The sequence below is a fragment of the Ranitomeya variabilis genome, chromosome 1 (assembly GCF_051348905.1).
Source record: "Ranitomeya variabilis isolate aRanVar5 chromosome 1, aRanVar5.hap1, whole genome shotgun sequence".
Taxonomy (NCBI): Eukaryota; Metazoa; Chordata; class Amphibia; order Anura; family Dendrobatidae; genus Ranitomeya; species Ranitomeya variabilis.
This window is the reverse complement of record NC_135232.1, coordinates 808576536-808637483: the sequence shown is the minus strand read 5'-3', so window position 1 is coordinate 808637483 and position 60948 is coordinate 808576536. Positions and strand designations below refer to the sequence as shown.

At 42.5% G+C, this 60948-nt stretch overlaps 1 protein-coding gene across 2 annotated transcripts; it reads right to left on the bottom strand.

Moving 5' to 3' along the window:
- Positions 1-1821: 1821 nt before the first annotated feature.
- On the bottom strand, positions 1822-51199 carry INTS10 (integrator complex subunit 10). Of its 2 annotated transcripts, XM_077274221.1 has the most exons (18): positions 51009-51199; positions 50626-50693; positions 49408-49511; positions 47956-48095; positions 46248-46329; positions 45508-45648; positions 45202-45373; positions 42656-42825; positions 41271-41404; positions 29179-29332; positions 27521-27603; positions 24427-24582; positions 23748-23853; positions 17120-17199; positions 9558-9720; positions 5150-5243; positions 4072-4149; positions 1822-2123 (listed from the first exon to the last, which is right to left on the bottom strand). In XM_077274221.1, exons 1-18 carry the CDS (start codon positions 51135-51137, stop codon positions 1967-1969), a joined length of 2211 nt encoding a protein of 736 aa, XP_077130336.1. In that variant the 5' UTR covers positions 51138-51199; the 3' UTR covers positions 1822-1966. The 2 variants fall into 2 exon arrangements, with proteins under 2 accessions (XP_077130336.1, XP_077130337.1); XM_077274222.1 differs by lacking the exon at positions 4072-4149.
- Positions 51200-60948: the final 9749 nt, after the last annotated feature.

Here is a 60948-nt window from a genome sequence, read left to right as displayed (position 1 = left end):
GACACGCTACTGCGATCCGGATCCCCGCTGAGAATCGTACGTCGTGGCAGATCGTTTGAAACTTTCTTTCGTCGTCTAGTGTCCCGCTGTGGCGGCATGATTGCATCGTGTGACACAGGTTGTATACGATGTGCGCACGGTAACCAACGGCTTCTACATCGCAAATACGTCATGAAATTATCGCTCCAGCGCTGTGTATTGCAACGTGTGACCGCAGTCTACGACGCTGGAGCGATAATCATACGACGCTGCAACGTCACGAATCGTGCCGTCGTAGCGCTCAAAATTGCACTGTGTAAAGGTACCCTAAGGCAAAAATTTGTTATTACTGGACAAGTTGCAGAATCTCCTCTGGGAGTAGATAATTAAATTATCCAGTAGTCACCCAGTGTCCAGGGAGACCAAAGGTTTTGTGATTCCTGGCAAAAAGGTATTAATATATGCAGAGGAAAATAAATGACCCTAGGTAGACTGGATGTCTCCAGTCCGTACCAAGGACATCACATAAAACAATGAAAAAACAATAATTCCCTGCCATATCTATTAATCTGATGTCAACACGATCCATGGATATATCTGAGATTTAGTGACATAATCGCTTCTGTGGTTCCAAGCCCTGAGATTTTCAGCCTTGGGAGACCACAGAAAGGTAGTAATAATCGAAATTATGGGTATATCAGTATCATGTTTGTTGCATCTAGGATGGTGAAAGTATGCTTGGAAATATGGCATATTATTCCACTAGGAGGTTCCTGTGGTAAAATATGAAAAAATAGAATTATGTGCAGCACCCATTTTTCTTTGCGTATAATTAGCGATTTTCCCCTTGCCTGACATGAGGAGGGGATGAGAGATGTGGATGGGACCCATTAAAATTTCTCAACCAGAAAAACTCATGGTCTGACCTAGGAAACGTGAATTTTAGATCTGTCCACACTTCTGCAGTGACTCCTTTGTTAGAAGGTCTCACAGATCCAATCTGTAAATGTTTCTGTATGTTATCCCTATTATTTCCTTTATGTCTTACATGACTTTTTGTTAACGCTATACCTTTTTTCGTGTGCTAAATCTTAAATGTAAAAAGTTTTGTTCCTTGCTTCTCTAAAAGAACCCATATCTTTAAAAAGGGAAAGCATAACTTGGTGGAGTCACCCGATGTATGCCAGAGTGTAAGGCCTCTTTCACACTTCAGTTGTTTGACGTCAGTCTAAAACCGTCATTTTCCTCAAAAAACGGATCCTTTTTTTTTTTGACGGATCCGTTTTTTTCCCCATAGACTTGCATTAGCGACGGATTGTGACGGATGGTCGTCCGTTCCAACCGTCATGCGACGGATCCGTCAAAATTTAGCGGACGTCATCTAGACATTGACGTTCATCTAGACGTTTTTTGTCTCCGTTGAAATGGCGGATCGCGACGGATCCGTCGCGTCCGTCATTTCATAGAATGGCCACCTATGGGCGACGGATCCGTCGTGATCCGTTTTTTGGCGGATCCGTCGCCCCAATCCGTTTTTTCAAGTTTTTTCAATTGCGCATGCTCCAAAAAGTATATACAACCCCCGAGTAACGGATCCGTCAAAAAAACGGATCCGTTACATCCGTTTTTTCAACAATTGTGACGGATCCGTCGATCCGTCACTTTGTCGGAAGTGACTGACGCCAAACGACTGAAGTGTGAAAGAGGCCTAAGCCGTGTACCTGTTGGGGGTGTGGAGGTAATGTGTGAACTGGCCGTCAGACTATTGCAATATGTGAATGGACAAGTGAGCGGCAGAAGCAGTATTCACAAGTGATACATTTTGCATCAAACTAATGCACAGAATGTTTAAAGAAAGTACTTTATTTACAATGGACACACCAAAGAGACACAATACATATACAAAATGAGACGCTGTATGGACACTATCCCTATGTTATTCACATTACCAGGCCACAACTGGTCCCAGATAAATTCAGTATAAAGGTTAAGCCAAGCACTGCAATAGCAGAATCTTCTCGTTGATACAAAACTGATGCAAGACGACCATAAGATTTTCTGTGCAGCGAGAGACCTGCCGTTCCATAGCCAGCCGGAAGTCTTCTTTCACTCCCTTTGTAATACCACGAGTCACTGTATGATGTCTGTCACAAAACAAATTTATGTTAAAAATGCGAACGGGTGTATTTTGATTAAAGCGAATTTCCAATCATTGAAGGCATTTCTGATCGTGACGGGTCTAATTGTTAGGAAACGTTCAAAAGCCTCGAACAAATGGAAGGGCAAATGTTTTGGCAAGAGCAGAAGGGAGGCAATGCTCTTTAAGAAAGCATAACAGGTCGTTCATTTTCACAATCGTAGGGGATGGACCCCCACAGCTATTGATGTTTACAAATAGAAGTCATAAAAGATTATTGCACATATAACCCTTTAAAAGAGGATGAGTCAATGCTTCTAGTACTTTACCCACATTAAAAATGGCAACTTTGGATATCCAATCTGTCCTCCCTTGCACTCAGCAGGTTAAAAATGTGTTTTCCCCCTTTAAATAATGTAATAGATTAAAAAAGTACAAACTACTTGCAGTCACATTGAAATAATGGACAACCTATCCGTTTCAGCATTGCAATACTGCGCTTTACATAGAAATGTTTCTGATACACGACGTCATTAAAAACTTACCTTGTATTCCATACACTTAAGGGGCACTGTGCTACCGACAAACCCTAGTTAAATACATTATAAGTCGGGTTTAACTTATGTAATGGATAGCCACACTTAGACCCCAGCGCCACATCCATAGCAGTTGTATGGCACTAGAAATAGATGCCCTTTTATTTTTCTATATATTATCAAATTTCAGCCCAATAGCTTATTACAGCAGCTTACAGTGTTCGGCTATGTTCACATTGCGTTTTAGGCTAAGGGGTCTTTGGCTCCATCAGGACTTGCGTCTTAAGCCTTGGAAAATGGCATTCAGACGTTTGCACTGACTGTAATAATGAAGATGGGGTTCCATTGTGCTCCGTCAGGCATCATTTTCGCAGTATCTGCCTATTTGAGCACTGTGGACCACGTTTATGTGGCCACTTCAAATAGGTGGATACTGCTGAAATGTCTCGGTCGGCATTACTGAAGTTAATATCACGTCAGCGCAAAAGTCCAAATCCAATTTTCCAGGGCTGCAAAAATAAGCACAGATGGAGTTACTGATAGTAGCCTAAAACGCAATTTGAACAAAACCTTACACTATATTCCTCAGATTTTGGAAAGGAGGCCAATAAGATACAATATGTCCCAGAGAAACCTAAACCATTCTCTTTTGCATTCATGAGGAAGACCTACACATGACAGGCCCGATTCGTTATTGCATTTGTGCCACTTTTATGTTGAATTTTTAGACTTTTGTGCCTTTTGATTGCGCCACATTCATCTTCCCATTTGCAACTTTTTTTAAAAATCTATTTTATATGTATTCTCCTCTTTTGATTCCCCCCCCCTTATATTCACCACTTCATGGGCGAAGATTAGTGTTTCCAAATGTTTTCACCTGATTCATCATTTGCAACTTCTCCAAAAGTCAGAAAACTAGTCGCAAATATACACCCAACCTACAGCGGTGTGATTTCATGTATGCCAAATATTTCGACACAATAACTGCACTGTTTTGCAAAATGTGCAACTTTTTGAGCTAAAAAGTGACATAAAAAAGTCGAAAATAAAGATCAATTTTAACTTTGCACAAAGCTCATGAACCATGGGCGACGTTATCTTTTGTGCCAAAATTTTCAATAGCATAAGACAAAAAAGTGACCTTAAAAACCCACAAATGGTGAATTGGGACCATAGTCATTCCGTCCCACAGAGTACAATGTATTATTTATTATCTTGTGTGATGGCCAGCTGACAACATACACCAGTCACTCATGGGGAAAATGCTGAATGTCACACCTTTACAGTCAAATGAAGAATAAAAACTGAAATAAAAATATGGGCAAATTACTGCACATCAAACATCGAGAACTATGGGGCTGTGATATAAAAATGTTGACGGACACAGCACATCATGAGCAGGCTTTGTGGACTTAGTACCTGTCACTGGTTGCTATGCTGGCCTGTAGGACAGGCATGAATTCTTGCTGCAGCAACCCCAGGGTAGTGCTAGAGCTCCTTCAAAAACAGCAAACAGTAATAACTCATCCTCAGCTGCAAAACACTACAGTGAAAAACATACAAGACTGTATATAGCACAGCTAGAAGGCCGGGATATTACTACTGCTCTCCAATACATTTTCTTTCATGCTCCTGCCTAAAAAGGACAATAGATCTAGACTTTAATGAGGCATTCAAGTAGTGGCCGTTCCATAGGGACCACAGAAGAGCACCAGGACCTTCTGCCAAGAGCTTCAGACTAGATATGTAGTCCCGAATCTCCCACCTCTAAAACTACTTCGGGGTATCTTGATAGCCTTGTGCATTAAAGGTTCTCAGAAAGGTAGTACATTATTGGATATACGTTTATTTCTTTCTTAGCTTACACATCCAGCTCCTTCATGTTTGAAAAAGGTTGTCCAATGAACAAAGTTCATTTTAATCAATAGATATTGGAATAATAATAATGTCCACAATTGGATGTGTTTAAAAAAAATGTCCCCGTGCTGAGATAATCTTATAAATGGGCCCCTGCTGTGTAATGACTGTGTCCGACCGTACAGGACCATGGCCTGATCATATCACAGCTCCTGGGCAGGGAGGAAGCAAAAGAGTGTACAGACATTAGAGCAGGGGATCACAGCTGATACCTTCTGTGAGGTAAAATATGTTTAAAAAAGTCACCAAAAGCTTTACCTCACTGAAAAAAAAAATCAGCTGCGATCCAGTGCTGTAATATCTCTATACTTGTTTCCTCCCTGCCCAGGAGCGGTGATGTGATCAGTCCATGTCCCTGCACGGTCAGACATGGCCATTACCCAGTACAAAGCAGGGGAACATTTATAAGGATTATCTCAGCACAGGGACATTTTATTTAACAAATCCAATTGTGGACATTATTATTATTCCAAGAGCTATTTTACTTTGTTCGTTGAAAAACCCCTTCAATGATTAGGCTAAGCTATGCGCGCAACAAAATATTTAATGCAACAGAGAGGTAAACAGACACTCCACTCACTTGAGCAGCACTCCTTGATTGGGGATCAGTTCCAAGTGAATCTTACCCCCTTCCTGGGTCCGTAAGTAAGCAAACTCCTCAAGCATGTCGATGTCTGTAGACACAATTGGTACATGAGGCATGAAAGATACCAATACACATAGTAATGTCCAAAAGTGGACGCCTTACTGACATTATGAGATTACGTGTGTGTGTGTATATATATATATATATATATATATATATATATATATATATATATATATATATATACACACTGCTCAAAGTAAGTAATAAAGGGAGCACATAAACAACAGAATATAACTCCAAGTATATCAAACTTCTGTGAAATCAAACTGTCCACTTAGGAAGCAACACTGTTTGACAATCAATTTCACATGCTGTTGTGCAAATGGCATAGACAACAGATGGAAATTGTTGGGAATTATCAAGATGCCACCCCACACCATTACTGACCCACCGCCAAAACCGGTCATGCTGAAGGATGTTGCAGGCAGCAGATCGCTCTCCACGGCATCTCCAGACTCTGTCATGTCTGTCACATGTGCTCAGTGTGAACCTGCTTTCATCTGTGAAGAGCACAGGGCACCAGTGGTGAATTTGCCAATCCTGGTGTTCTGTGGCAAATGCCAAGCGTCCTGCACAATGTTGGGCTGTGAGCAAAACCCCATCTGTGGACCTCGGGCACTCAGACCATCCTCATGGAGTCGGTTTCTAACTGTTTGTGCAGACACATGCACATTTGTGGCCTGCTGGAGGTCATTTTGCAGGGCTCTGGCAGTGCTCCTCCTGTTCCTCCTTGCACAAAGGCTGAGGTAGCCACACACACACACACACACACACACACACACACACACACACACACACACACACACACACTCACACACACTGAGAGAGAGAGAGGACAGAGACTATATATATATATATATTTTTAGCCATGGGCAAACGTGTAAATGTGTTGGCACGCTTGAAATTGTTCCAGAAAATTAATTATTTCTCCTAGAGAATGATTTTAATTATACGTGTTTTGCTGTAAATGTTTATTTCCTTTGTGTGTATTGGAACCACACAAAAAAAGCTGAGGAAAAAAGGTTAATTGTACTTAATCTCGCACAAAACCTCAAAAATGGCCCGGACAAAATTGTTAGTACCCTCAACTTAATATTTGGTTTCACACCCTTTGAAATAAATAACTGCAATCAATCGCTTCCTATAATCATCAACAAGCTTCTTCCACCTCTCAGCTGGAATTTTGAACCACTGTTTTGCAAACTTTCATAATCTACATACCGTATGGTGGCGGCTGGATTTGGGCCATGGCTGTGGGCCCCAGGCTGGTACGACAAGGTGTTTGGCGGGGTCCTCCAACACTTTGCAAAAGCCTGGAGCTCCGCACCTTCCATACTTTCTAATGTGGTGGTCTCCGGGAAAATGGCCGCCAGAGGCGGCATATGCGCAATTGAGATCTGCGTGCAGAGATCTCAATTTGCGCATGAGCCGCCTCTGGAGGCCATTTTCCCAGACTCCACTGCACAGAAAAGTATGGAAAGTGTGGGGCTCTGGGCTTTCACAAAATGTCGGAGGAACCCCAGCACTGCCAAATACCTTGCCATACCAGCCTGAGGCCCGCAGCCATCGCCGACTCCTACTTCCGAGGCTGCCAGAAGCATCAGGCAGCAGTGACCCCGGGACCCAGCTCAACCAGAGTCGGTAAGCTCCACCGCAGCTACAAATTGGATTATAAGACGTTTTATAATCCAAAAAATATGGTATATCTATATACAGTAATGGCGGAAAGTGTTGGCACACTTGAAATCGTTCCAAAAAATGAAGCATGTCTCCCAGAAAATTATACACTTGGTTATTTCCTTTGTGTGTATTGTAACAACACAAAAAACAGAGGGTTAAAAAGGCAAAATAGACTGTATATATAGAAATCTATATACAGTTAGATAGTGTCGAAAAGTGTTGGCACCCTCGATATAGATAAAGCTAAAGATTATATTATATATATATATATATATATATATATATATATATATATATATATATATATATATATATATATATATATATATATATCTGTATTCGCTCTCTCCCTCCCCAAAATTTGGGGTGCTTCTTATGGTCTGGTGCGTCTTAAAATACGGATATGCAAACTTTTTTTTCTTACATGTATATCAGAAAATATCTTATATAAAAACATTTTTTAAATTATTTTGAAGTAGAGACTAGAGATGGACGAACCCGAACAATAAAGTTCGGTGTCCGTACTGAACACCTACTGTTTGGGTACGGACAATGAACAAGGGCTTCACCAGGAAGTCCGTGTTACTGTTCGAGATCGGTCCCCTGAACCACCGGTTGTTTGTCTTGCTGTCATGCACATGAAACACAGCTTCTGATTAGCAGTAAAGTCATCACCCCCAGCCAGACACCCGCGAGCGCACAGCTGTGATCGGAGGTATGAAGTTTACCTCCAGTCACTGGTGTCAGCTGATGGGACTACTGCTCCCATCAGCCGACGCCTGCTGCCGCTAATAGCAGTGAGAACAGGAGCGGCTGATAAGAGGATTCATCAGTCGGCTCCTGCGCTGTAAATAAATAATTTAAAGAAAAAATGGAGTGGGTTCCCCTGCATTTTTGATAACCAGCCAGGCAAAAACTCACAGCTGGGGGATGCAACCCTCATCTGTCCGCTTCAGCAAGGCTGGTTATCAAGGATAAAGGGGTTCCCACAATGTATTTTCAACTTATTTAAATAAATAATTTTTTAAAAAAAGGCATGGGGTCCCCACCATTTTCACAACCAGCCAGGCTAAAGCAGACAGCTGGGGGCTGGTATTTTCACACAGACAGGTAAGGGGCCATGGATATTGCCCCCTCCAGCCTAAAAATAGCAGCCCGCAGCTGCCAAGAAAATGCACATCTATACGATGCGCCAATTCTGGCGCTTTGCCTGGCTTTTCCCACTTGCTTTCTAGCGGTTGCAAGTGGGGTTCATATTTGTGGGGTTGATGTCACTTTTGCATTATCAGGTGACATCAAACCCACGGCTTCGTAATAGAGAGGCGTCTATAAGTTACCTATCCATTAGTAATCCTATAGTTATATGGTAAATAAAGACACAGCAAGAATAAAGTCTTTTATTTGAAATAAAACAAAACACTTTTACTATTTTATTTAAAAATAACAAACACAGTTGTACTCACCTAACGCCTAATTCAACTGAATCCCTCGTCTCCTGTAATAAAACAAAAATAAAAAAACAATATCCCTCATCTATCTGTCGTTATGTCCCATGCCGAAATCCATGTCTGGGGGATAAACAGTTTTCAGGTGAATATTGCAAGTGTTGGGGGCCTGCTCAGGACAAGAGGGGAGTATGTCATTTTTTTTTTATCGCAGCAGCAGCATATGGGGCACATGTTTCTATGGAGCATCTTATGGGGCCGTGCTATCATTTTCTACAGAACAGAAGCATTGGCATGGCTTCTATACATTAGACAGCAATCGTTGAGAGCTTGTAGCCGGCAAAATGTAAGATAGAAGCAGACCTAAACCGCTTCTGTCTTCTCCCCGGCATTGCCAGACTTCCGACTTGCTCCTGTTGAATTCCACTGTAAATCTACAATAGAGCAGTGTTAAATCCCAGGACAAAGCAGGGAAAATGTATGGTACTTGCTCTTTATGATGTTAACATAGTACTACTGTTTACTGGAGCAGTGGCATGTAAATGAAAGAAAACTGATATTAAAATACAATTAGGCTAGGTTCACATTGCGTTAGGGCAATCCGTTTAGCGCTAGCGGATTGCGCTAACGCAATGTTTTTTCGGGGCCGCGTTTAGGGGTCGCGTTAACGTCCCCGCTCTAGCAGATCCCCGATCTGCGAGAGCGGGGAACGGACCTCGGGCGCGCCGCGGACGCTGCAAGCAGCGTCCGCGGCGCGTCACAAAAGAACGGCACATCGCTAGCGCGAGCCGAAAAAAAGGCACGCGCTAGCGATGCGCTACAGGCGAAATTTACATTGCTGTCAATGGGTGCGCTAACGGACCCGTTGCACGGCGTTAATTGCGACATTTTCGCCGTGCAACGCTGTCCGTTAGCGTGCACACATTAACGCAATGTGAACCTAGCCTTACTTTTAGGGAGACTACTTTCGGTATGTTAGGTGTTAACACTCATTTTGTCTGCCATTCACCGGTGGACGTACTACACTCCATTACATAAAGTAGGGACACAGGTCTCATACACTTTCTATTGAGTCTGTACACATAGATAGGTTTGATATCAAGGATTTTACACTTATAAGATAATTTGTCAAATAACAAAGCCAAAAATTCCTTTACATGTATGAGTATGAATGGTAGATACAAATCTAAAAAGTGAGAATGATACAAACATACTTGTGATATAGTTGAAAAAATTTTCATATTGGAAGTTTCCTTGCTGGCAAATCCTTCCTATAGCTTTTAAGAAGAGGGTCTCTCCTTTGGGCCAGTCCTGCTGCAGTAACACAATCAGGTGACCAAGAGCCATATCATCTCGATTATCAGAGAAGGCTCTGAGCTAAAGAAGAAAAGGCAAACATTAGCCATCATATCCTTTATGTGCAGGTGGTACAGAATTACGGTATGTTCTCTAGCAACTTAGCTAATGGTTCCAACAAAGAAAAAAGGAAACTTTTGATTATTAAAGCCACATGAGAAAAGATGACATGTTTCATTGATTACAGCATTCTTCCATTATAAAGTCACAAGACAGCTAACATCTGTAAGGAAACCTAAATCATTAAACTTTGGCCAATACCTGTTTAGCATATAAGGCAATTTAGATATTTAGCAATATTTGTGGTTATTGGACACATATAAACATGAAGTTCAGTTATTCTATAAAGTAGGTTTCATTATACTGCAAAGTTTGACCCCAGGTGAATCAAGTATTGAACAGGTCACCAATTTTCTAAGTAAAAATATTTCTAAAGGTGCTATTAACATGAATATTAACATGAAATTCTCACCAGAAGTCAGAAACAACCCATCCAATCCACACAGGCAAAGAAATCAATCCATAAATTAAGTTACCGTATGTGTAATAATGAGAAATGACAAAGGGAAAAAGTATTGCACACATGAAGAGAGGTGCAAAAAGCCATGGAACGTCATGACACCGGCTGAAATATATTAGTAATTAAAAATTAATCCTATTACTTCGTGAAATATAATATCAGCTGGTTCAAATCTGGTCCTATATAAAGGTGTCTCATTACTGGGGTGTCACAAAAGAAACACCCGATTTTAAAACCAGTGAGTTGTTGTCATGTCGGACGCTGTTCAGACTAGGTCGTCCGACAGACAGCGGTAATTCCGCTGTTGACCACTATTTGCTCATTGGCGTCTGCTAGATTTTGTCTAGCTGTTCCGGGGTTAATTTACCTGATCCTCGGATTGGAAGCTGAGCCATTCCCATGGCCTTTAAATAGTTCTCCTGATCATTGGGCGTCGCCGATTATAGCTTCTGTCTTGTGCGTTGTTATCTCGGTCTGGAGTGGAGAGCTGGTTGTTGGAGATTCGTTGCTGGTGGTGTATTTTCCTTAGTCTTATTTACTCCTTCCTATATTTGTATTTATTTTGCCCTGCACATTTATAGTGTATTCCTGAGTGACTGCGGCGTGGTGTATATTTTCCTTTATCCTTGTCTGTGCTAACTGTGGGTATTGGAATATTACCTCTTCACTGGGTAGAGGGCGGAGGTATCAGCCTAGGGCTATTACAGGAGTAAGGGTCCCTTTCCACTTGCGAGGAAAACGGACGAGTGCAATCCGATAAAAAATCGGATTGCACTCGGACCAATGTTATTTAATAGGTGTCTTTTCATTTGCGATTTTTTTCTCAGCCGAAATCGGACTGAGAAAAATGTGGATCGGCTGAGAAAAAAATCGCAGCATGCTGCGTATTGCTGCGATTCTCGGACGAGACTCGCCAATGCAAGTCAATGGGTGCGAGAAAAAAATCGCACAGCACTCGCACCAAGCGAGTTCTGTCCGATTTTTACGCATCGGTGTCCTTTTAAAAGCCGGTAATTCAGCACGGTGTACAGTAAAATCACACTGACAGGTTAGAATAGAGTAGATATATACACATAGAATAGGTATATATACATATATATATGTCAGTGAGACGCCTATATATATTGCGCGGGAGCCCACGCCATTTTTTTCCGCAATTTAACCCTTTATTTTACAAGCTACAGCGCCTAAATTTTGCACATACACACTACTAACATTAGTAGTGTGGAATATGCAAAAAAATAAGGGATATGAGATGGTTTACTGTATGTAAACCATGTCTCATATCATGTCGGGTTTGGGAAGGAGAGAGCAAAAGCCGGCAATTGAATTAGCGGCTTTTATGCTATCTAGCGCTGCATTAAATATAAATATACATATATAGGTGTCTCACTGACATATATATATACACATTCTATGTGTATATATCTATTTTATTCTAACCTGTCAGTGTGATTTTACTGTGCACAGCACTGATTTGCCGGCTTTTCAAAGGACACCGGTGCGTAAAAATCGGACAGCAATACGGATGTCATATGGATGTGATACGAATGTTGCGAGAAAAAATTGCATGACACTCGCATGATTTTCCTCCGTTTTTTCGGTCCGTTAATCGGAACGATTTAACGCTCGCAAGTGGAAAGGGACCCTTAGGGTGAGGTTCGAGGCCTGGACATGCACACCATCAGTGTAAACTCCAGGTAGAGGATCAGTCAGGATTTCCCTAGTCTGAGGGAAACTGCAGGGGCCCGGGTTTTTAGCTCTCGCTTACCTAGTTCCCCCGTGACATTATAATCGGCCACGCCCAATGAACAGGAGAAGTATTTAAAGGCCATGGGAATGGCCCAGCTTCCAATCCGAGGATCAGGTAAATTAACCCCGGAACAGCTAGACAAAATCTAGCAAGATGCCAATGAGCAAATAGTGGTCAACAGCGGAATTACCGCTGTCTGTCGGACGACCTAGTCTGAACAGCGTCTGACATGACAGTTGTCTCATGACCTTTGCAACCTTATTGTTGCCAAACATACTGCTGGCATCGGTTACAGAAGAATTTCTAAAATACTGAAGGTTCCAGTAAGAACTGTTGGAGCCATAATCCAGAAGTGGAAAAAACAATTTCAACAAACAGGTCACAACCAGGTGCCCCCCTTCCCCTGCAAGATTTAAGACAGACAGAGGAGTGAAAAGAACTATCAGAAGAGTTCTCCAAGAGACAAGGACTACCTATGGAGCGCTACAGACAAAATCTCTAATCAGCAGGTACAATTGTTTCAAAGAAAACTAAAAGGCTACGTTCCCACAATGAGCATTTCATGTTTCAGAATTTTTGCATCTATTAATTAAATTACGTCACTTGTGGTTTTTCATTGTTTTTGTGTGTTATTTTAAACATGCGTTTTTGACGCTGCGTTTTTAGTTTCTTTCTGGTGTGTGTCACGCTTTAAATAAAGCTGCTTTGTTTTTGATACTTCCTGGAATTTGGATTTGACAAAACGTTATTGATACCTTTAAGTGCGGATTACATGCGTTTTTCATGCGTTTCCGCCGTGAAAAAGCATTGAAAACTCGTGTTTTTTACCTGTGGATTTTTCTATTTAATGCAAGTCTGAGATGAAAATCCACACAGAAAACTCAGCGTACCCGCAAGAGAAATTGACATGCTGCGTATTTGAAACACGCACCTCAAGTCAGTTTACAGAGATTTCTATAAGTCCCATCCACTCTGCTGGAACTGTAAGACACTGCGTTTTTGACACAGCAAAAATATGCAGCAAAAGCTCATCCTGGGAATGTAGCCTAAATGATGCATTCAATCTCCATAACCTATGTGCACATTAAAATTCATCATGCAAGACTCCATTGCTGAACAAAAAACATGTTCAAGCCCATTTAAAGTTTGCTCAAAATATTTAGAGAAGTCTGTCAAATACTGAGAGAATATAATCTGATCAGATAGGCCAAAATGTAACTCTTTGGATGCCATAATACACACATCATGGTGTGAGGCTAATTTTCAGCATAAAGCACTGGCAAACTTCATATAATTGAAAAAAGAATGAATGGACAAATGTACCAAGACATTATTGATACAAATCTGATGTCATCTATCAGGATGATGAAAATGAAACGAGGGTGGACATTTCAGCAAGACAATAATCCTAAACACACAGTCAAGGAAACTCTCATTTGGTTTCATAGAAAGAAAATTAAACTCCTGGAATGGCCCAGCCAATCATCTGACCAGAGTACGATAGAAAAATTATGGAAACTAAATCTCAGAGGTCATAGAAGGAGGCCACAGAACCTTCAGAATTTTAAGAGGGTTTGTGTGGAACAATGGGCCAAAATCACGCCTGAGCAATGCATGTGACTAGTTTCTCCATATAGAAGGCATCTTGAAGCTGTCATCACCAACAAAGGATTTTGTACGAAGTATTAAATACATTTCAGTAAGCGTCTTCAATATTTTTTCCCAGTGTCATTTCTCAGTATTACACACAATTTATGGACATTTATTGTTTGATTTATTTGCCTCTGATGGGAATTTAATGTCAAATGTGTCTTTAGAAATATATTTACCGTTTTTTCGGACTATAAGATGCACCGGACCATAAGACGCACCCCAAATTTGGGGTGAAAATTGCAGAAAAAAAGATTTTTTATAAGATGGGGGTTCATCTTATTGTCCAAATTTAAGGTATCTTACCTGAGGGCAGGCAGTGGCAGAGCAGGGTCACGGGAGGCATGGTGGTGGCAGAGGTGAGGTGACGCTGAGGCGCGTGAGTAGATGGAGATCGTGGCGGCCTTATTCCTGAAGCCGAGATCTCAATCTGCGAACTCGGCTTCAGAAGAATGGCCGCCGCGATTTCAGTCTGCGCACGCGCGACCTCCCGCGGCCATTTTCCTGAAGCCCTGGGAAGCAGAGAACTCAATCTGCGCAGGCGAGGCCTCAGGAAGATGGCCGCCGCCACCGAGAAAGCCGTGATTCACCTGGCTCTGCTACTCGCCTTGGATACCGGGCCGCGGCGTCACCTCACCTGTGGAAGGGACTCTGCTCTCGCCATACCGCGCCTCATCATCCCCGCACCTCTGCCGCCGCCACACCACTGCCACAACCAACCAGGTAAGCCTGCATTCGAACTATAAGACGCACCCCCCCCCCCCCATTTTACTCACAATTTTTTTGGGGAAAAAGTGCGTCTTATAGTCCGAAAAATACGGTACTTAGAAAATTGGTGACGTGTTCAATACTTATTTCACCAGCTGTATTTGTCCAATACACGTTGTCCTACAGTAGTATCAATCAAAGGTAATCTGCGAATAAACTAAACTCAGCAAAAAGTTTTTACATTTTTTAGCAGAGCCCGTGCAGGGAGAGTCAAAGACTGCACAGTTCTTATTAGATCAATAGGCTACATGTACAACTCTCAGGCATATCCATTCTTCAAAGTGAGAAACACTGTTTGTAGACATTTTGCTATGGCTAATATAGGGCAGGACTGAACAGAGAACCCCTACTTCTGTCAACTCAGAACTTCTTAAAGGGAATCTGTCAGCAAATTTTTGGTATGTATCGTATTTTACGGACTAAAAGACGCACTGGACCATAAGACGCACCTAGGTTTTAGAGGAGGAAATTGGGGGAAAAAAAAATTGAAGCAAAAAATGTGGTCAATTCTGTACTTAATATCCCCTATCCTCGTATATATGGTTCCCTCTTCCCCATCCTGATACACAAGGCCCCTTCTTCCCTACCCTGGAACCCTCATCCCTATCTTGGTATGCATAGATCCATCATCCCTATCCTGGTATGCATGGCCCCCTCATCCCTATTCTGGTAAGAACGATCCCCTTCATCCCTATCCTGGCAGGAATGAACACCCTCATCCCTATCCTGGCAGGAATGAATGCCCTCATCACTATTCTAGTACGCATGGCCCCATCCCTATCCTGGCATGCAGGGACCCCATTTCGTCCTAGTATGCAGGGCCCCATCCCTATCCTGGTATGCAGGACCCCCATCTCGTCCTAGTACGTATGGCCCCCATCCCTATTCTGGTATGCAGGACCCCCATCTCGTCCTAGTATGCATGGACCCATCACTATCCTGGTATGCATGGATCCCAGTTTGTCCTAGTATGCATGGCCCCCATCCTTATCCTGGTATGCAGGGCCCCCATCTCCTCCTAGTATATATAGCCCCATCCCTGTTCTGGTATGATTGGCCCCATCAGAAAACATTTAAAAAAAATATATACTTACCCTCCCGGCGAGCCCTCGCAGTATCTTGTTCTGGTGCCAGCAGCTGCTTTATGCTTGTAAGCAGCGCGAGGGAGCTCCTGGAAGGTAAGTGTAATGTTTTTTTTTTTAATGTTTTCTGATGGGGCCATGCATACCAGATTGGGGGTGGGTGGGGACCAATCATAAGGATGGGGCCATGCACATCAGGAACGGGGTTGGGGGTGAATCATACCAAGACACTATTAAAAGAGAAATGAATAACAATTGCCCTCCAAGCCCATGGGCGTGGAATGCAGTGAATATTCATTTCTCTTTAACAGCGGGCACAGGAGTTAGCTGCAGCTGCCAGCTCCAGCCTCCTGTGACCCGCTGCCCCACCTCCCCACCATAGCCAGAGCAGGTATATCTGGACTATAAGATGCACCCCCCATTTTTGGAACAAAAAAAGTGCGTCTTACTGTCCAAAAATACGGTAATCTGAGGACAGCATGAGGTAGGGGGTTGAATTCAGCAATGTGTCACTTATCAGGCTGTGTGATGCTGATTACTTACAATGAAGGCTTTATCACTAGTACATTATCATTGCTATGACTAGCTGGCAAGCGCTTGCTAGTCTAACTCCGCCCCTCCTTTGGTAAGCTGCCAATTGTCAATAGACTACATATACAGAGCCTGGTGTGGGCGGGGTTAGCTTTCTCAGGTCTGCTGCATTCTACATCTAAGAACTCTGTGTAACAACGGCTGCACCCAGTAACCAAGAGATATGTTAGACTAAGGGTACCGTCTCACATAACGATTTACCAACGATCACGACCAGCGATACGACCTGGCCGTGATCGTTGGTAAGTGGTTGTGTGGTCGCTGGGGAGCTGTCACACAGTCAGCTCTCCAGCGACCAACGATGCCGAAGTCCCCGGGTAATCAGGGTAAACATCGGGTTACTAAGCGCAGGGCCGCGCTTAGTAACCCGATGTTTACCGTGGTTACCAGCGTAAAAGTAAAAAAAAAAAAAACAGTACATACTCACATTCCGGTGTCTGTCCCCCGGCGTTCTGCTTCTCTGCACTGTGTAAGCACCATAGCCGGAAAGCAGAGCGGTGACGTCACCGCTGTGCTCGCTTTCCGACTGGCCGGCGCTCACAGTGCAGAGAAGCAGAACGCCGGGGGACAGACACCGGAATGTGAGTATGTACTGTTTGGTTTTTTTTACTTTTACGCTGGTAACCACGGTAAACATCGGGTTACTAAGCGCGGCCCTGCGCTTAGTAACCCAATGTTTACCCTGGTTACAAGCGAACGCATCGTTGGATCGGTGTCACACACACCGATCCAGCGATGACAGCGAGAGATCCAGCGACGAAAGAAAGTTCCAAACGATCTGCTACGACGTACGATTCTCAGCAGGGTCCCTGATCGCTGCTGCGTGTCAGACACAGCGATATCGTATGGATATCGCTGGAACGTCACAGATCGTACCGTCGTAGTGACAAAAGTGCCACTGTGAGACAGTACCCTTAGGGTCTCTTTGCCTTCATCATGCTGCTCTTAGATGAGATAGCACATTCCTGCTGACAGATTACCTTTAATATAGAATAATGTTACCATGGATTTTCCAAACTGCACAAGCCCTTTAAGTCACAATAGTAAGCTTCTTACCTTTATGCTTGCTAATAATAGCTGGAAACAATAAGGCATTACACATTTACTAGTGCAAGGCAACAGCTTGAGGTCAGAGCCTAGAATACAAACACAAATACTAGTTTAGTAATATTTTATAATAATCTATAACACTTATCAACAAATTTTCACAAATTCCTTGCAAATGCATTCAAATGAGGATATTTACATTTCTATGACCATAAGGGAACAGAATATTATCATATCGCCAAATCATTAGCTCTAGTTTTTAAAAAAGGAGACATGGGGCAATGAAATTAATGAAATACACAATTCATGGTTACAAGGTTAAATTAGCAAAAACCTTCCACACATTTATTGGGCATTTTTATGACAAACCATCATTAAATGAGCCAAAGTACATAATAAACAACTAAGTAACTACAATTATCAATATAAAAATGTTCAAAAAACACAATCAATGTAGGGCGAGGATCAATAATGCATATTCTCCCCTAAGGTAAATAAAGTAAGTAGTTGAGTACTCCCAAAATATAATTGCACGAGGTCTTTATTTTTACGATCTCACAGTTTTTTTGATTCTGTATTTTTACTATTTGGCTACAATAAAAAAGTGATTTTATTATTCCTATGTCAGTGGTTCTCGTTTACGCCAATTTATTTTTCGTGTAAATAACTAAATTTATTGTAATTTCAAGTATGGCTCTTCCTCTTGGCCTGCAGTTTGCAGTGTAGCTCTGGAGCATCCATTGATTGTCCAGCAGTTGCCTCCTAACGTTGCCGGGCTCCATTTCCCTACATAACTTTTCTTAATGGCAGCAATGTCCTGAAGGAATCTCTCACCGTTTTCATCACCGACGGCTCCACAATTCTCTGGGAAGAAGTCGAGGCGGGAATGGAAAAAATGCATCTTCAGAGACATGTGTACTCCCAAGCTTAACCCCTTCAAGACACAGCCATTTTTCGTTTTTGCGTTTTCGTTTTTTCGCTCCCCTCCTTCCCAGAGCCATAACTTTTTTATTTTTCCATCAATATGGCCATGTGAGGGCTTGTTTTTTGGGGGACGAGTTGTATTTTTGAACAACACCATTGGTTTTACCATGTCTTGTACTAGAAAACGGGAAAAAAATTCCAAGTGCGGTGAAATTGCAAAAAAAGTGCAATCCTACACTTGTTTTTTGTTTAGCTTTTTTGCTAGGTTCATTAAATTCTAAAACTGAGCTGCCATTGTGATTCTCCACGTCATTACGAGTTCATAGACACCTAACATGTCTAGGTTATTTTTTATCTAAGTGGTGAAAAAAAATTCAAAACTTTGCTTAAAAAAAAAAAAAAATTGTGCCATTTTCCAATACCCGTAGCGTCTCCACTTTTTGTGATATGGGGTCGGGTGAAGGCTTATTTTTTGCGTGGCGATCTGACGTTTTTAATGATACCACTTTTGTGCAGATATGTTCTTTTGATCGCCCATTATTGCATTTTAATGCAATGTCGCGGCAACCAAAAAAACATAATTCTGGCGTTTCAAAATTTTTTATCGCTACGCTATTTAGCGATCAGGTTAACCCCTTCATGACCTTGGGATTTTCCATTTTTCCGTGTTCGTTTTTCACTCCCCTCCTTCCCAGAGCCATAACTTTTTTTATTTTTCCGTCAATTTGGCCATGTGAGGGCTTATTTTTTGCGGGACAAATTGTACTTTTGAAAGACATCATTGATTTTACCATGTTGTGTACTAGAAAACGGGAAAAAAATTCCAAGTGCGGTGAAATTGCAAAAAAAAGTGCAGTCCCACACTTGTTTTTTGTTTGGCTTTTTTGCTAGGTTCACTAAATGCTAAAACTGACCTGCCATTATGATTCTCCAGGTCAGTACGAGTTCATAGACACCTAACATGACTAGGTTATTTTTTATCTAAGTGGTGAAAAAAAATTCCAAACTTTGCTGAAAAAAAAAAATAAAAAAATTGCGCCATTTTCCGATACCCGTAGCGTCTCCATTTTTCATGATCTGGGGTTGGTTGAGGGCTTATTTTTTGCGTGCCGAGCTGGCGTTTTTAATGATACCATTTTGGTGCAGATACATTCTTTTGATCGCCCTTTATTGCATTTTAATGCAATGTCGCGGTGACCAAAAAAAAAGTAATTCTGGCGTTTCTAATTTTTTTCTCACTATGCCATTTAGCGATCAGGTTAATGCTTGTTTTTTGATGATAGATCGGGCGATTCTGAACGCAGCGATACCAAATATGTGTAGGTTTGATTTTTTTTTATTGATTTATTTTGATTGGGGCGAAAGGAGGGTGATTTAAACTTTTATATTTTTTTATTTTTTTCACATTTTTTTTTTTACTTTTGCCATGCTTCAATAGGCTCCATGGGAGGCTAGAAGCAGGCACAACGCGATCAGCTCTGCTACATAGCAGCGATCTGATGTTCGCTGCTATGTAGCAGAAATGCAGGTGTGCTGTGAGCGCCGACCACAGGGTGGCGCTCACAGCTACCGTGGATCAGTAACCATAGAGGTCTCAAGGACCTCTATGGTTACAATGTAGAAGCATCGCTGACCTCCGATCATGTGACGGGGGGGGTCGTCGGCGATGCGCTCATTTCCGGCCGCGCGGCCGGAAGCGCCGGTTAAATGCCGCTGTCTGCGTTTGACAGCGGCATTTAACTAGTTAATAGGTGCGGGCAGATCTGCGGGCACATGTCAGCTGTTCAAAACAGCTGACATGTCCCGGCTTTGATGCGGGCTCACCGCTGGAGCCCGCATCAAAGCGGGGCTTCTGACCTCGGACGTACTATCCCGTCTGAGGTCAGAAAGGGGTTAATGTGTTTTCTTTATTGATAGATCGGGCGATTCTGAACGAGGCGATACCAAATATGTGTATGTTTGATTTTTTTATTGTTTTATTTTGGATGGGGCGAATGGGGGGGATTTAAACTTTTATATTTTTTTTATTATATATTTTTTTCATATTTTTTAAAACATTTTTTTTTACTTTTGCCATGCTTCAATAGCCTCAATGGGAGTCTAGAAGCTGGCATAGCCTGATCGGCTCTGCTACATAGCAGCGATCATCAGATCGCTCCTATGTAGCTGAATTGAGCTCAAGGAGACCTCTGGTTACTATGCTGACGCATCGCTGACCCCCTATCATGTGAAGGGGTCGGTGATGTGAGCATTTCCGGCCGTGCGACCGGAAGCGGTAGTTAAATGCCACTGTCAGCGTTTGACAGCGGCATTTAACTAGTTAATAGCGGCGGGTGGATCGCGATTCCACCTGCCGCTATTGTGCGCACATGTCAGCTGTACAAAACAGCTGACATGTCGCGACTTCGATGTGGGCTCACCGCCGGAGCCCACATCAAATGGGGAGACACGACATGCGCAGTACTAGTACGGGGCATGTCGTGAAGGGGTTAAGGTAGCACATGAGCATCTCATCCACCAGCTTTTTGTAATTGGATGCACGCTTGTTTCCCAAAAATCCTGAACACACACTCATATTTTGGATGTATAGATAAGTCATAGGTCGCCTCCCCGTCTTTGATGTGGGCTGACACTGAGCCAGCATCTTTCCATGCACATGGCAGCTGATCTGATCAGCTGTCATGTGACCAACAGCTATGGATGGATCCGATATCCACCCGCAGCAGTTAAACGCCGCTGTCAATCACTTATAATGGCATTTAACACAACCGGCTGGAAGAATGTCACAAATCCCAACCATCAGCACCCAAGTCACATGATCGCTGGGCCCCGATGGGTTGTCATGAGAGCCGGGGTTCGGGTTGTGGCCGGCGTTCATAGATCAGGATTTCTGCTACACATAGCATAGGGACTACTGAAGCCAGTAAAAAGTAAAAAAAAAAAAACACGTATAAAAAGTATATATAAAAAAGTTCAAGTCCCCCCCCCCCTTTTCCCCATTCAAAAAAATAAAATGTGGGATATTTCAAAATATAAAGTAAATTAATCCAATTGATAAACTGCATAATGAGAAAAAAAAAATTGAAATGCCAGAATTACCTTTTTTGGTGGCTGCAACATTGCAATAAAATGTATTAATAGGCGAGCAAAACATTGTATTTACTCTATAAGAGTATCAATAAAAACATGAGCTTGAAGAGCAAAAAATAAGCCCTCAACCAGCCCCAGATTCCGAAAAATGGAGACACTAGGAATCTCGGAAAATGGCGACATAAGCAAAAAAAACAAATTTCTCAAACATTTTTTCGTTTTCACGACTTAAATAAGAGGGATTTTTGGTACTCACCGTAAAATCTCTTTCTTGGAGCCTTCATTGGGAGACACAGGTAACCATGGGGAACATGGATTTTGCTACCCAGATAAAGGCAAAAATGGGGCAGAGGGAGGCGCCAGATGCTTCAAAAGCTGACTATCCGTAGAGTCCTTGAGAGATGCACCATCTGGCAGAGACAAAACAGTCTTGAAAGACAGACTGGTGGATCAAAGGTAGGGGACTCCGTCCATCTACTAACGAGGCCTGAACTAAAAGGATAAAGAACAAAGAATATCCAGCTGCTTCCTTCCTGGGACGCGCTTCTCAGTGTGCTCCCAGGGCTCAGACGTTATTGCTTCAAACCCCGTGGTTGGAAAACGTCCGGAAAGGACATTTTACCCGTTTGAAAGAAACAGAGTGCTCCTGGACAAGGGTCTCATCCTTCAAGAGTTTGGCTAATTGCCAAGATAAGGCTATCAACTATATCTTGCAATTTTGAGTTCTGGTCCGTATCAGACTCAGAAACTGACTGGGAATCCACATCCAATCCAAAAGCTGTCTCAGAAGAGGGGGCATGGGATAAGGAGGGCATCCTGGAGGATGTAGAGGGGCCTGGGGAGCTGAATGAGGAACTGGAAAGAGCTCACTTCCTTGATTTTGTACCCGATCTATCCTTATAAGGGTCGCGATCAGGTGCATGCGAATCACCGTGTGAGGCGTTCGGAGCACAGGTTTGGTAGGCGCTCTAGGACCGAGACCAGGGACTAACACCTTTGTCAGGTCGGAGACCGATTGAGACATAGCAATAGCCACTTTGGAGGAAGGGGTGTGCTCTCATCCCAGGCGGTGGGGGGCTCCTGTGGTGCAGACATGGTAGAAGGGTTGCAGGACTGACAAAAATGAGAAGGCTGACCTGAGGACCACTTCTTTTTGCAGAAGGCACAGGCATAGTGAATAATGAATAGTAGGTTTAGTAAGGCAGAAAGAGGCCTTCCCAGGGTTGGGCACAAGTTGAGCCTTAGTGATACTGCTGTGGAGGGCTATGGAAGGAAAAAAGCAGAGCTTACCAGATGTCAGCGACGACCAGGCAGGAGACTATGTGGTTGGCTGTGTCCCCCTGTATGGCTGTAGATGCAGCTGATGTTGGAGAGAAGCGGTGCGTGCAGGAGAAAGCAGGCTGTGCACCGTGCTGTAATGAACAAAGGACGGTGTGCTGTAGTGGGCTTAGCGGGCTGATCTACAGCAAGGTATCAGGATGAAGTGATCCCTCCGATTGGCTATCCCGCCGGGGACGTGTACCAGTCAAGGAGAGGAGGCACTGTGATAGGAGGAAAAAGTGAGTGGAGAAGACGCGCGCTGATGATAATGCGGTGTGGGGGCATGGCACAATCCAGCCAGAACGGAAGGAGAGGGAACCAGCCCTCTCATTGGGCCAGAGAAGCACGCCCTCGGAAGTAGCACGGTGAGAGGCAAAAAAGGCCGGGAAGGGGGCGCGGCTACAGGAGAAGGGAGTTAACGAAAGTCCTAGACCGGGCCTAAAGAAATGGCCGTGTTCCTTCAGCGCTGCCATGTCCTGTGCGGTGGCAATGGCGGCGATGGTTGGTAGAGGCAGGTAGTGCTTCATCTACAAGTAAAGGCGAGTCCCGAATCCCTCTTAACTGATGAGGACATCGTCAGGAGCCCTCGGGTGGATGAGGGTTACAGGAAGAAAGGAGTCCTCCTTCCCGCATTGTCTCCGGATGGTACAGAAAACTGTGTCAACCCCTTACAAGAAGGGGGAAGGTCACCGTGACCACCGTTTTTCTCCGAGCCTGCTCCGAGGAGAGGGATGGGGTGGCGAAAAGGCTAGAACTGGCCACCGGGGATTAGACATGAGCGAATTTGATTGGGTCAGGGCTTATTTGACAAGCTATAGCTCTTACCGAATAAGCTGCAAAGGGAACCCTCTGCATTTTTTGTACCAGGCTGAAGTATTTCTCCTCCCCGGATATTGCCAACCTAATATGAAAAAATGCATTCGCCTCCATACATTTACTGCATTACAATTCTCCACGTACATCGAAAAGGAGCGGTGGACATACATGCGGCATACGACGACTGGAGAAAGTCAAGAGCCGTCTCCGGTAGTCAAATGGATGCATTCACATCATTCCATTAGAGCATTTCAGATCCCATTTCACCGGACTGTTGGGGTCCCAGAGATCGGACAGTTATTGCCTATCCTTTTAATACTGGGAATAGCCCTATAATGAAATGCTACGTCATTATCAAAAGGGGTTAAAGTACAAAGTCAGTTTTCTTTGACAACATCACTAATCAGATTAATAGTTTCATTTAAAAAGTGTAACAGATCCTATAAGACTAGTATAGGATCCTTTATGGTTAACCATGTATAAATACCTTTCCTAAATTTAGGCTTAACTTTGGGCTCATCCTTTGTCTTTGAAACTTCTTGTGGTGGGGGCACAATAAAACTCATTAGATCAAGGACCTTCTCACATGTTAGCTGAAAGACGAGAAAACAAAATATTACTTATCTGTATTATTCACTTATACTGGAAAATAAATACAAGAATGACAATTTTTGTGAAAATTACTGAAAAGCAGGTTTTGAAAAAACCTGACTACTACTCCTGAAAATGTGTGTGACAACCTAAATAAGGTTTTGTTCACACTAGTGTACGATCCTTTTGTTTGTTGTGCAGATAAGTCTCTGCCAAAAAAAACATTCGGCAGGAGCCAAGTGTTCCTGTGTATGGGAGAGCAGGAGAAATAGAATCAAACAATTGTTTGGCAGACAACAGAGCACGCACCATTATACAAAAACTAGCTTATGCATGGGGGCTCAGTGGTTAGAACTGTTGCTTTGGGGTCCTGGGATCAAATCCCACCAAGGACAACATCTGCAAGGAGTTTGTATGTTCTGCCCGTGTTTGCGTGGGTTTCCTCCGGGTTCTCCGGTTTCCTCCCACATTCCAAATACATACTGATAGGGGTAGCCAGCCACACTAGTGACAGTGATAATAATGTATGTAAAGTCTTGATGAAGAGAAATAATTGAATTTTTCTCATTTCCAACCTTATATTCCCCTAGGGCAAAGTGGCAGGCTGCAAGTTGGATGAGAGACCTCTGCTGTTCTAAGTTTCCTTGATTCATCATTTGTTGTGTTGGTGAAGGAGGCCCTTGCAGGGCTGCCATGAGATGAAGACTGTTGATTGCTTTCTTGTGTTGTCCCTTTAGAATGAAAAGTATATTAAAGAAACATCCCAAACGCTTTCAATTGCCAAATATGTATTAACAAATGGACTAGATTTGGGGGGAACCCACAAAAATGTGCTATGTTGAACTAGAAATTGTACCTTTTCAAAAGTTTTGCAAAGATCAGTCCCTCAAACAATACAAGAATATATCTTATAAAAGAAAAAGGAAGTTGTAAAACGCTTGTATATATGGTGTAACTAAATGGATGACAAGTAAACCCAAATCATGACTCCAGGTTAAGCTGATACAGACAGAGGTACTAAAACAGTCTAAATTTTAGACAGTGTAAACAGGCCATGGCGGTACCAAACTTCTAAAGTTTACATATATATAGCTATATATTCTGCTTACACTGTTTAAAGATTAGACCGTTTTAGTATATCTGGCAAAATTCAGAGCTTTGTAAAAAAAAAAAAAATAAATAAAAACGCAAAACCATTTTGGCTTGTGTTGACATTCTCTGAAGTCTGTAACATCTTTATTTTTCCATCGATGGATCAGTAGTGGGGCGCTTCTTTTGTTGCAGGTAGAGCGGACATTTTTACCGACAACATTGTGGGATACGTGCAATGTTTTGATTCCTTTTTACTGTATTTTTGTGGGGGAAAAGCGGTTAGACCTATTCTGCCTTGTAATGTTATGCCTATCTCCTCTTGCATACTATTCCACCATCACTATGTCTCACCACTGGCCTTGTCCCGACTATCCCTTTAAAGGTAAGCCTGCTTGCTGACCACATGCCATTTTCACTATTCTGCCTACGCTATGTTCTGCCTGTCCTTACACTCACACCTACGTATCAGCATTCTTCCTCTTTACTGCTCCCATTACCCACACATATCCCCTCCCCCTCTAATACACCCCATATCTGTACCTATGCACTTGACAGGTTCCCACTAATCTTGCAATTTTTGTGAACACATTTTTACCAACCTTTTTATGACTTCCACCTCATCTTCATTTCTAGGCATCTAGTACCACCACTCCAACCTCTTGACCCTAGCTTGAACAGTTGTTAATAGCTCTGGCCACATAACCTTATCTTATCCTGTACTCCCCTCTCAGCAGTTTCTTACAAACATCCATACCTGTTACCACTATGCTCTCCCACTCCGTTCAGATTGATCCTATCCCTACACCACTATCCCATTCCTTTATTTTCTCCTCAACGTATGGTATCACCAACCATGTTCCTGCATGGTCAGACACAGGGGCGAATTTATAAGATTCTCGGGACAGGAACCTTTTTTTTTTTTTACCATATCCAATTGTGAAACTTATCTTGATTCTAAAATCTATTAACTGAAATGTACTTTGTTCATGGGACAACCCTTTTAAGTTTGTTTCCATATGAAAAGGTTCATCATTATAGTTGATGATAAGGAAAAATTTACTCAGTTGTAGACTTTTTTTTTTACAGTAAATATCAACGTTGGCCCACGACTTTGTCCAAGCTTTAATTTTGGCCCATTGTGTATTTGAGTCTGACATCCCTGCCTTACAGTATATTTAATTAGTCTCCTTAAGTTACTCGAACTTGTGATCCTTTGTTTGCCTATACAATACACTGCAATACTATTGTACTGCAGTGTACTGCAAAATTGATGATCACCTAGAAAGCCCAGCCACAGACTGTGTTTCTTTGCAGATCTCAAATAGCAGGTACAGAGGCCTTCAGAAGGCCCCCCGGCTGTCATGGGAACTGATCGGCACCCTGCGATCACAGCCGCATTTAAAGGGAACCTGTCACCCCCAAAATGGAAGTTGAGCTAAGCCCACCGGCATCAGTGGCTTATCTGCAGCATTCTGTAATGCTGTAGATAAGCCCCCGATGTAACCTGAAAGATGAGAAAAAGAGGTTAGATTATACTCACCCAGGGGCAGTCCCACTGCGGTGGCCGTCGCGGTCCGGTCCGGAGCCTCCCATCTTCTTACAATCAAGTCCTCTTCTTGTCTTCACGATGCGGCTCTGGCGCAGGCGTACTTTGTCTGACCTGTTGAGGGCAGAGCAAAGTACTGCAGTGCGCAGGCGCCGGGAAAGGTCAGAGAGGCCCAGGGCCTGCGCACTGCAGTACTTTGCTCTGCCCTCAACAGGGCAGACAAAGTACGCCTACGCCAGAGCCGCAGCGTGAAGACCAGAAGAGGACGTGAGACCAGAAGAGGACGTGATGGAATGAAGATAGGAGACCCCGGATCGGCCCGCGACGCCCATCGGACTGGACCGCAGCTGGACCGCCCCTGGGTGAGTAATCTAACCTCTTTTTCTCATCTTTCAGGATACATTGGGGGCTTATCTACAGCATTCCAGAATGCTGTAGATAAGCCCCTGATGCCGGTGGGCTTAGCTCACCTTCCATTTTGGGGGTGACAGGTTCCCTTTAAGATAACCTGATTCATCAGTTACTGTAGGATGCAGGCTATGTAACATCCCCGCGCTGCACAGAGCAGACTCCGCTACTGAGCCCACTCCATACAGTAAAAGTGTACAGCGACAGTTGTTAAGGAGTTAGAATGTGCCACATTTATTACAGCTGCTAACTCTGGATGATAAATAAGGCACATCTGTAGACACGTCCGACTACATCTAATATTTGGCTTACTTTGTGGCAGAAATTTGCACCCAAAAAACATTGCAAATTTGGGCTTGGTGTAGCAGCTTACCCTACACTTTCTTTTTTTTTAAATGAAACCATGGGCATTTCCAGCTAAACCAATGCCTGTGTCGAGCTTGCCACAAAGTTTCTACGACACATACTAAATCGCCATCAAAGCCTGTCCTCCTAGGAGAGTCACTTTCCATTTACCAGAGGCACTTCATACATTAAGGCACACAAATCTTAAACCTCAAATAATGAATGTTCTTCACTGCGTACAGATAAAATCGAATATCACAAGAGAAGAAGGCACTTACCTGATAAATGACCATATCTGTGAGGAATATCCTTAGCCACAACCAAGTGTCAGTCTTCCATGGTAAGCAAATTCGGGAGAACTCTACGTATACATAAAATGGAGAGCAGGTGGGATTTGCAATGAATTTTAAAAACAAAAAAATGTAAAATCTTCTCTCAAGCAACGGAGTTTTAAAATGTGATGCACATCCTCCCAAGCTATGTCCGCCTAGTCCTGTGCTGCTGCTCTACATATCATGCATATAATAAATAATAGTTTTGAAATGTGCATTAAATTTGCAATTAGGCTGTCGGTCCTGTTTTAATAATTTACTAATGCAGCGTTCCTCAACCAGGGGTTCAGAAACCACACGTGCCTCCCCATCTCCTGGCAGCCTTAGAGACTTCTACTGATGGCACCAGGGTTGTCATTGCAATTATTCTAACCATGCTGGCAGAACAGATGAGAAGTAACTTGCAAGAGACACTTTGTCTGCTTGTGGAACGGAGTCTATCAGACCAAAATGACCGCTCAAACAAAGCACAGGAGTTCGATGCACCCTTAGGTGTGGCCAAACAGTTTAGTGGGCCTACCCAACTTTTTGGTTTTCCACCTACCTCTGCCCCTCTTCCCTCATTGACAACTTTACAGAGAAGAATGGAGACGAATGGGGAAAAAAGTAGGTGGGAGGGTGCACTGAACTGCTTGGCCATACCAACTCAGGACCACTGTGACTGGTAAATACAGCACTAGTGAGGAGTGGGAACTATCCCTTAGGCCACGTTCACATGTTCAGTATCTGGTCAGTATTTTACATCAGTATTTATGAGCCAAAACAAGGAGTGGGTGATAAATACAGAAGTGGGGAGTACACATAGCAAGGCCGGAGACACACTAGCGTTTAAAAATTTGGTCCGATTTTGATCCGGAAAAGTCGGACGAGTGTGAGAGAGATTGAGAGTGAGACAGCGATTACATAAATACAGAAAGAGAGATATAAATATGCGAGTGAGATATATAATGACCAGTAAAGGCTAAGTAAACAGCTGTGATTATCGCAGGAGCCCACGCCATTTTTTTCTGAAAAAAATTTAGTTAGTACACACACACTGTACTAATTATAGGTCACTGACATATATATATATATATATATATATATATATATATATATATATATATATATATATATATCTATTCTAACATATCACCCTGTGATTTTACTGTATGTGGCTGCTGAATTGCCGGCTTTTCTTCTATCTATGTAATATTTACACATATGTATATGTGTGTGTCACTGACATCTATATATTCACCTATCCTATGTGTATATATCTATTCTAACCTGTCACTCTGTGATTTTACTGTAAGCGGCAGATGAATTGCCGACTTTTCCAAGGACATCGGTGTGTAAACGGTTTTTTTTTATCACACCCACTGACTTCAATTGGCGATTGCGATCGGAAATTCACATTCACTCGCAGCATGCTGCAATTTTTTTTTTATCAGTCCGATTGCAATCCGAACCGAACTGATTAAAAAAAAAATCACAGATGAGCACTGAAGCATTGAACAACAATGGTCCTAATGCAATCCAATTTTTAATCGGAATGCATTTGTCCAATTTCATTGCAAGTGGGAGAGAACCCAAACACTCAAATGGTCAGTTTTTGACTGTACCTTTATCGAGAGCTTCTGAAGAATGCAAAAGATCCCAGCACTCTCTTGCCGTTTTAAAGCTTTCTAGGACTTCATTAGGGTTAGCAAGGTCATTTTTATTTACAATCACATGACGACTTCGACCTTTTCCGGAGAGGTCTTCATCATCTGAGCTCTAAAGAACATAGCAATATATTAATCATCAACATAGCCCCATATATACTTCACATATTCTGTAATGCACCTTAAAAAGGACCTGTCACCAGGTCAAACATGTTGTTGTTAACCCCTTCATGACGCAGTTAATTTCCGTTTTTTCATTTTCATTTTTTCCTCCTCTACTTCCAAGAACCTTTTACTTTTCTGTCCATATAGCTAACTGAGGGCTTGTCTTTTGCTGGACGAATTGTACTTTTGAATAACCCCATTCATTTCATGAACTCCGGTGAACTCTCACTGCAGCTCAGTAATACAATGTGGGAGGGATTAACTCCTGTCAGTGTATCACCGCCTGTCTTTGAGAGCAGTCACATCACTGATGTGACTGCTCTCAAAGTGATCAGGAACATCGTGGGACATTATGGATTATCTTCTCGGCGGACAGGTGAGGAATATTTGTGGTTTATTATTTTATTTTTGTTGCAGGAGACGAGGGCGTTCAGTAAGTATGGTTTAATTAAGATTATTAAAGGAGTCTGTGTGATTATTTCAAACTAGATGGTGGCCCGATTCTAACGCATCGGGTATTCTAGAATATGTATGTAGTTTATTTATGAAGTTTTCAGAATAATGCAATTTATACACAGGATTCGGCCGGCCGCGACCAATTAGCGAAGCGTGGTTCAATTTCCGCGCCAATTCGCAGGCAGACTGCGCCTGTCGCTGATTGTTCGCGGCCGGGCGTGACCAATCAGTGAAGCCAGGGCCGGCTCCAGGTGTTTGAGGGCCCCGGGCAAAAGAGTCTCAGTGGGGCCCCCCTCTTTAAACACATACCACGATTCATGATGCACAGATACAGCAGAGAAATATAACACAGCCCACGTAGTATACAACACAGCCCACGTAGTATATAGCACAGCCACATAGTATATAACACAGCCCACATAGTATATAACACAGCCACGTAATATATAGCACAGCCACGTATATTGCCCAGCCACGTAGTATATTGCCCAGCCACGTAGTATATAGCACAGCCCACATAGTAAATAGCAGCCACGTAGTATATTGCCCAGCCACGTAGTATATTGCCCAGCCACGTAGTATATTGCCCAGCCACGTAGTATATTGCCCAGCCACGTAGTATATAGCACAGCCACGTAGTAAATAGCACAGACACGTAGTATATAGCACAGACACGTAGTATATAGCACAGACACGTAGTATATTGCCCAACCACGTAGTATATTGCACAGACACGTAGTATATAGCACAGACACGTAGTATATAGCACAGACACGTAGTATATTGCCCAGCCACGTAGTAAATAGCAGACATGTAGTATATTGCCCAGCCACGTAATATATTGCCCAGCCACGTAGTATATTGCCCAGCCACGTAGTATATAGCACAAACACGTAGAATATAGCACATACACGTATAATATAGCACAGACACGTATATTGCAGACACGTAATATATTGCACAGACACGTAGTATATTGCCCAGCCACATAGTATACTGCCCAGCCACGTAGTATACTGCCCAGCCACGTAGTATATAGTATAGCACAGCCACATAGTATATAGCAGACACGTAGTATATTGCACAGCCACGTAGTATATTGCACAGCCACGTAGTATATTGCACAGCCACGTAGTATATTGCACAGCCACGTAGTATATAGCACAGCCACGTAGTATACAGCACAGCCACGTAGTATATAGAACAGCCACGTAGTATATAGCAGAGACATAGTATATTGCCCAGCCACATAAAATATACCACAGCCACGTAGTATATAGCACAGCCCCCATAGTATACACTGTGTTCCAAATTATTATGCACATACAGTTTAGGAGTGATAAGGTTAGAATTTTTTTGTTTGTCATTTAAACTCATTGATGGTGATGTGTGTCAGGGCTCTTTATATCACTGAAAGCAATTGCAGATACCTGTGCAAATTCGTTTGGCAGGTGTGTCCAAATAAAGGCAAGACTACTTAAGAAGGCTGTTCCACATTATTAAGCAGCCTACATTTTTTGCCAAAATGGGAAAGAAAAAGGATGTGTCGGCTGCTGAGAAGCAACAAATTGTGGAGTATTTAGGTCAAGGCATGGCTACAATCAACATTGCCAAGACACTTCATCGTGATCATCGCACAATCAAGAAGTATGTAGCTGATTCCCAGCACACACGTGTGCGTGCTGATAAGGAAAAATTGAGGACTCTTTCCAACAGGCAATTGCATAAGGTTAAAAGAGCAGCTGCAAAAATGCCTTGTCATAGCAGCAGACAAGTTTTTGAAGCTGTTGGTGCCTCCAACGTCCCCAGAACGAGATGCAGGATCCTTCAGAGGTTTGCAGCTGTGCGTAAGCCTTCCTGTCAACCACCTCTATCCACTCCACTGCACACAAGCAGAAACGGCTCCAGTGGACCAAATGATACATGAAGACTGACTTCAAAACTGTTTTGTTCACCGATGAGTGCCGTGCAACGCTCGATGGTCCAGATGGATGGAGTGGAGGATGGCTGGTTGATGGACACCCCATGAAAACACGGCTAAGGCACCAACAAGGAGTATGTGAAGTAATGTTTTGGGCTGGAATCATGGGGAGAGAGATTGTCGGCCCCTTTATGATCCCTGAAGGGAGTTTCTAAAACAACACTTCCTGCCATGGTTCAAGAGGCAGAACCGTGCTTTCCGCAGCAAGATAATTTTCATGCATGATAATGCACCGTCTCATGCTGCAAAAAACACATCTGCATCTCTGGCTGCTATGGGCATAAAAGAGGACAAACTTATGGTGTGGCCACCATCTTCCCCTGACCTCAACCCCATTGAGAACCTCTGGAGCATCATCAAAAGGAGTGTCTATGCTGGCGGGAGGCAGTTCACATCTAAGCAACAGCTCTGGGAGGGTATTCTGTCCACATGCAAAACAATTGAAGCAGAAACCATCCAAAAACTGACAAATTCAATGGACGAGAGAGATCAGAAGCTTCTTTCGAACAAGGGGTCCTATGTGCAAATGTAACATCACCTAGAATAAAGTTTTCACTTGAAAACTGTTTGATTTCATTTTGTAATAAGCTGATAATGCTTATAACTTCACAATTGACAATTTTTTTGTTCAAAATAAAAAAAAAAAGGTTGAAAACTCTGCTGTGCATAATAATTTGGAACATGCATTTTGAGTGTTTATTGTTTTAAAAAAGATACTGTTTTCATAGGCAGTTTTTTCCAAAACATTGCAATTATACTAGAATAGTAGATGACCGGAAAATAACAGTGACTGCAATTCAGATAGGTAATTTAGAGAAAATATGAGGAAATATTATTTGCATAATAATTTGGAACACAGTGTATAGCAATGTGGGCACCATATCCCTATTAAAAAAAGAATTAAAATAAAATAGTTATATACTCACCCTCCGTCAGTCCCCGGATCCAGACGAGGCGTTTACCGATGCTCCAGTCCCAAGAGTGCATTGCGGTCTCGCGAGATGATGACGTGCGGTCTCGCGAGACCGCTACGTCATCATCTCGCGAGACCGCAATTCATGGACCTGAGCGTCGAGAGGAAAGGGAAAGGCCTGGGCTGGATCCGGGGGCCGACAGAAGGTGAGTATATAATGATTTTTTATTTTTTTAATAATTTTTAACATTAGCTCTTTTTACTATTGATGCTGCATAGGCAGCATCAATAGTAAAAAGTTGGTCACAGAGGGTTAATAGCGTTAAAGGAGTGCGTTACACCGCGGCATAACGAGGTCCGTTAACGCTGCCATTAACCCTGTGTGAGTGCTGACTGGAGGGGAGTATGGAGGGGGCACTGACGGCAGGGGAGTAGGGAGCAGCCATTTCGTGGCTGCACTGTGCCCGTTGCTGATTGGTCGTGGCCGTTTTGCCACAACCAATCAGCGACTTGGGATTTCCGTGACAGACAGACAGAAAGACGGAAGTGACCCTTAGACAATTATATAGTAGATAAAGGACTTTATTCTGGGTGTGTCTTTATTTACCATGTAACTATAGGCTTAGTAATGGAGAGGTGTCTTATAGACACCTCTCTATTACTAAGCTGTGAGCTTGGTGTCGCCTGATATTACAAAGGTGACATCAACCCCACAAACATGAACCCTACTTGTTACCACTACAGGGCAAGTGGGAAGAGCGAGGCTAAGCACCAGATTTTCTTTTCTGGGGCGACTGACAGCTGATGTTTTTAGCCAAGGCGGGGCAATATCCATGGACCCTTCCTAGGCTATTAATATCAGCCTGCAGCTGTCTGCATAGCCTTTGCTGGTTATTAATTATAGGGGGACTTCACGTCCTTTTTGGGGGGGATCCCCCATTTTAATAGCCAGTGAAAGGCTAAGCATACAGTTGTGAGCTGATATTAATAGCCTGGGAAGCTCCATGGGTATTACCCCCTTACCACGCTATAAACATCTGCCCCCAGCCGTCGGCTTTTCCTCTGCTGGTTATTAAAATTACGCGGGAGCCCAAGCAATTCTTTTTTATCATTTTTTTTTTCTTTAAAATTAAACAGTTGCTGTCTGGTTACAGCCTATGTACGTTCATTCTGTTAACGCTTCTACATAGGCTGGTGACAATGTGCGCGTAGGTTTGTGTGTGTTTGTGTTTACTTATCGGCTTAAAAATTAGGGTGCTGGGCTGAGTGTGAGAAGTGTGAGTGTGAGTGAGCGTCAGCTTGAGTGTGAGCATGTGAGCGTCAATGTGAGCGTGAGCATCAGCATTAGCGTCAGCATGTGAGCATCAGCGTGTGAGTGTGATACAGCGAGCAGCACCAACTAATAGAATCGTTGCAGCCTGCCATCCTCGGTGACCGTCTACTTGTCAGTATAACTTTGCAGTCACCAACAAAACGGCTCCTCACTGTGATCTAAAGTCTGATCCTCTCTTATACCTTAGCAAACACCCAGAAGGGGAGGAGAGGAGTGACATCACACACAGGTGAGCAGATTCAGCCCATATTTACTGCACTGCAGTAATGTGAGCTAGTTGTACACTAGCTGGGTCAAATTTCAGTAGCTGCTCCCACTAGTGTTTAAAAGTGGAAATGCCAAATTTTAAAAATTATTTTTCATATTTTACTAAATTATAAACAAACGATAATATTTTTTAAGAAAATTTAAACATTAATTCTTTACATTTTTTCAATTGCTGAAAAAACTTTTTTTGATGGCACCTTCCGTTTAACGATTTTTATAGCAATATTGCGACGGCCAAAAAAATTGAAGTATGCTGTCTTGATTTCATTTTACACTGTTTATCAATTGGATTAATTGATTTTATATTTTGATAGATCGGAATTTTACAAATGCAGCGATACCAAATATGTATATGTTTCTATTTTTAATGGGGCAAAGAGGGCGATTTGAACTTTTAAAAACATTTTTTCACTCTTTACTGTATTTTGTTAGTCCCCTTAGGGACCGATCGCTTGTACTATACACAGCATTACTGCAGCACTGCTATGTATAGCGAAAATCACGGTCTCCTTTGAACGCCAGCTAAACAATGGCTTTCACAGGAGAATAGTCATGACAAGCAGACCCCCGGCTGTCATGGCAGCCCACCACCTGCGACTGTTAGAGGCAGATGATGGCTGAATAATTCAGTCATCATCTGCCAGGAAAAATGCGAACTCAGCTTGCAGGCCTGCATCAAAGTCAGGGACCTGACATATGACATAACTGTACGTCATATATCAGGAATCTACCATGCGGTACTGGAGATATGGGTCTCACATTTAGTGCTAATCTTTAGCAGATTCTCAGTGGATGTATTATCATCAGGCTGCTTATTATTACAATAAGAGCCATAAAAATGTGCCAAATAAAAATGCCCACATATCTGTAACTGTATGGCAGATTTAAAAAAAAAAAACAACACAGAATACTCAGGGAAGCAGCAGAAATTTCAAATTAACAAAAAAAAAAAACCTTTAAAATTTGCACAAAAAACATCTATCACCTACTAACACGGGAAAAAATGTGTGATTACTTGTGGACCTACTGCTGGAATCTTTATGCATCACAAGAACAGAGGGTCCTGAGCCACCAAATTCTCCGCACGGTAAGACCGGGGTGTGTGGTCAAACATGCGCCCCGATTACCCATTCAATACCTATAGCACTGATAGAGCTGAGCGTTCTGCTCAATTATTTCAGCCAGTCATATTGACATTGTACACAGCATAAGGGTGCATCAGTGACCACAGGTCCAAAGTGAACCTGCCCTCAGGATTTTGCTATGTAAAATGATACTTCGGTTGATGAAATCCGTCTTGTGGTTGTTGTTTAACCCCTTCATGACCCAGCCTATTTTGGCCTTAATGACCTGGCCGTTTTTTGCAATTCTGACCAGTGTCCCTTTATGAGGTAATAACTCAGGAACGCTTCAACGGATCCTAGCGATTCTGAGATTGTTTTTTCGTGACATATTGGGCTTCATGTTAGTTGTAAATTTAGGTCGATAATTTCTGAGTTTATTTATGAAAAAAACGGAAATTTGGCGAAAATTTTGAAAATTTCGCAATTTTCACATTTTGAATTTTTATTCTGTTAAACCAGAGAGTTATGTGACACAAAATAGTTAATAAATAACGTTTCCCACATGTCTACTTTACATCAGCACAATTTTGGAAACAAATTTTTTTTTGCTAGGAAGTTATAAGGGTTAAAATTTGACCAGTGATGTCTCATTTTTACAACAAAATTTACAAAACCATTTTTTTTAGGGACCACCTCACATTTGAAGTAATTTTGAGGGTTCTATATGGCTGAAAATACCCAAGAGTGACACCATTCTAAAAACTGCACCCCTCAAGGTGCTCAAAACCACATTCAAGAAGTTTATTAACCCTTCAGGTGTTTCACAGCAGCAGAAGCAACATGGAAGTAAAAAATGAACATTTAACTTTTTAGTCACAAAAATGATCTTTTAGCAACAATTATTTTATTTTCCCAAGGGTAAAAGGAGAAACTGGACCACGGACGTTGTTGTCCAATTTGTCCTGAGTACGCTGATACCTCATATGTGGGGGTAAACCACTGTTTGGGCGCACGGCAGGGCTCGGAAGGGAAGGAGCGCCATTTGACTTTTTGAATGAAAAATTGGCTCCAATCTTTAGCGGACACCATGTCGCGTTTGGAGAGCCCCCGTGTGCCTAAACATTGGAGCTTCCCCACAAGTGACCCCATTTTGTAAACTAGACCCCCCAAGGAACTTATCTAGAAGCATAGTGAGCACTTTAAACCCCCAGGTGCTTCACAAATTGATCCGTAAAAATGAAAAAGTACTTTTTTTTCACAAAAAAATTATTTTAGCCTCAATTTTTTCATTTTCACATGGGCAACAGGATAAAATGGATCCTAAAATTTGTTGGGCAATTTCTCCTGAGTACACCGATACCTCACATGTGGGGGTAAACCACTGTTTGGGCACATGGTAAGGCTCGGAAGGGAAGGAGCGCCATTTGACTTTTTGAATGAAAAATTATCTCCATTGTTAGCGGACACCATGTCGCGTTTGGAAAGCCCCTGTGTGCCTAAACATTGGAGCTCCTCCACAAGTGACCCCATTTTGGAAACTAGACCCCCCAAGGAACTTATCTAGAGGCATAGTGAGCACTTTAAACCCTCAGGTGCTTCACAAATTGATCCGCAAAAATGAAAAAGTACTTTTTTTTCACACAAAATTTCTTTTAGCCTCAATTCTTTCATTTTCACATGGGCAACAGGATAAAAATGGATCCTAAAATTTGTTGGCAATTTCTCCTGAGTACGCCGATGCCTCATATGTGGGGGTAAACCACTGTTTGGGTGCACGGCAAGGCTCGGAAGGGAAGGAGCGCCATTTGACTTTTTGAATGGAAAATTAGCTCCAATCATTAGCGGACACCATGTCGCGTTTGGAGAGCCCCTGTGTGCCTAAACATTGGAGCTCCCCCACAAGTGACCCCATTTTGGAAACTGGACCTCCCAAGGAACTAATCTAGATGTGTGGTGAGCACTTTGAACCCCCAAGTGCTTCACAGAAGTTTATAACGCAGAGCCATGAAAATAAAAAATAATTTTTCTTTTCTCAAAAATGATTTTTTAGCCCACAATTTTTTATTTTCCCAAGGGTAACAGGAGAAATTGGACCCCAAAAGTTGTTGTCCAGTTTCTCCTGAGTACGCTGATACCCCATATGTGGGGGGTAAACCACTGTTTGGGCACAAGTCGAGGCTCGGAAGGGAGGTAGTGACGTTTTGAAATGCAGGCTTTGATGGAGTGGTCTGCGTGCGTCACATTCCATTTGCAGAGCCCCTGATGTGCCTAAACAGTAGAAACCCCCCACAAGTGGCCCCATTTTGGAAACTAGACCCCCCAAGAAACTTATCTAGATATGTGGTGAGCACTTTGAACCCCCAAGTGCTTCACAGAAGTTTACAACGCAGAGCCGTGAAAATAAATCATTTTTCTTTGCTTTAAAATTATGTTTTAGCAAGCAATTTTTTATTTTCACAAGGGTAACAGGAGAAATTGGACCCCAATAGTTGTTGCCCAGTTTGTCCTGAGTACACTGATACCCCATATGTGAGGGTAAACCACTGTTTGGGCACAAGTCAGGGCTCGGAAGGGAGGTAGTGACGTTTTGAAATGCAGGCTTTGATGGAGTGTTCTGCGTGCGTCACATTCCATTTGCAGAGCCCCTGATGTGCCTAAACAGTAGAAACCCCCCACAATTGACCCCATTTTGGAAACTAGACCCCCCAAGAAACTTATCTAGATATGTGGTGAGCACTTTGAACCCCCAAGTGCTTCACAGAAGTTTACAACGCAGAGCCATGAAAATAAAAAATCATTTTTCTTTCCTTAAAAATGATGTTTTAGCAAGCAATTTTTTATTTTCACAAGGGTAACAGGAGAAATTGGACCCCAATAGTTGTTGCCCAGTTTGTCCTGAGTACACTGATACCCCATATGTGGGGGTAAACCACTGTTTGGGCACAAGTCGAGGCTCGGAAGGGAGGTAGTGACGTTTTGAAATGCAGGCTTTGATGGAGTGGTCTGCGTGCGTCACATTCCATTTCCAGAGCCCCTGATGTGCCTAAACAGTAGAAACCCCCACAAGTGACCCCATTTTGGAAACTAAGGAACTTATCTAGATGTATAGTGAGCACTTTGAACCCCCAAGTGCTTCACAGAAGTTTATAACGCAGAGCCGTGAAAATAAAAAATCATTTTTCATTCCTCTAAAATTATGTTTTAGCAAGCAATGTTTTATTTTCGCAAGGGTAACAGGAGAAATTGGACCCCGATAATTGTTGCCCAGTTTGTCCTGAGTATGCTGGTACCCCATATGTGGGGGTAAACCACTGTTTGGGCACACGTCGGGGCTCGGAAGGGAGGGAGCACCATTTGACTTTTTGAACGCAAGATTGGCTGGAATCAATGGTGGCGCCACGTTGCGTTTGGAGACCCCTGATGTGCCTTAACAGTGGAAACCCCTCAATTCTAACTCCAACACTAACCCCAACACACCCCTAACCCTAATCCCAACCCTAACCCCCAACACACCCCTAACCCTAATCCCAACTCTAGCCATAACCCTAATCACAACCCAACCCCAACACATCCCTAACCACAACCCTAACCCTAATCCCAACCCCAACCACAACTTTAACCCCAACACACCCCTAACCATAACCCTAACCACAAGCCTTTTCTTAATCCTATTTCCAAATCCTAGCCCTAATTCCAACCCTAACTCTAATTCCAACCCTAACCCTAAGGCTATGTGCCCACGTTGCGGATTCGTGTGAGATTTTTCCGCACCATTTTTGAAAAATCCGCAGGTAAAAGGCACTGCGTTTTACCTGCGGATTTACCGCGGATTTCCAGTGTTTTTTATGCGGATTTCACCTGCGGATTCCTATTGAGGAACAGCTGTAAAAGGCTGCGAAATCCGCACAAAGAATTGACATACTGCGGAAAATACAGCGCAGCATTTCCGCGCGGTATTTTCCGCACCATGGGCACAGCGGATTTGGTTTTCCATAGGTTTACATGGTACTGTAAACCTGATGGAACACTGCTATGAATCCGCAGCGGCCAATCCGCTGCGGATCCGCAGCCAAATCCGCACAGTGTGCACATAGCCTAATTCTAACCCTAACCCTACCCCTACCCCTACCCCTAACCCTACCCCTAACCCTAGTTCTAACCCTAGTGGGAAAAAAAAATATTTTCTTTATTTTATTATTGTCCCTACCTATGGGGGTGATAAAGGGGGGGGGGTCATTTACTATTTTTTTATTTTGATCACTGTGATAAGTTTACCACAGTGATCAAAATGTACATGGAACGCATCTGCCGGCCGGCAGATTCGGCGGGCGCACTGAGCATGCGCCCGCCATTTTGGAAGATGGTGGCGCCCAGGGAGAAGACGGACCGACTTCGGGAGGCTCGGTAAGTATGAGGGGGTCGTGGGGGGGTGGATCGGAGCACAGGGGGGTGGATCGGAGCACAGGGGGGGGATCGGAGGACAGGGGGAGTGGACAGGAGCACGGGGGAGCGGACAGGGGGACGGAGGGGGGTACCGGACAGAACGGAGGAGATCGGGGGCGGTGGGGGGGGCAGAACATGATTTCCAGCTATGGCAGATGCTATTGCAGCATCGGCCATGGCTGGATTGCAATATTTCACCATTTTCATAGGTGAAATATTGCAAATTGCTCTGATTGGCTGTTGCACTTTCAACAGCCAATCAGAGCGATCGTAGCCACGTGGGGGCAAAGCCACCCCCCCTGGGCTGAAGTACAACTCCCCCTCTCCCTGCAGATCGGGTGAAATAGGAGTTAACCCTTTCACCCGATCTGCAGGGACGCGATCATTCTGTGACACAGCATATGCGTCACAGGTCGGATTGGCACCGACTTTCATGACGCATACGCTGTGTCACAGGTCGGGAAGGGGTTAATCTTTGCCTGCAGTTTTCAGTTAATGAAATTCTTGTGCCCCGGGGCGGCCTGTGGGGGGGGGAGGCTTTATTTGGTGCTTTGGCTCACTGTCATCCTTGTAGGCTTACATGACAGGTCACTGAACCTTCAGGGACCTAAATACTGTGCTTGTGCAGTTTATATTGTGGTCTTTATGACAAAAATGTAACTGCAGCAAAATGGCGCCGGCACAGTAGCATCTATCGCTTGCAAATAGATGCTACTGTGCCTGTGCCGCCACCATTTTGCTGGAGACAAATTTTTTATGCTCCAACAAAGCGGCGCCAGCAGCACATGAGCAGAAACAGCTATCAGCAACCAATAGATTCACATGCGCAGGCGCCGCCATTTTGTTGTAATTATATTTTTGTTAGTAAATACCACAATATCAGCTGCACAAGTGCAGTATTTAAACTAGGGGGCAGGTCAGTGAGGGATCAGTGACCTGTCAGCAGTCTGCATTATGAATACCTACTCAGAGCACCACATGAAGACCCCCACAGACCGCCCCGGGGCACGAGCATATCATTAACTCACAACTGAGAATAAAGATTACATAACAACCACAAGACGGATTTCATCAACCAAGGTATCATTAAAATCAGTATAATGGCGTCAACCTGACAATGCCTGTGATTTACTGATGATAGGTTCGCTTTAAACACAAGACCTCTGAGACATGGTTAGACATTCCTTACTGATTGTAACAATAATAAATGTCCTCTGTATGTATGTCCTTTAATATCCTTAAAAGAGGCCACAACATTCCAATAACAGTTAAACAAAAACAAATAATAGCACTCATTTTTCATTTACTAGATGTAATTTGTTGGCTCTATTGGAAACAATGCTGCTCATGTAATAATTACTCAGCCAAGATTTTCTGCATGTTTAGTTCAAATGGAAATAAATGACAAAGAAAGGAATCCAAAATTACCATTGTTTTTTCCCTACTGTCTGCAAGTTTCCTCCGTTTGTGAATGTGCTTGCTGGAATTTGTCTCAACTTCACTGAAAACACTTGATGTGTCCTCCAGAAGGACAATGGGGATTTGGTTTGGAGAGTTGGGTCCTTTAAAACAAAACAAGCAAGCTTAAATAGCTATATAAATGTTAAAGAGAATCTGTCATGTGAAAAAAACACTCCACCTGCAGATATGGGGTCAATCTGCAGGTTAATAGCGTTCTGAACCTGCCCGATGCTCGCACTTTGAGCCCCTCTGCCAGGAAATTAACTTTATTCCCCCAGCAGCATTTGTCTTCCAGTCACAGGGGTGGCTTTGGCACACATTCCATCACCGCTCTGTGTATAGAGAAGGGTGGCTGTAACCACACCCCTGGCATGGACTGACAGCAGCTCATCATTAGGGCCTGCTGTCAGTCAATGCTGGGGTTGTGGTTATAGCCACCGTTCTCTATACACAGAGCGGTGACTGAAACCGTGCCAGTGCCACCCCTGAGACTGAACATTGCTGCGAGGAATAAAGTTCATGTCCTCCCGTCAGCGGGGCTCACAGTGTGAGTGCCACGCAGGTTCAGAACCCTAGTAACATGCAGATTTAACTCCATATCTGCAGATTAACAGTGTTTTTTTCACATGACAAGCTCCCTTTAAAGTGGTTATCTATTACTTGGACAAAAACTTCTTAAAAATTATGCTCCCCAATGTTAAAATAAAAATAGCAGATACTCGGCTCTCAAAACCATTCTAGCGATCTCAGCACCTTTCCAAGGGCATGAATGGCATTGCATCCAATATCACGCAATTCCCTAGGAGACCCGACACGGACACTGCTGGAACGGCACCAGAATGTTTATTTTACAATGGTGAATACATTATTTAAAGGAGTATGTTATAAAACTGATATAGTTAGCATGAAAATAAGCAACTTGGCAATAGTCTTGCTTTTTGACATCTGCTTTTACTCCCTAGCTCTGAGATTTTATCTTACATAGCACACAGCTGGTTTCCAAGGATCTTGGCCACCAGAGTAAACACATTATATTGCAGGAGAAGAGTCAAATCATGAGATCCCTCTCACCTCTATGCAGACCATTGAATTCTACACACCAGTTATCTGCTCACCTCACTTCCCATACAAGCTCACCTCCTGACCAAGCTGCTTTTATTAGTCCTGTGTAATCATAATCACCTCCCTTCCTGTGTAACCATAATCAAGAGGCAGCTTGAGAATAACCCTTTAAGAAGGGGTTGTCAGAGTAGTGGTCAGCCTCAATCCTTTTAACGCCTCTAAGAATACATAACTTAGAATTCTCTACAAATTGACACAATACTGTTAATAAACAGCCATAAGGCACGCACCTTGGAAGAGGGAAGGCTGAATAGCACTGATGTACTGGAAGACACTTTTGAAAAATATGAGCATGGTGGAATAGACAACCTGATTCTTGTATTTTGTGTGAGCTTCATTCTCAAAGTTGCTGATGTAACGGCAGAGCTCTTTGATACGATGAAAAAGGTCATTAAAATTCCTATACAGAACAATAAACAAATTATCCACAAAACAGAGCAATCCAGCCTTCGATTATAGGACGGAGACGCAAGAGAAAATGAGGAAGAATAAGCAAATGTATATTCTCTGTGGTGGCTGATCGCTTCTTGCACCCTCACTATAGTCCTTATGTGCAGATATTTTTATCTTGTGTCTCTATTGGTAATATATATATTTATTGTACAGTACAGTAAACATTTTCCAATCTGCGGTTGTATCATGCCGCCGGATGGTCTGTGTAAACGGACCCTAAGAACGGTTTAAAAAATAGAAGTGTGTAACATTTATTTATATCAATTAGTAAAGTGACTGGACAAAAGATTGATTTGATTTAGATTTCTGTTTTGTGGGTTAAGCTTTATTTTTAGTGTCTTATCTTTTGCTTTTTTTTTTTTTTTTTTTTATAAGTGCTATTATTTGTAATCAATATTTGTATCCATAAAGATTGCTGTTCAATTTTAATGGAGTTGACTATTGTGCAAGCTGGACAAATAAAATGTTACCACCAGGTGCGGTAATGAGAGAGCACATTGAGTCACCGAGTACGACCTTAATCCTCAATAACGGGTCAGAATAAGACATGCTTGGAGTTTCACCGATCTCACTATCAGAGCCATGATTTTCACATGGCGAAATGAAGAGATCCTTGAAACTGAATGTGTGAATGAACCCTTATTCAACATGTCAGTTTGATTATAGCAATATTACTTTCATGTAGCATTTTTCTGTGTTGCTACTTTTGCACAAAGAAATCATTTTTTTTTTTATTAAAAATAATTTGTTTTGTGCTGCCATTGTCCTGGAGTCATAGATTCAAATTAATTATTACATTTGTGTCTTATTTTTTTGTTTGTTTTTTGGTGTTTTCTATTTTGTCTTTAAAAAGGTACAAGATAACAGAAGAATAAAGTCTATAGTACATATGTTCTCCTGCATTTTTCTCCAACGTCCCTCACTGTGGGCAAGGTTTTGGGTCTCCAGCCATTTCATCAATTGCAAACTTTTAAAAAGTCATAAAATGTTGCACAAATGTCTTCCAGTACTTCCCATTAATTTTATGTTCCCCTGAATTTTTTTTCAGCTATATATTTAAGACATTTTAGCTGAACATGCATCTTTTTGTGACTTTAAACGATCAATGTAAAATGCATTTTTGATTTTGTGCAAAATTCATGAACCACATAGACCATTTTGAAAAATTTGGCACCCAAAAAGTAACCAAATGCCGCATGACAAAAAATAAATAAAAAGAAAAAAAGTGGCTTTCAAAAACCCCACAACTGATAAATTGGGCCCATTATGTTTTTCGAATTTTGATTGAGGGATTGTTTTCATTAGTACTATTTTGGCGTAAATGCAACTGTTTAATAGTTTTTTTTTCGGGTGCAGAAATGAACAAAATCTAGAAGTTCTTTTATCTTTTATTACATCATTTATAAATTGGTTATGAATCATTTCCAATTATTTGTACTGTTTTTTTTACATAAAATCATTTTTATTGTGAATATTTTAAATATATATATATATTTTTTAATATTTTATTTTTTTAGTGTCCTATTTGGAGACTTGAAAATCCTTTGGCTGTATCACTGATATTTTACATTGCAATCATGCTTCTTTTTAGTGTATTACACCAAGCAGCATAATATTGACAAGCATACTAATCAGAAGGATCTAATTGAATGATGGCAGAGCTGATGGCCATAGCACCCTATCAGTACCCGATTTCTGTCAAACACCATACAGATAAAATTTGAGTACAGGCAGTTTCCAGGTTAAGAGCTAGATAGGTTCTGTAGTTTTGTTCATAACTTGAATTTGTATGTAAGTTGGAACAGGTACAGGACTGCCAAAAAAAACCCTAAAACTAATATTCACCTCATTGCTCACCTCTACCCTGCTAATAACTTCTGTTTTCCGGTCATCTTCTTTACACCCCTCATCTCCGGGCTCTTCTTTCCACCATTACACGCTGCATTTCTGACTCTTCACTATTTAGGCTAGGATTTACGGCAGTGTCTTGGCCTTGGGGGGTCACTATGTGTTGTAAGGTTGTGACATCAAGACATGTGCAGCAACCTTATGATACAAAGTGACCTCAGAGCGCTCGACATGGTAGAAAGACCTACAGGAAATGCAGCGCTCAATATTGGAGCGAAGCGGACCGGACGGCAAGCAGCTGGAGAGGTGAGCAAAAAGGTGTTTTTTTTTGTTTGTTTTTTTTACATCTTATGTTTGAAACTATGAGTCGAACGCAAGTTGGAAGTTCTTAAGTCGGAGACGGCCAGTATATATTCTAGACCACGACAAAACATGCTATGGTAACATAATTGAGAAAATTAGCATCCATTCCAACCTGGTTCCCTTGTCCATCTGCCATTCACATCGCATGCCAACCACAGACAGGATTTTAAAAAGTCGATCCCAAGGGTCCAATATTTGTGAGGATTTTTCTGTTAGGCCCTCAATAATATATTTTTGGGAGCTTCGTTTGGTGGGCGAAAGTAAATCCGATGTATCTTGTGTACCTGAGCATAAAGGAATTTAACATTAATAACGCGCATATATACATATTATATATACACACACATTAGCGAAAGCAAATCAAAGCTAAATGAGCATTACGTAACATTTACATGCAAGCATATGCAGCCCATCATACCTTGATGCTGGGGATCTGTCTGGGGTGATCGCGTCACATAATTTATATAGAATTCAGCAGCTTTGTTCAGGTACTTGTATAACAGGCTGGAGGGTAAGCGGACATCCAGGTTGTTAATAATGAGGGGCAGCACATCACACACTAGAAGAAAAAAAAAGTTCAACATTACACCGAAGTAAGGTACAAAACGTTTGGTATTATTAAAACGAACGGCTAAACCTAAAGTACAACGCTTTGTAGAAAATTAGAGATATTGGAGATGGGGCAGACATTTTCTGAACCCTCGGTAAGTGAAACAATTGAGGATCATTACAGCCAGTCTCTATGCAGCCTGAAGAGATGGCAAAAAAATAGTGATAGGCTGCATTCAACTGTCTCCCGTAGCAAATGAAGAAAATGGACACAATTCATGAAGGGGTTTTTGGCAGTTTCCTGGGGTAAAAACGTCAAATGCTGCAACATTTTTGCGCAATTCAAAATAAGCAAAAAATTTGCAATATTTAGCTTCTATACACCAGTCAAGGTCAGCTTGTCTCAAATGGGCGCCACGTTATGTATATTTTGCCAATTGTAATTCATTAAGTGTTATTCACCTCTTAATAAATTTGGCACTTCTTACTCCAGTGAGCCCCTTCAGTAAGATTGTCAATCTTAATGAATCAAGCTCCATAGTGATTAGTTTTTACATTAAACCACAATACCACTGGTATACTGATTAGCTTTCCTATTAATGCACTTACCAAACAATTTTCGAAAACAGTTCACAGGTGATTCCTGGTCTTCCATACTCTCGGCTTCCAACAAAGTTTCACCTAAGCTAACCTGGCAAAAAATAAAAAAATAAAACTGACTTTTGTCACTTAGGGGGGTAACCTGGAATTTGATTGACAAGTTCATAATGCCATGTGTTAAAAGCGTTGTCTGGGATTAAAAAAAAAAAAAAAAGAAGAAGAAGAACACAAACCAGGACGTATGTTAAAAATAATAAAGTGACCTTTGCTGTCTTTCAGAGATCTTCGTTATTCCTGCAGCAATATGGTGGCATGTCCATCATTCATGTGACAGCTGAAGTCAATATCTGGCTTCAATGGTCACACACCATACATGAAAGTGTCAGCACTGATAATAGTGATTGGCTGCAGTGTTTGGATGAGGGATGGACATGACGTCACTGCTGTAGACCACTGGAGAATAAAGCACTGAATTGCTTACTGTAACTGGTTTTCTGCACTTCGCCTGTATTTCTAATAAACTAGACAAACCCTTTAAACCGTTAGCTGCCATATTTTCTTCAAATTGGTCACAGGTTAAAAAAAAAAAAAAGTCTGTATAAAATAAAGAACTATGGCTGTGATTCCTCATTGCACACTGACTGGCAGGACTATGCTCAGGAAGCTCACCCAGGCATCTAATTTAGCAGAATGATTGCACAAAGGAACCATTCCCTTGAACTTTGGCACTGTGTGTGCCAGCTGGGTTACCCATTTATGGGTATTCTTTAAGCATTATAGTCTTTATACTATATTTCATGTCTAAGTGTTCATTCACACGACTGCGTTTTCGATACGAATGCTTTCTGTATAAAAAAAAAAACAGCACTGAGACCAGTGTTAATCAATGGAGCAGTGCAGGTGAGCAATTTTTTTCAACGACGGAATTTGAATTTACGGGTGAAAATATTGTAGCATGCAAGTTTTCTTCTATAAATTGCATGAGACTCGCCCATTCTAGTCTAAGGGTGCGTGAAAAAAATTGGATGCCATACAGAGACACGGTATTGCATCTGGCTTTTACGGACACATTGCAATTCTGTAACATAGGAAACTGTAAATGGTTCCGTAAATGATTAATAGCTGTTATACAAATGACAAAAAAAAAAAAAAAAAAAAAATCGTCCCGCTTTTCTGGATGAAACGGTGAGCGATTTTTTTATACACTCGTGTGAACCTGCCCTAATGCTGATCGTTAAAGGGCTTTGGCCCATTTCAGTAAAAATTCTGTTTTAAGCTGTAGTAGTTATAAAAAACAAATAGAGTATTACTTGCCCTTCCTGAGTTCAGTGCCAGCTCTCTACCGTGGCTCTGGTCTCGGTCATTTCGACAAAGCTGCAATAAATCAATGAGATCAGCGGCTCGTGCCATCCACACATGCAGAGCCACTGAGCTCAGAAAATGGGCAGTGGTTGTGCTGAACCTGGGGAGGTTTCTTCGTATCACTAACATAGGTTATAGCAGAATGCTTTGTGAAAACAGACAACCCCTTTATGAGATTATTTCAATGTTGAACCATTCAGATTTGTGCGTTTTGAAGAGATCATAGCTCCCCCAGTGTAATTGTGTAATTGCACTCATATTACACACATTGGCCCTAATGGTCTAAATGTCCATCTAGTGCTCATACAAAATGGGATTAAAAACGTATTATTGATCCAAATATGAATCTCCTTACCCCATGTTGTACTACAGTTTCTGGAAAACGTCTCAACAAAAGAAGAAGCATTTCTGCTCGTTCCAGCGTATTAAAACATTGTTCTGTAGCCTTCAATAACATTTCACACTGGACACGGCCGGGAAGAGCTTCAAACAGGGCTGGGAAATGTAAAGGAGAAACAGCATTAAAACACAAATATGTAAAGGTTATTGTACTAGAGGGCTCAAACCAAATCACAAAACAAGGCAAAACTTACTGATACAATCCCAGGAAACAAAAGATTCCCAGGTCAACGCTATATGAATGAGACGGCACATGTACAAATTCCTGATGGACAGTATCATCCATAAGGATCATACAGGCACATATATAAGGTTTCTATGGAAGGCACACCATACAGTAAAGAACAGGCTTTTAGCCTATGAGTGGAACTTGTACTATTAGATAAGAAAGCCTGCCCCACACACCACAACCTCAGAAAGCACCGACACCAAATTGTCTCCGGAATCCAGTAAGAATGAGAAATGCAAGATATTAACGCCTTGGCATACAAGAACGTAATTGAACGGCCACACCAGGGTCCACATGGGTGGAAAGGGCTCAGGAGCAGGTCATACACAGCCAGCATCTGCCTGTAACAGCATGAGCCCTAACAAGGAGACACATCCCAGAGAATGGGATCAAATATGCTTAAAGGGAACCTGTCACCCCATTTTTTCAGTATGAGATAAAAATACCGTTAAATAGGGCCTGAGCTGTGCTGGACAATAGTGTATTTTTTGTCCCCTGATGCCCCACCTATGCTGACGAAATACCTTTACAAAGTCGCCGTTTTCGCCTGTCAATCACGCTGGTCTGGTCAAAAGGGCGTGGTGAAATGTCTTTTTCTCCCCCACCTCTTGCTTATCTTCCCGGCCTTGGCGTAGTGTTTTGCGCATGCGCAACTGCCGAATGCACTGCACAGCGGCAGACAAAGAGCGCGATTTGCGCTATTCACCGGCTTTTCCGTGGCGGCGGCCATCTATCTGAGGCCGCGCGTGCGCAGATGGAGTGCTCTGCTGCCCGGGGCTTCAGGAAAATGGCCGCGGGATGCCGTGCGTGCGCAGATGGAGATCGCGGCGGCCATTTTCCTGAAGCCAAGTTCGCATCTCAGTGCATTCGGCAGTTGCGCATGCGCAAAACACTACGCCAACGCCGGAAAGATAAGCAAGAGGTGGGGAAGAAAAAGCCATTTCACCACGCCCTTTTGACCAGACCAGCGTGAGTGACAGGCGAAAACGGCAACTTTGGTAAGGTATTTCGGCAGCATAGGTGGGGAATCAGGGGACAAAAAAATACACTATTGTCCAGCACAGCTCAGGCCCTATTTAACAGTATTTTTTATCTCATACTGAAAAAACGGGGGGACAGGTTCCCTTTAAAGTCACAGAAGAGCCCCCAGGGTACCATACATTCCAGATAGCATCTCACCTCGTAAAAATTGTGTTTGTTTATCCTGCAAATCATTCCGAAGTGCTGCCGTAATCACACTAATTTCCCTCCAGACCACAGGCTGGTCCGAAAAGTTCACAAACCTTAAAATACATGAATAGAATTATAACGTGCTTTAAGAAAGTAACATTCTTACATTTAAATACTCACTTCAAAGAAAATACAGTAAGAATGAACCCTCGGTCATGTCTGCTCGAAATGATCCAGCACAAAGGGTCAATGAGTCAGTGAACAGCCTGTGTGGCCGAAAAGTGCTACCCGAAATGTGCTACCTAGGCCTGCAGCTTCTCTGGACTCCTCTGCCATCGAACACATCAAGGATGCCATTGGTTGACAATTGCAAAGTAAGCTGCCAGCAGCAGATCTTGATGATGTGTGTCCCCAAATGCTTTCAGCATGGCAGAACAACCCTCAGACAACTATTAAAATCCTTATTGATTGTGTTCGAAGACTTAAAATTGTGTGTGTTAATGTGTGTAGTGCTCATACTGAATAAACAGGTGTTTTGAGAATGTTTTTTCCATTTTTTCATCATTTACATGTCAATCCATCCTGTAATGTGCATGACTTTTCCTTCTAGGTGTTGCAGTTTCAATATTGAAGTGTGTATATTGCCTCCACTGTTAATCCCTGGCGAGGTGGGCATCCTGGTTTTAAAGGGGTTGAGTATTGGCAGCTGTCATCCATTATATGTGATTTAAAGGGAACCCTGTCAGGTTGGATAAAGCTATTAACGGTGGCATTACGTTCATCTTCTCCCGGATGAAGGAGCCAGACAACTTCATTACACCAGTGACATGTAGATTAACCCTGTATCTGCAGGTTAATAGCATTTAGTAAGCGTTGTGCCCATCTGAGCAGTACATGACAAGATGAACACCAGCCCCCCATCCCTATATTTTCCATTTGGGATCTAGTCGTACTACCCAGATGTAGCGCCTGTACGTTCGCTATCAGCCAAACAGCTTCTAACACTGGGAAAAATACTAGACAGGCTTAAAAGATGGCACGGGTGTAGTTTGGGTCACGTTATCTTTAATGTGCAATATTTCATATTTGATAAGGAATATTTGTTGTAAATTATGCCATTTTGATAAATGTGAACCAATGATTCTCGAATTTTAACGAAAAACCTACAGATCTTTAGGTGTAAGCCATGCAGGGCCGCTACAAAGCCCACCGAGGACGAGGACTTACATGTCGTACAGCAGTCTTCCAGCTGAGGCCGTTCGCTCTGCAGTTCTCTCAATATTGTACATCTCATACTAAGGAAGGAGAAAACAGAAGTGAGTCCGCCATATACGCACAGAGCAGGAGGGGCTGGGCCAGACCCCAAAATCTCCATGATACTATACAAGCCCCTGTGTGCAGACTGTAAGATATAGCCCCCGTACTGCGGGTGGCCTTGGGGCAGACCATGCTCCTGCTCCCCCTACTTCTGGGAATGCCCGACACACGGTTAGAAGACCTCTGGCCAATTCCTCATTCATTCATGTGAAAAGACGTATTGGGCTGAACCACTCATATTAAGACTGGGGGGGTACTCTTTAATAGCCGTGAATGGTTGTATTGGTGCACACCTGGATATTGAAGTCCTGTGGGTACAGGGTGCGGGCAGTGATGAGCCATGCCCGGGCTGCACACGTATCTTCCTGCACCAGCTCCCGCGCCCTCCGCACTAGGAACTCACAGTCCCCGAGCGCCGCCATGTCTGGGAACAGCGGCGGCGTAGAGTTTATTCGTCATTAGTGGGCGCCACAAGGCGCATGCGCGGACGGTAGACGTTCTCGTTTTGCGACTTTTGTCGTAGCTGTCGCTAGGCAACCCGTTCCACTCTGCAGATGTCTTGCTGGCTGTAAGCCGCTATGCCCCTTTGCGCATGTCAGGACTTCCACACAGTGTGCCGGCCGGGGCAGTGTGCCAGCTAGTCGTACTGTGGGCAGGAGTTGATGTCGCCCGTACGTCTCCTCCACACCAATCATCATGTGGGTGCACAGTAGGATTCCTACGGCACTCACCGCACATATACTGCATGTTAGGATTTCTTCCCAAAGGCTTGCAATTCTAATGGTGCCTAATATTGACTGGGATTTTTTATTTTTGTGTTTTTATTGTTGCCAGATAAGTTTGTTTTAGTAAATTCTATTATTACAGTTTATTCCTAGTAGTTACAATTCTCAGTGCTGTTCTATAATAATGCTTCTCAGTCTACGTGCCAGCTCTCTATGACACTCCCAAAAAAGAGGAAATCTCCCAGAACCGTCAGACCAGATGCACACGGTCCGTATTTTACCTCAGTATTTGTAAACAACCCAAAAACGAAACTTCACACAAGGCCAAGAAAACGCGACATAATCTTTATTTTTATCTCTCTGACAGAGCACTCCGCCCCTCAGCCTCAGGCATTTTTAATTACAGCAGGATCCTACCTTGCCATAGAGATGTAGACTTTAGTATAAGAGAGGATTCACATTAGGCAGGTCCTGGCAACGAGAGTCGCCTTATCGTGGCTGCCGGGTCCACATTAATTGGCCAATTTATGATCTATTCTAAATTTTTCATATTTTCTAGTGCAGTAATGCAATTACATTTTCAGATTTCATGTTTGCATAGCGCTACAGAGTGCTACTTTGTTTAGTTAGATAAACCTGATGACGCGATGCGACTGGCCAATCACTGTAATGCCAGTAGCTAACATGGATACTGCATGCATGGATGCTGCAATCCCCACATGTTGATTAGCTGTCTAACAGCCGCAAAACATGCGGGACAGGGACTTGAGCATTGTGCTCAAACACCTCCGATACTTGGCTGAGTAACGAGCACATCCAAATACTCTAATGCTTGATCAAGTAACGAGCAGTGCCTAGCACGCTAGCTCATCGCTATTTTTTACCCTAATGAATGAAAAAAATTACGTGGAGTCCCCCCTATTTTTGATATCCAGCAATGGTAAAGCATTGATCTTGCGTTATTGCAGTTTGTGACACCTTTGTCGTGGCTTCTGTGCCTCCTGTTGCTACTGCTGCTGATGTTACAGTTTTTTGAAATGTGGAGACCCCAAGTTGGGTCTTCATCTGGTGAGTTGTCTTTAGTGGAAGGGTATCAGAGGCCCATTATACTATTTGTACTCTGGGAAATTGGTGACACTTTAGTGGTGTGTGTCAATAATTTTGGGAAATGTGTGTACTGAAAGTTGGGTCTCCTTCATGTGTGTTGCCTATAACAGTAGGGCTCCCAGACCAGCAGGCAGGGCCGGACTGGCCATCTGGCAATTCTGGCAAATGCCAGAAGGGCCTGTCTGGTCGTGGGCTGCCTAGTCTGCTAACTTGTTGGCAAAATAGATGTTTTTATGACACCCATGCTGTTAAGAGTAGTGACGAGCACAAAGTCGCTGACTCCGTCACCCCAGCAGGTCACAGGTATCATTAAAACTATTGATCTTGTAGTAAATCTTGCTTTCCTCCATACAGGGAAATATTAGTAATATATCCTATCTGGTGCTTGGGAATGGGGACAGCATGGGCCTGTGGGATTTCAAATGCCATGGCTGAATTTCAGCCCCAGTCCATACCTGCCAGCAGGCCTGCACTTACTTTCAGTCAACTACCTGTGTTACTATCCTTACATTTTTATAACATTTGTGGTTTACCAAGCTGATATTTGTGCCACCTGAGTGTGGGTGAGAAAAAATCCAGTTTGAGCCATTGCATAAGGTATCAGGGCTCCAAGCAAAGCAGGCTTACACCGCTCCCTCACCCACCTCGTCTTAATTGAAACTTCAATTCAAAGCTCTATATTGTGGCCCAGACCCTGGTACCTCATGCATGGCTCATGGCTTACTGCTGCTGTGCCAAACTTCTACTGTAGGTCAATTGATGCCACTTTTCCTCAGGTCTGCACCTAATTTTTGGAAATGTTTGGAATCCAAGTTGGATCTCCTTAATGTGTTTTTTTTAATTTGGCAGACCTCTCAGAGCACCAGACCTACACGTTCGCCAAACCGAACCTTGAAAGGTTCGCTCTTCTCTAGTGGTTACCTTTTTAACCTCTTAAAGACATACGACGCACTAGCCGCATCTTTGCCGGCAGATGATGGCTGTGATAATTTGCCAACATCTTCCTGTAACAGTTGTGGGTGCCTGTCATATGCTGCTGTCAATCAGTGACAGCGGCATTTACAGCATGTCAGGGGGCGTGCTGTACTATGCACCCATCGTCACTGTTGTGACGTCATCGTGAGGCGCCGATGGGTTGCTATGATAGTCAGTGGTCTGCTGAAGACCCCTATGCCTGTCATGATGGTGCTTGTGTGAAAGCCAGCCTTTGGCCTCGGTCACACTTGCGAGTGTAATGCGAGAAACGCGCATCAATACCCGGCACTCGGGACCTGAGCATGCGGCTGCATGTATTTCTATGCAGCTGCATGCTGCAGTCCCGAGTGCCGGCAGCAGTGCCGGGTATTGATGCGAGACTTGCTCGAGTTTCTTACATTGAACTCACAAGTGTGACCACAGCCTGTGGCTGGCATTCGTGGGAGACCATGATTTTCACTATACATAGCAGTGCTGCAGCCCTAAGGGGACTAACAAATACTAAGCGATAGGCAAACAGTGTACTAAGAAAACAACATTGAAAAACCGGAATTGCATTTTTTTTGTCCTCTGCAAAAACACAAAAATATAAAAAGTAATCAAAACATCCTATCTACCCCAAAATTATATCAATAAAAACATTGGTTTGGGGCTCAAAAAATAAGCCCTCACTTAGCTAAATATTTTGAAAAATTGAAAATATTACAGCTCTCGGAAAATGGTGTCACAAGCTAGAATTTTTTTATTTCTTCAAATTTCTGATTTTTTTCCCACTACTTAACCCCTTCATCCTGTTCTCACCTTCCTGACCAGGCCATTTTTTAAAATTCTGACCACTGTCACTTTCTGAGGTAATAACTCTGGAACGCTTCAATAGATCCCACTAATTTTGAGACTGTTTTCTCGTGTCATATTGTACTTCATGATAGTGCTTTCTTTGATATGACTTGCATTTATTTGTGAAAAGATCCGAAATTTGGCGACAATGTTGAAACTTTTGCAATTTTCAAACTTATAATTTTTATGCCCTTAAATCAGAGAGTCATGTCATACAAAATAGTTAATAAATAACATTTCCCACATGTCTACTTTACATCAGCACAATTTTTGAAACAATTTATTTTTTGTTAGGAAGTTAGAAGAGTTAAAAGTTGACCAGCGATTTCTTATTTTTACAGCAAAATTTGCAGAACCATTTTTTTAGGGACCACCTCACATTTGAAGTGATTTTGAGGGGCTTATATGACAGAAAATACCCAAAAGTGACACCATTCTAAAAACTGCACCCCTCAAGGTACTCGAAATCACATTCAAGAAGTTTATTAACCCTTCAGATGCTTCACAGGAATTAATGGAATGTGGAAGGAAAAAATAAACATTTTACTTTCACAAAAATTTTCCTTTAGACCTATTTTTGTTTTTACTTTCGCAAGGGTAACAGAAGAAAATGGACTATACAATTTGTTGTGTAATTTCTCCTGAGCATGCCGATACCCCATATGTGGGGGAAAACCACAGTTTGGGGACACGACAAGGCTGGGAAGGGAAGGAGCACCATTTCACTTTTTGAATGTCAAATTTGCTGCCATAATTAGCGGACGCCATGTCATGTTTGGAGAGCCCCTGATTTGACTAAATAGTAATCTAAATAGTAATCTAAATGTCACATGGTCTGTTAGTGTATACACACTTTTTCTGAAAGGCCACAGAGGCTGCATCACCATTAAAAAGAACCTGTTGGTGCCATTATACTGTATAAAATGATACCTGGGTGATGAAATCCATCTTTGTGGTCGTTGTTTAATCTGTATTCTCAGTTTTCAGCATATGCTCATGCTCTGGGCCGGCCTGTGGGGAGTCTTCAAGTGGTGCTCTGATTAGGTATTCATGTGTACGGTGTTGTGAACTCTGTTTTTGGGCTCCCTCTAGTGGTCACAAGCGGTACTGTGTAGTGTTGTCTTTCTGCAGGTTGGCAGTATCAGCTGGTTCGTTATCCTTGGTTGGTTTCCTATTTAGTTCACCTGGATACTCAGTTCCTTGCCTGCTCTCAATGTATTCAGTGCTCTTCAGATTCCTTGTGACTACCTTGCTCCCAGTCTCTCCAAGACAAGCTAAGTTTTTGTTTGATCATTTTTTGATTATCAGCATTTATTATGTTTTTAGTCCAGCTCGCTAAAATGTGATTTCCTCGCTTGCTGGTTGCTCTAGGGGACTGAGTTTCTCCCCCCCACACCGTTAGTTGGTGCGGGGGTTCTTGAAATCTCAGTGTGGATATTTTGTAAGGGTTTTTTACTGACCGCACAGACCCCTTTACTGTTTTCTGCTATCTAGTATTAGTGGGCCTCATTTGCTAAATCTGTTTTCACCCCTGTGTATGTGCCTTCCTCTTACCTCACCGTTATTATATGTTGGGGGCTTCTATTTCTTTGGGGATTATTTCTCTGGAGGCAAGAGAGGTCTTTCTTTCTCTCTAGGGGTAGTTAGTTCCTCAGGCTGGCTCGAGACGTCTAGGATTTTTAGGCACGTTCACCGGCTACTTCTAGTGTGTTTGGATAGGTTCAGATTTGCGGTCAGTCCAGTTTGCCACCTCCCTAGAGCTTGTCCTATGTATGTTACTTAGCTGGAGTAATTTGTGATCCTCAACCACTAAGGACCATAACAGTACGGCTTCTGACAGGTCACTGATTTCTCAGTGACCTGCCCTCTATTTTACATGCTGTACACTGTGTGCAGAATTATTAGGCAAGTTGTATTTTAGAGGAATATTTTTATTATTGATCAATAACTATGTTCTCAATCAACCCAAAAGACTCATAAGTATCAAAGCTTAATATTTTTAGAAGTTGGAGTGGTTTTTTTTTAGATTTGGCTATCTTAGGAGGATATCTGTTTGTGCAGGTAGCTATTACTGTGCAGAATTATTAGGCAACTTAATAAAAACCAAATATATTCCCATCTCATTTGTTTATTTTCACCAGGTAAACCAATATAACTGCACAAAATTTAGAAATAAACGTTTCTGACATGCAAAAACAAAACCCCAAAAAATTAGTGACCAATATAGCCACCTTTCTTTATGACACCCAACAGCCTTCCATCCATAGATTCTGTCAGTTGCTTGATCTGTTTACGATCAACATTGCGTACAGCAGCCACCACAGCCTCCCAGACACTGTTCCGAGAGGTGTACTGTTTTCCCTCCCTGTAGATCTCACATTTTATGAAGGACCACAGGTTCTCTATTGGGTTCAGATCAGGTGAACAAGGGGGCCATGTCATTATTTTTTCTTCTTTGAGACCTTTACTGGCCAGCCACGCTGTGGAGTAGTTGGAGGCATCTGATGGAACATTGTCCTGCATGAAAATCATGTTTTTCTTGAACGATACCGACTACTTCCTGTACCACTGCTTGAAGAATTTGTCTTCCAGAAACTGGCAGTAGGTCTGGGAGTTGAGGTTCACTCCATCATCTACCCGAAAAGGTCCCACAAGTTCATCTTTGATGATACCAGCCGATACCAGCACCCCACCTGTTGTGAATTCTGCTTTTGGGGTCCCTCCGGTGGTTGTAGGTGGTAATGCAGTTGCCCCTGAGTTGCAGTCTTGGTCAGGTGTATCTGCTGATTGCAGATCTGACTGGGGTATTTAGGCTTGCAGGATTCATTAGTCCTTGCCAGTTGTCAATTGTTGTTGGGAGGTGTAGGACCTCTGCCTGGTTCCTCCTGCCTTTCTGCCAAATCAGCAAAGATAAGTGTCTGGTTCTTTTTCCCTGTGGCACACATGTTGTGTGCTTCACAATTCAGTGCTATTCTTTGAGTTTTCTTGTCCAGCTTAGATTGTGTCAGTATTTTCTTAGTCTTGCTGGATTCTCTGGAGTGGCAGATATACATTCCATGTCTTTAGTTAGATTGTGGAACTTTTTGTATTATCTGCTGTGGATATTTTTGGAAGGGTTTTAATACTGACCGCCTAGTTATCTGTTCTATCCTTTCCTATTTAGCTAGAGTGGCCTCTTTTGCTAAATCCTGTTTTCTACCTGCGTGTGTCTATTCTTCTCCTACTCACAGTCATTATTCGTGGGGGGCTGCCTATCCTTTGGGGGTCTGCTCTGAGGCAAGATAGCATTCCCATTTCCATCTATAGGGGTATTTAGTCCTCCGGCTGTGTCGAGGTGTCTAGGGAGTGTTAGGCACACCCCACGGCTACTTCTAGTTGCGGTGTTAGTTCAGGATTGCGGTCAGTACAGGTTCCACCGACTCCAGAGAAAGTTTAATGCGGCTCCAAGGTCACCAGATCATAACACCCACCTCCACCTTGCTGGCGTCTGAGTCGGAGTGGAGCTCTCTGCCCTTTACTGATCCAGCCTCTGGCCCATCAAGAGTCACTCTCATTTCATCAGTCCATAAAACCTTTGAAAAGTAAGTCTTAAGATATTTCTTGGCCCAGTCTTGACGTTTTATCTTATGTTTCTTGTTCAAAGGTGGTCGTTTTTCAGCCTTCCTTACCTTGGTCATGTCCCTGAGTATCGCACACATTGTGCTTTTTGTTATTCCAGTAATGTTGCAGCTCTGAAATATGGCAAAACTAGTGGCAAATGGCATCTTGGCAGCTTCACGCTTGATTTTCCTCGATTCATGGGCATTTATTTTGCTCCTTTTTGCCCAACACGTTTCTTGCGACCCTGTTGGCTATTTGCCATGAAACGCTTGATTGTTCAGTGATCACGCTTCAAAAGTTTGGCAATTTCAAGACTGCTGCATCCCTCTGCAAGACATCTCACAATTTTGGACTTTTCAGAGGCCATCAAATCTCTCTTCTGACCCATTTTGCCAAAGGAAAGGAAGTTGCCTAATAATTAAGCACACCTTATATAGGGTTTTGATGTCATTAGACAACACCCCTCCTCATTACAGAGATGCACATCACCTGATTTACTTAATTGGTAGTTGGCTCTCAAGCCTGAACAGCTTGGAGTAGGACAACATGTATAAAAAGTATCATATGATCAATATACAACTTGCCTAATAATTCTGCACACAGTGTATATATTATTGTTTTGAAAAAAAATTACATTCATTTTGCAGGTGCCTGGGCGGTGCCTGTGCTGTAGCATGATCGGATCTATAGTATCCATATTTTAATTTTATTTAGTCATATCAATTTCTTTAGAAAACAAAAATTTATTTTTCAAAATGGCATCGGCCACGCCTGCGCAGTAGCATAATACTGAACGTGATAAATACTACTGCACAGGCGCCACCGCCGGCGCCATTTTGCTAGAGAAAAAAAATTGTTTCCACTAAGATGGTGCCAGACATGCCTGTGCAGTAGCATCTATCGGCGATCCAATAGATATTATAATAATAATATTAGGAAATACCTGCAATTAGAAATGTAGTTTAGCTCTTCTGACTAGCTATGTCACTTACCCCATGTGCACGGCATTGCAGTAGCTTAGGTATCCATGGTTATGACCACTAACAACTAACTAATTAACTGTCACTATATGAGTGCCACTCTATGGCTGCCATGTTATGGCGAACCGCTTAGTGGGTCCTTGACCTAAAAGGTACAGTGCAATTAATTCTACATTACATATTTATGTGTATAGTTTTGGGAACTATAACCCCTGGCAAAAATTATGGAGTTACCGGCCATGGAGGATGTTCATTCAGTTGTTACATTTTGTAGAAAAAACGCAGATCAAGGACATGGTACAAAACTAAAGTCTTTTCAAATGGCAACTTTCTGGGTTTAAAAAACACTAAAAGGAATCAAGAACAAAAAATGTTGTAGTAATGGTTACTTTTTTTTACCAAGCATAGGGGAAAAATTATGGAATCACTCAATTCTGAGGAAATAATTATGGAATCACCATGTAAATTTTCATACCCAAAAATAACATCTGCATCAAATTAGATCTGCTCCTTGGTCTGCATCTAAAAAGGAGTAATCACACCTTGGAAAGCTGTTGCACCAAGTGGACTGACATGAATCATGGCTCCAACACGAGAGATGTCAATTGAAACAAAGGAGAGGATTATCAAACTCTTAAAAGAGGGTAAATCGTCAAGCAATGTTGCAAAAGATGTTGGTTGTTCACAGTCAGCTGTGTCTAAAATCTGGACCAAATACAAACAACATAGGAAGGTTGTTAAATGCAAACATACTGGTAGACAAGAAAGACATCAAAGCGTCAAGACCGGAAACTTAAAGCAATGTGTCTCCAAAACAGGAAATGCATAACAAAACAAATGAGGAACGAATGGGTGGAAACTGGAGACAGTGTCTGAGACCGAATTGTAAGAAACCGCCTAAAGGAAATGGGATTTACATACAGAAAAGCTAAACGAAAGCCATCATTAACACCTAAACAGAAAAAAACAAGGTGACAATGGGCTAAGGAAAAGCAATTGTAGACTGTGGATGATTGGATGAAAGTAATGTTCAGTGATGAATCACGAATCTGCATTGGGCAAAGTGATGATGCTGGAACTTTTGTTTGGTGCCGTTCCAATGAGATTTATAAAGATGACTGCCTGAAGAGAACATGCAAATTTCCACAGCAATTGTCAGGACTCTGAACATTTTGATTACCTATTGTGCAATACTGCCCTTTTCCAAGATGGCGTCTTTGGTCTCATGTGCACTGTGTCTTCCTGCTATATAACTCCACCCCAGCCTTTAGTCTATGCTAGAGTATTCTGCTTTGCATCCAGCTCCTGATGACTCCCTGGCTTTGCACCTGCTCCTGTGAACCTGTGTGGAGATCCTGCTACTCAGCTCCGAGTTTCTGCTGCATACATCGGTTTCCAGTAATCCTCCATCTGGTTGCTTTTGTTTGTTTGTTTCCATCTGCATTTGCTGGACATGTAAGCTGTTGCTGCTCTGCTTAAACCTGAGACTTTTACCCAGGCCTCCCTGGTTGTGCTAAGATATTATTTGAACTGCCTTATAAGCATATCTATCTGTGTTTGGACTACCAAGGACTTATTTGTGTCAAGTATCCTCAAGAATAATTGTGCTTCATAGACTTTCTGCGTGATTGCATTTTCCTCTGAAGTTTCCTATAGACTGTTAAGCTGCGTTTAATATTTACACCAAGTGTTGTGGACTTGAGTTTCTCTCTGCACCTGTTTGAATCACCGTGTGATAATATAGACTTTACCACTTATAAAACTGTGTCCTGTAGTTGTCTTGTTCCATGCAAAGAGTCTCCTGAGTTATCCCTTATAATCTTTACAGGATACTCTTTCCTCAAAAGAGGAGACTGCTGGAACAATGACTGCAGAAAGCAGACTAGAGCAGGTGTTCTTCATAATTAGATCACTGCAGAAAGATGTGAAAGGTCTGCAAAAGAAGTTTGGAAGCTTTGAACACAATCAACAAGTGTTTGGACAAACTTTGCAGGACTTAAGCACCCGCT

Excerpts from the sequence above, each read along its gene's own strand:
- INTS10 (XM_077274221.1), bottom strand. The coding sequence starts at position 51,137 with ATGGCGGCGCTCGGGGACTGTGAGTTCCTAGTGCGGAGGGCGCGGGAG. Across the intron at positions 46,330-47,955 it reads AAACTGTAGTACAACATGGG|GTTAGCTTAGGTGAAACTTT; the intron begins GTAAGGAGATTC and ends ATTTTTTGCCAG. Across the intron at positions 17,200-23,747 it reads TAAGCCTAAATTTAGGAAAG|GCTCTGACCTCAAGCTGTTG; the intron begins GTATTTATACAT and ends TTTGTATTCTAG.